Raw genomic sequence first — 72,089 nt, forward strand, 5'->3', positions numbered from 1 at the left:
ACTTATAAAAAGGATAATATTCACTCAACCTACATATCTTAAATATTCAATATTAGTGTATTTTCCTACGTTTACTATAATTTTCTTGACAGTGTTATTTTATCCTATCCGATCCCATCCGATTTGATCAGATCCGATCCGATTTGAGCCGATCCAATCCGATATGATTTGATTTGGATGCTAGGTTATTCCCGTTAAAATATAATAGACACGTTTATCGTGAGTTTTGAATGCTATAATTAGTTTTACAGGATAGATAAGTAAGAGGATATCTATCTGTTTTGCGATCCATAGCTTGGTATCCTTATCGTAGACGGGAGAGTGCGCCGACAGTGTCGGCACTCAGCCATGTCATGCGCAGGTCTTCCTTGAAGCATAGTTCGGTGCTTTGTAGATTCTCTGGAAGCGGCAGTGAGACCAGGGACCACGGTTCACGACGCAATACGCGGAGATCCTCAGCATGAAGTGCGCCCCCTGGCTGTAGTCAAGGCCTGCTCTGCGGGATCCACCGCAGACAAAGAACCAAAATTCTTCGGTCGTTTATTTATGATATTTACACTTTGAATTCACTGCAACTTTAATGTGTTGTTCGCGGCACTTTTATATTTAAAAGATTTGAAAATTTCACAATTCACAATTTTTAAAGACGCAATTTAACGGTCACTTTTATATTGTCCTAAAAACACGTGGACTGGGCCCATAACCTGTTGGTTTTTGGGGATCATTTAGGACAAAAATAGTGAAACAGAGTTTAACGCTTTGTAGAAAGATATTCGTTTAATCAGCGTTTAATTTTCTTATAGTAAATTTATATTATTTTAGAAGGTATACGTCCGCCATATTGAATGTCGTGTAACAGAAAGAGAGTGGGTCAGCGTCTGTAGCTGCTTATACAGGGTGGCCCAAAGAGTGACGTCCAAAGGAAAATGTTTGATTCCTTAGGTCAAGGGGTACCCAAATCACCCGCATGTATGTTCAGCAATTTTTAGTAGTTTAGGAGTTTTTTTTTCCTAATTTTCTACGAAAATCGACCCCAGTGGATTAATTATGTTTTATTATTGTTTTGGATAACTTTTTAAAAGTATTTTTTTATTTTTGTGTCATCCTCTTAAGTTTTTATTTTAACCATAAAAGTATAGGCTTACGGTCTTATTCATAAAAAGTTACGGGAGACCTATAGGCCTGCTATAAGCAAATGTCAAAAAAACTTTATTCATAAACGATCAATAGCGCTAAAGAACTCTCCAACTGATTCGTAAAACCTTAATATGCTAAAGTTGGCTGGACCCTACTATACACCTTCCGTAAACCTCCTATTGTACAAAAACATGGCGGCCGGTCAACAGCTGTTCTGCTTTATTGACGATTTGACATTTGTTGTGAGTTAATATTTGCTGAAAATAAGTTGCCATGGTAACGTAAAAATTTAATAATTTTTTTTGTGGGTTTTGGCTTGGCCACTGCGCCTTTAAGCCAACGTAAACTTTTTTAAGTGCCGCGCCGTGGCTAACATAGATAATAGAGATTGATAAATGAATGAAAGTTTTCGCTATTTTTGTTTATGGTTTCGTCAGACCGGCAACTTAATAGGGTAAATGTCAAAATGTTTGGTCTGTGAAATCTATTAGCATCACTATAGTTATTGAAGGTTTACGGAACGATTATGAATAGAGATTTTTATGAAACCTTAAATAGGCTTAAAGTGTTCCGTAACTATTGAGCTCAGTAAACCTACTTTAAGGTTTTTTTATGAATAAGACCGTTAGGGTGGCGAGGTTCAAGCAAGTGATTTTTGCCAAATAATTTACAAATACCAACAGAAACTGCAGTTTCAAAGAGGGGAAAATTGGTTTTGGTGATCGATGGTTATTTATTTATTTATTTTTGAAATGTGTTTGAACAAAAATGTTGGATTAAAAAAGTGCTGGACTTGTGGATTCGCGAAAGATAAACAGTGTAGGAGAACGGCAACGACTGTAGCTGTAATATAATAATAGAATTAATAAATAATAGAACGCATTACATCATCTGAGCCAATAATCAAACGTCAACGCAAACTTGAACCTCAAACAAGACTCAGGAAACATTTCGGTGAACTACGGGAAACTCAAACGTTACGTTGGTCAAGCGTGCATTGGTCTACAGACTGCAGACTCTCAATATTTGATTTTAAGTTTTTAACAAAGAGTTCTTTTTTACCCTCTAGAACCCGATTTGACGCAATTAAAAAAGCACGATGTTGTAGGTAGGCGGATAGCTATTTCATGGGAAATAGAAAAACATATGGCTGAGGAAATTAAAGTTATGGAAAAGTGTGGATTCGGCCTTTCAAGAAATGAGGTGATGAATGTAGTCGAAATATTTGTAAAAACAAATAAATTGGAAACGCTATTTAACAACAATAAACCGGGCAAAGATTGGTTTGGAAAAAGGCACAGACTGTCTATAAAAAAAACCACAGTAAGTGTTACTCCTGATAAATGGCAAGAATGTATCAACCACACAATCAAAGAAGAATATAAGATGCACCTACACTCTCGATTAAATTGACAGAGTTACAGACTCTTTAATATTCATGTCAGCGATGATGGTGTGATGTCACAGCCGGCGTGCCCCAAGGCGGTGTCCTTTCCCCTATCCTTTTCTCAGTATTTATCAATACGCTTGTATCCGTTCTCAAGTTCACCTCTTACCACTTGTACGCTGACGATCTGCAACTGTATGTTTCCTGTGGTCCCGGTGATGTTTTGGAGGCTATTGACAGGATGACTGCCGATCTCGATGCAGTCAAAAATTGGACAGCAAACTACGGTCTCCTAGTTAATCCCTCTAAAACCCAGGTTATGTTTGTTGGCAGCAGGTATCACTTGGCTAGACTGCGAAACGGCCCACTACCACCAGTAATCTTCGATGGGGTTACTTTGCCTTACTGTGACAGTGTTAAAAACCTTGGTCTTCATATCCAGAATAACCTGTCATGGGAATTGCATGTCTCAGAAATTAGTCGCAAGATCTATGCCTCGATGCATGGACTAAAAAGGTTGCAGAATTTCTTGCCATACTCGACCAAAGTTACGCTAGTCAACTCCTTGTTGCTCCCTATCATTGACTATGCAGATGTGTGCTACCCTGATCTCACCGAAGAGCTACTTGATAAACTCGACCGTCTGCTCAACTTATGCATTCGCTATATTTTTGGCCTGCGTAAGTATGACCATGTCACCGATTTTCGTAATAAACTCAAGTGGCTCAACATCCGTCATCGAAGGAATGCTCATATTGTTTCCCTAGTATATGGTATAGTTTATAATCCTTGTGCCCCCTCTTACTTAACTGATCGCTTCTCATTCTTTGACTTTACTGATCCTCCTCAACGGTCAAGTCGAAATTTGCTCTTTCGTACCCCAGAGCATAATGCGGCAGGGTATTCGGATTCTTTCACCGTGTCAGCGGTTCGCCTGTGGAACGAGTTACCATTGCATATAAGGCAATCGCAGTCCATAGAAACCTTTAAGTCTAAGGTTCGTCTGCACTACCTCCAGAAACAGAACAATCAGCAGCAGATCTAATATATAGTTTATCTGTTTTGTTGTAGTTTGTAAGTGTGACGATGATATTATTATTTTTTGTTAAAGTAACTATATATTTAAATTATGTATGTAGGTATATATATATATATTATGTATTTATAAGTATATTTTTTACGTTCATTTTATGATATTATGTATAAGTAAGTAGTATTCTAGTGTTAAACAATAGATATTAAACAGAATTAAACTGTTCTCATTGTCTTTCGCACTACCTATCATTTTCTCCACAACGCCCAAGGTTAACTGGAAGAGAATGCTTTTAGCATTAAGTTCGCCATGTACAAATAAATTTATGTGCAATAAAGAATTCAATAATAATAATAATAATAATGATGATGATGAAAATAGTTATAAATATTAGTATTAATGACGATTATAGATTTCATTTTATTTATAGGTAACGAGTTTTTTTTTTGGATCGAAACCGTTTTTATTTTACTAATTTACTATAATTTTTTTTACTTTTAGCTTGTAGGTAAGCACTTAATAAAAATAAAAAATGCACTGAATTTCACCAGCGTTTCTTGAAACAAAATCAAATCAAAATCAAAAATATTTATTTAAACACCTTAGAATAATTTAAATTAGTAAGTGTATTGAAAATTTCATAGATTTATTTCCTTTAGTTTCCTTTGAAAGGACATCATGTCTTTGTCAGAGAATACTCTTTTCTACATAATTTGTGGTTGTTGAATAAAATATGGAAAGTGGTCTTTAGTAATTATATAATAATTTGATATTGGTTGACTTTTGGTTAAAGCGGTGGTGGCGTAATGGAGAAGGCCTCGTCTTCTCAATCGAGAGGCCGTGGGTTCAAATCCTGAGCTGTACCAATGAATTCTTTCAATTGTGTTTTCAATTAAGGAGTTTAAGTACAATAAATACCACGTGCTCTTGCGGTGATGATAAACATAGTGAGGAAACCTGCACATCTAGATTCTAGATGTGTAGCCTAAGTGCATTGTACTTATTCCAAAACTAAGTCTACTATAATCGTGCTATTAGCGACCATGGTTTAGTTCTTGTAGATATTAATATAAAAAACCAAAACCTGAGTATGTTTCTGTTCACTCTCTCCATAAAATTGATTCTGAACTGTTTTTGAAGGATATTCACTCTTTGAATTGGCAGGATATTTAAGTAATTAATGACGTGGACGAAAAAATATATTATTTAATGACCTAATCAGAATCTTATATTATGATAATTATGCACTGTTAAAACGTGTTAGAGTAAAAGAATGACATAACCCATGGATTACCGAAAATAATGCTATTAATGATGTCGCTCAGAGATAAGGCTCTAAATAGAGCACGCAGGACTAATTCTGAAATCTGTTATCACCAAGTCGAGCAAAAACGCGGCACGGCCGTATACATTTTAACTACTACAAAAGCTTAAGAAACCTCATAACATTGACACTGAAAAGAGAAAAAACTGCTTATTTCAGCTATTACACAAATAATAATTATAGAAATCCCATGAAAATGTGTCACATTTGACAAAAATATCCCAATTTAATAACTCTCATCCTACAGAAATACCACACTCAGTAAATGACCCTAATGAAATCAATAAAGCCTTTTTAAATACCTCGGTGTTATAGATCCGGACAAGGACACGTTAAATTTCCTTAAAACTAATAAATTCGGAGGTACTACATTTAATTTTTCACCTATCGACGAAAAGCAATTTGCTGAATTGGAGCAACTGGTCATGATGACGTAGCAGATACTAGCGTAAGGACAGGGCCAACCACGCAAAAAATGGCACCCTCGCGCTGGCCCTAAAATCACATTAATCTATTGTCTAGAATTTTTAAAAATAACTTTGTAAAACATTTTTCTGCGGGTGAAATTTCAGTAGACAAGATAATTTTATTATCAAAGATCTATTTGGTACGCTATTCTTCTGCAAAACTCTGGAAGAGATTAGCTATTTGATGAAGCGCATGTTTATTCTGCTCAACACAAAATATTTTACTAGCACAGTTTTACAGACGCTAGAACATCAGAGATAACCAAGGATTCAAAAGTGGAAACACTTGTAAATTCTGTATCGATAAGTGAAACATGTGAGATAAATGCGCCACAATACAAACAAAATAAATTTTACTTTTATTTCGAAGGTATTGTCCAGAATACATTAATAGAAAGCAATGAGTTTGAAATACCGAACGGATTTCATAGTGCGTCATTGTTTAAAACAATTCTCACAAAATATCTTCCGTTTGTACCTATGTGGACCAACATAATGAAACCGAAGAGGTTGAGTAACGCTCCGGTAGAAAATTATTTTGGGCAGTTATACCACCGAAAATTTGAACAACAAGAGGATTTAAGCCGATTTGATGAATGCGATTTGAAAAAAATATTCAAGGCAATTGATATTAATCTTGCAGAGGACGAACATTCATTGGGATGTGTCTATTGTGGCCATGGATCACATGTTGTTTCACCACGGACTAATTGGGTTCAATGCGATAAATGTACCAAATGGGTTGGCGCAACTTGTATTAATAAGATATTTGGAGAAGTGAATGAAGATCAGTTCAAATAACTCGCAAATGATGAATTCATTTGCGATATTTGTGTAATTACACAGGCTGATACCTCGTATTCATTCATTTATAATATGAGTGACGCTGACGAAGTGAAAGAACGGTGACCTTTCGTTTTTGGAGAATGAAGCCATCCCGATTATAACAGATTAAGTAAAGGGGTACGTTGTCTGACACTAACATGAATGACATAAAGCATGCCATGTAAAATTTACAAATAATTGATTTAACGAACGCAACTACATAAAAAAATTGTGATTGACCATAATCGAACATATATTTAATAATAAAAATTGGATACCTTATGCTCTAGTTAATGTGGAAAAGTCCTTCCTGATAATCAAGAACTATGAAACGGATGTATAATGTTGGGAATCAATTTCGATAACCACTGAAAAAGATACATTGTTCCCTATATGTATTGCCATTAATTTTACGATGGTCATCCTGACACTAAAAATATGCGAGGTAATGATTATTGACCCTTTAGGACATGAGATGAAAAATATTTTCAAAAGGTGCAAGAGGCACTGTCATTCAAAAGACTGCGAAACCGCTCAAACTTCTACATCCGAAGCTTGTCATTCAAAATGACTCTTATATACCTTGCCAAAATGTTAATAAAACAGAAAAAAACTTCGACAGCTACTGCAAAATAATAAAAAGAACATAGCGCATAGCAACAATGTTCAACAGTGACGACATGAGGGACATCTATCTCATTTGTGGAGCATCGGTATTAGAAACCTGTTACCGTTCGTTGCAATAAATGTCTCCGCAAAATATATCATGTTTGCCTTATATCGATGAGAGAAATAAAATAAGGAACAAAAAACCACCACATCCTTTCTGCCACAGGCTGTCAGCAGGGCGACCCATTGGGACCAGCAATATTCAGCCTGGGCATTTATCTACATATCTCGAATCAAAATTCAATGTATGGTATCGACGACGGGACCCTAGGGGGCGATGCTACCACAGTGCTGCAAGACCTAAATTTGGTTATTCAAAATTTCAGTACAATTGGCTTAGAACTAAATTTTGGAAAATGTGAACTCTACCTTAACAATTCCCTTTCAGACACAGTAAAAAACGATATTACTTGTCGCCTAAATAAATCCTACAGGTGAGGAAATAAAAAGGACGAACATAATTTAGTTTAAAAAGAAGATCGGGGTCGAGGGATCCGACGAGGTCAGCTACTCAGGTAGCGGGAGGGGAAGCCCGGGACAGTCGCCCAGGGTGAGTCTTCCGTGGTCCGGAACTAGATTGTCCGATTTAATCGGTCCGGTAGTTGTTCCTGGAATCGCAGAGCAAGGAAGCGATTAGATTCCAGCAGCGATACGGATGGCAAGTTAGCCTTAGGTTCGTACGGGAAGTCTAGAAATACTGCTTAGCTTTTCCAAAGGCAAAAGGAATAAAGGTGGCGTTATGAACAGTAATGTAAAGTACATGATGATTGATGAATGATTAAGCTAGGTAAGATAATTTACAATGAAACTAAAATATATGCAACTACGAGATTAAGACTATTCTCATAGTTCATTAAATCACTAGATCCAGTGCATACTTAGGTATGCATTCATACAAGAAATAGAAAACAAGCACTGTAATAAGCAAAAGGCAAGGCACTAATTTAACCAACGGTTATTTTCAATGACAAAAGGTCAACGGTTTTATATTTAAAAATGCACAGCATTAAACACAATGATACACAGCTAATTACTAACATAAGAAGGTTTGCACAACTTACCCAGATGGGAACAACGTATAAACACTTATTTAGAACAATAATAATTATTAACGTCTAGATTTGACGAGTTAGGTACTCGCAGACAAGGTACGTATCAGATTTATTATGAGCGGCTAGTTGCCAGCGCGGTGAGCAGAGACTGATCGCCGTGCAAATCAATGCGCCCCTCCCGTAGTCGGCCGGTCGCTTATCGCTAGATCTAAGGTGAACAAAGGGTGACGTCACGAGTGGACGAAACTATTCGCTACTTATAATTGGAAACGGTTTGTCGGTGACAACGTACTTTAGAACCTACACTTTTATTATCACTTATCGTAATAGAACTAGATCACTTAATTAAAGTATGTTTATTTATTAGGTTTATTAAAATTAGGTTTTAGGTTTTATTTATTATAAGTTAGAATAAGTATAATAAGGTACTAAGATTAAGGCGTTTCGTAACGCTACGTTACATACTAACAAATTCAACGTCCTGGCCCCTAATATCAAAATTGTCAATGAAGACGACCTGCGCCTCCTAGGTGCCCCCATCCTGGACGAATCCATCCCCGGCTACGTCCAGGACCAAATTAAGAAATTCGAGGAATCATAAACCCGCATGTGTGACATCAACCCACACATGGCGATGCACATTTTGAAGTTTTGTTTAAAAAAAAAAAACACGCCCTCACGCCTTGTACTAATGTACTCCCTTGCGGGGTAGGCAGAGGTGCATTGCTGCACCCACTTTTCGCCAGAGTGTTATGTTAGTCCCAATGTAATAGGGGGCGGGCCTATTGCCATTTTACGGGCACATCCAAGACCAGAGAACAAATATCTGTGTTTAAACAAATATCTGCCCCAGCCGGGAATCGAACCCGGGACCATCGGCTCAGTAGTCAGGGTCACTAACCACTACGCCATTCGATCGTCTATGGAAGTTCCCACTTCAACTTACATATTTAGACGAAATTATTAGACGTTCCCTAACCGAAATTCTTAATTGCCGCATAGATGACCGAGGCTGGACCCAAGCCACCCTACCTGTACGCTACGATGGCATTTGGATACGCAAAGTCTCTGACTTAGCACTGCCCGCATTTTTGTACCGAGCTCGTCTCCTGGCCTCTAGCTCTCCACAGTCGGGATATTGGCTGAGTGCCTACCCTTCGGCAAATCTAGGCACGCTGCTGGATAGAACAACTCTGGCAGTGGGCATCAGGTTGAGGTTAGGGCTTCAAACGAATGAGCCCCATCGCTGCCGCTGTGGGGAATATGCCGACCGCCGCGGCCACCACGGCCTGTCATGTGGCCGCAGTGCCGGGCGCATAGCGCGCCATGCCGCGCTTAATGACACCACCCGCCGGGCCCTTGCCAGTGCAAACGTTCCCGCTACCTTAGAGCCAAGCGGGATCATGCGGGACGATGGCAAGAGACCCGACGGCATGAGTCTAGTGCCATGGAAGAGGGGCCGGCTGCTGGTGTGGGACGCAACATGCGTGGACACACTAGCACCGTCACATCTTCCATCTACCTCCACAGAGGCTGGCGCTGCGGCCGGGCGGGCGGAAACGATTAAAGGCCGGAAATATCCGCATCCCTAGGGGAGGGGTACATGTTTGTGCCTTTCGGAGTCGAAACCCTAGGGCCGTGGCAGCAGGCTCAAAGAAGTTGCAAGGGACCCTAGGGCTGGCTCGTATCTCGCTCAAAGGATAAGCATCGCGGTAACGCGGGAAGCGTCTTGGGTACCCTACCCGACAGTGGCAGCGATCTGGCCAGCATCTTCTTTTTAGTTTAATTTTAATTTTATATTAGTTTTAGTTACGGATTAATAATTATAATTTTATCATGTATTGTATAATAAAAGATTGAAAAAAGAAAAAAATAAGGAATGATTAAAATTTGAGACATTTTTTATAAGAGTTTATAACCGACCTAAACAAATTAATTCAAATTGATTCCACACTGCTTGAAGCCCAAAATATAAAAGTTAAACCGATCAATTGCATCTTAACATGGAATAAAACCACGTCAAAAACAGTAAACATTAACTTATAGATCACGCCAACCCAGGTCACTTCATGCCTCTTGAAAAGATTTATCTCGGAGTACTCGTACAAGATTCTGTGTTTCAGATCTTACAAGACCAACCAACAGCATTACCTGACATAACGTGACCAATCTCAGAAGACACTGCCTTAAGTCCTACACAGAAGTGATCAAACAAATCAAAGACAGATTTGATTAATTTGATTTTAGTGATCCTTATATTTGACACTATTTCTATACTTGACCCATAAGGCCCACTTGCGTGGAAGACAGGGTTAAAAATATAAACTCAGAGGTAACTAACTCAGGGTTAACTTTGTAAAATTTTAACCCGGACATTTGATTGCGCCAATGGGAAATAACCCTGAGTTAGCTAAACTGACGTTTTGAGTTTTATCTTTCTTTCTTATCTTTCTTTTTGTACTCTGTGAATCTTTGCCCTGTTTCAGGCTTTAAGGGACCAAGTTTCTATTGCCGTAAAAAATATAATTGAATGATGAACGAAACATGTCTTCTATCTCGTTTTCATTGTCAGCAATTTGTATTTTGTCAATACAAAGTGTCATAGTGTCATATTTGTGATTGCCTTGTAGGAATACATTACGAAAATTATGAAAAATGGAAAAGAAGCGGTGGTAGCTCAGTCGGGTAAGCGCCCGCTTCTCACACAAGAGATGCGTGTTTGAATCCTACCGCTGACATACCAATGAGTTCTTTGGAATTTTAAGTACAATCTGTGTGTGGCAACTTACTACCACACATTATACTTACCACAAAACCTTCAAGAACCTTATCATAAGCTACCTTCAACCTAACCGTACCAGCAAGCAATACGCAACGAAGAACAACAGCAAGTATTGATTTTATTGAACACATCGCGGTTGCAAGTTGTGCTTTAGATAACAGCAAAGATAGCCCTGAAACGAGCAGTTTCTAGAAACAAAGAGGGAGTTCTGAAAATAACTGTTCAACAAGCTCAAGCAAGCAACAGCAGCGACAACCACCGTCACCGTGGCAGCTCGGAGCGGAGAGCCTAGGACAGCGTATATTTTGAGACGAGCTAGCTCTGCACAAAGAATGGCGAGGGCATGCTCTGCTGGGCCATGCCACATTGGAACTAGACCCGAGGGACATCCCGCATACCGCACCTTTTTTTTCCACAAATCTGGCCTTCTTTGTCCAATTTGCTGCATTAAATTCCGCATAACCCGCAAATAATATTCTTTTCCTACCTACCATTTGACTTTCTGGCAAGAATTCCGAGTACACAACACCACGATCCACGACCACCAGAAAACTGTCAACATGACTTTGACTAACAATCGATGGAAGACAAAAAGAAAAAATCGCCGCGAGTACTAAACACAACTCTGGAAACCGCGTTTAAAAAAATGTTGTGTTGATAGGATAATTCGTTGGCGTATGTGTATCGTTTCTGAAGGAGCATACTTTGAAGGTGATAAAATAAATTTGGATGAATAACAAATATTTTTTGTTTTATTGACCCAGTCCCGATACTTTTTTACACAGAGTATATAGCTAATATCTCGAAAATTATCGAGTTTTTACTAAGGTAATATTGTGATTTTCTGGCCTCTCATGAGCTGACCTATCAGCCCTTTAAGGGATGACGTTGACTTTTGGGACACCCTGTATACTCTAAGGAACACAAGGAAAGAACGTTACAACATAACCAAAGACAAATTATTCCCTTTTCTTAATGTCCATACTGACGATGACACTGACTTTCTGATACTGTCACTTCAATAATTATTCTGAGGTTCACTGATGACACTGACACTTTTACTGAGCTGATAATGTCAAAATGTACTCACATTTGGTTCTGTTTGTGATTACCGGGTTTCTGTGATTCACTCTCACTTGCTCGTACGGATGCCGCTGCGTGGACCGACGTGGTGACGCTGCGCGCGGCGCCACTGCTTCCGTCAGTCGCTGGGCACTTAGGAACTCTGCCGATGCTGGACCTGTTCTCGCTGCACTGCCTACTCCTCAGGCCAAACTCCCGAAGCACTTTCAGGGACTGTTTGTTCCTTGATATTTGGCGGAGCAATATTGACTTCTTTGCAGCTATCCGGCTCGCAGGACCATGTAAAAGTCCAAATCTTAGCACTGTTTGGTGGTAGAAGTAACGTTTATTAATATCAACCAGAAAGTCATTATAACACTAGAAAACTTAATACCGCGATGTAGATTATTGCATAGTGGCATCTGTTAGCGGGCGGGAATATGAACTAAAAAAAAAAGATAATATATGACGATTCATCATCATCATCATCATCAGCCTATGTCAACCCACTGCAGGGTATAGGCCTCCTCCATGTTATGCCAAGTCCCACGGTCCTGTGCTACACTCATCCAGTTTGGTCCAGTCACTCTCCTAATGTCATCGGACCAACGGGTCGGCGGTCTACCGACTGATCGCCGTCCCTCCCTTGGCCACCACTCCGACACTGCCTTGGTCCATCTGCCGTCTTGCCGCCTTGCCAGATGCCCTGCCCATCTCCACTTCAGCTTCGTGATCCGTCTCCCAACGTCTTCAACCTTTGTCCTGCGTCGAATTTCTACGTTCGGGATACGGTCCACTAGCGAGATGCCTAGCATGGTGCGCTCCATGGCTCGTTGTGCTACTTTAATTTTGTGCATGCATGTCTTTGTGAGCGTCCATGTTTCGGCACCATAAGTGAGGGTAGGCAGCACACACTGGTTGAAAACCTTGGTCTTCAGGCACTGTGGCAGGCTAGATTTAAAAACATCTGCTAGGTTACCAAAGGCAGCCCACCCTAGCTGAATTCGTCTAGCGATCTCCTTTGTCTGCGAGTCTTTGTCAAAAGATAAACATTGTCCAAGATATATGTACTTGTCCACAACTTCTACTGAGCTGTTGCCTACTGTTATGTTAGGTACGGCTGTAGGACAACTGGTCATGATCTTGGTCTTGGACATGTTCATCTTCAGACCGACGCGCAGAGACGCTACATGCAATTCTTCAAGCATCTCTTGGAGATCAGCAACGTTCTCAGCTAGGACAATAAGGTCGTCGGCAAAACGCAGGTGTGACATGTTAGTGCCGTTGATATTAACACCTCTCTCGTCCCAGTTTAAAGTCTTTAGTGCGTCTTCTAAAACATTTGTAAAGAGCTTGGGAGAGAGTGTCTCCTTGACGCACGCCTCGGTTAATTGACACAAGGTCCGTTAGACTATGCATGCGCACCTGCATTGTTGCCTCTTTGTACAGCTCCCGGAGTACATCCACATATCGCTTGTCAATGTTGCAGCGATGGAGAGCATGGAAGACGGCCCAGTGCTCGACTGTGTCGAATGCCTTTTCATAATCTACAAAGGCAAGACACTGGGGCCGGTTGTACTCTTTGCATTTCTCCATCAGCTGTCTGACTGCATGAATGTGGTCAATAGTCGAGTATCGACTCCGGAAGCCGGCTTGTTCGACGGGCTGGTAGTCGTCGAAGCAGTGGTTCAGTCGGTTGCACAGGACCTTGGCAAACAATTTATAGACCTGAGAGAGTAGGCTTATTGGGCGGTAATTGGGTAATTTGGTCTTGTCCCCTTTTTTGTGAAGGATCGTGACTATAGCATTTTTCCACGCTTTTGGTGCTATTGCGTTTTTAAGCACTTCGTTGAAGAGTTTAGCTAGCATTCTCAGTAAGGGAAGTCCGCCAGCTAGAAGCATTTCCATATAGACTCCATCTTCACCACACGCTTTTCCTCGTTTCATTGATCCCAGGGCATAGTCTATTTCGGCTTCTGTAATCGGAGGTATGCCATCCTCGTCGAAGCGCTCACTTGGATCAGCTCTCGGGTCTGTAGCGTCTGGTGTTTTAGGTTCTGCTGCTTTAGATGTATATAGTTCCGCATAAAACTCTTCAACGATACGAAGAATTTGGTCACGATCGGTTACTTGGTTACCGCGACTGTCAGAGAGCTTATTTATTTCGGACCTGTTTCCACAGAGCTTTCTCTTAAAAACTTTGGGTCCTTTGTTGTCCTGGATGGTGTTTTTAATAACATTCACGTTATAAGCTCGTAGATCTGTTCTAACAGCTTTTCTGACAGTTTTATTCAGCTTTTGTAACTCTCTCAGGTCCACTGCTGTGTCACATTTCATTTCTCTTCTTCGAGACAGTAGAGCGAGCGTATCGGGTGTTAATTTTTCCTCCCTCGCTTTTCTCCCACCTAGATGTTTCTTGGTGGTTTCTGTTACGACACGGCAGATTGATTCGTTTAGTGAGTCCACGTCCTGGTTCTCTTCCTTTAATCCATCGAATCGGTTTTGGAGTTCTAGTTGGAATTCTTTTTGGAGGAACTTGTAGTCCGCCGCCTCATACTTAAGCGGTTTCCTCAGGAACATCTTCTCTCTTTCTTTGGACAGGTTATACCTGAACGTGGCTCTCACTAAACGATGGTCACTACCGGTCTTAAAGCGGCTGAGAACTGAAACATCGGTAATATTCGACTTGTTGGAGCAGACAATGTAGTCGATCTCGTTTTTTGTCCTGCCATCAGGACTAATCCAAGTCCATTTCCTCGAAGGTCGCTTTTTGAAGAAAGTATTCATAGCGTATAGCTGGTGTTGTTCGAGGAAATTTACAAGGGTTTGTCCTCTTGCATTCCGAGTTCCTAGTCCAAACTGCCCAACCGATGTCTCGTTTGCCAGAGGAGGTCCGACTTTGGCGTTAAAGTCACCCATGATAATTGTAAAGTGACATGGGTTTTCTAAATACGCTTTCTCTACTTCCTCGTAGAAGGTTTCGACTTCTTCATCGGGATGTTTCGAGGTGGGGGCGTACACTTGAATTACCTTCACCGCATATCTTGAATTCAAAGTCAGATTGACATAGCAAACCCGTGTTGAAACACTTGTTATGTTTTTGACTGCTGGAGATAGCTTTTTGTGTATAAGGAAACCCACACCCCCATACTTCGTGTCGTCATGTCCTCTACGAGGGCGATACCGAAATGATCGGGAATAGAAAAAAGTACAAAGATATCATAATATTATTTACTTTTATTGTTTTTCAAAGTAGTCTCCGTGACATTCAATGCACTTTTTCATTCGATTAAACCAATCATTGAAACAGTAATTCCAGTCTGAAGTGGATACTGTCAAAACAGCTGATTTGTAAGCTTCGACCGCCTCTTCTGGGCCGCTAAACCGTTGACCACGTAGCATATCTTTAATTCTTGGGAATGTAAAATAATCATTGGGGCTCAGATCAGGGCTATACGGAGGATGGTCCATCAACTCCACGTTTTCCATATTTAAAAACGTTCTTGTTTTGCGAGCGGTATGAGAGCTTGCATTATCGTGGTGAAGGATTATACGACGATTCGGGTTAGTTTTACGAAGTTCTCTTACGACTTCCGGCAAACAAACTGTTGTGTACCAATCAGCAGTAACCGTCCTTTGTTCTTGTAATGGAATCGTAGCCACATGGCCAGTTTTCGATACAAACAAAGCGACCATTTTTTTCGACACGCTGCGTGAGCGAATAACTTTTGATGGCTTGACCTCACCTTCGAAGACCCAAACTGCCGATTGATGTTTTCTTTCGGGCTCATATGAATAAATCCACGATTCATCACCAGAGACGATATTGTAGACAGCATTTGAACTGCCTCCATTGAACCGTTGCAGCGCAGATCGACACCAATTAACACGAGCCGACTTTTGTTCCTCGGTCAAACGGTGGGGCACCCAGCGCGAAACTAACTTCTTGACACCCAGTTCTTCATGTAAAATGGTTTGAATGGCTGTCATACCAATGCTGAGAGAAGCCCGAATCTGCTCGTATGTCACATGTCTATCTTCTTTTATTAACTGGCGTACAGCATCGATGTTATCTTGTGTTACCGCTGTTTTTGGCCGACCAGTAGAAGGGACTGTGGTAAGAGAGGAACGTCCACGGCGAAACTCAGAATACCAACGATATATAGTCGTTTTACTTGGTGCTTCAAGTTTATAAATAGAAACAAGCTCGGCGAGACATTGTTCTTGAGATAAACCTCGACGAAAGTTGTGAAAAATTATTGCACGGAAATGTTCCCGCGTAAGCTCCATTTTTTACACCGACTTGTCAAATTCAAATGGTCAATACTCTTTTATTTTTTACTTTTTTTAAAATTCGAAAATGGAATTATGTTTGAAAAAACATTACATTTGATACACCAAAAAGGTTTCACTCTAATTTATTCCTAAGTATTCTATTCCCGATCTTTTCGGTGTAGCCCTCGTATAGTAGAATAGGTGGCCATTCTGGAGTCTCACGAGATCTTCTCCTTTGCGCCGCACCTCGGACAATCCCAACACTTCCCAATTAATGTGGTCTAGCTCTTCACAGAGTTCATCCATCCTGTCATCAGTGCTCAAGGTCCTTGGGTTATATGTAGCCATATTCAATGTATGTTGGTAGCCGGATCTCTGCCGGAGATTATTAGTACCCTCTGCCCCGCCGGAACCGTGACCGCTACCGGAGTCCGGGATAGCGGGGCTGCCGGGGACTGAGGGCCGTGGTTTTTTGGGACTTTTCATGGGGGGAATTTTAGCCATAAAACGCCACGCTGGCCAGACGGCTTGGCGAGTTTTCCTGTCACGTTAGCCTATCATACCTGAAGCGCTAGGGAGTCGTGTATGATAGTTACCAGGAGGGACCACGTGGAGGTGTGAGCTCGGAATAGGATTTGATAGCAATATGGCTTGCACCTTATCACTATCAACTCCCTTTCCCCTCCCTTGACGATTCAACAGTCCTATAATTATAAAATATCTGAGATCACCTTTGTACTTACCACACATTGTACTTATACTAACATTAAAGTTGTATTTCACATACCGAAACATCATTTCCTCTAAAAATTGTACTTGAAGAACTACTGTGTAAATTGTTTCTGGTGAATAAATTAATTCTATTATATTATATTCTCTGACGGATAACCTCATTTCTGATACGATCCATCAGAGAAATCCCAAGCATAGCTCTCTCCATAGCACGCTGAGCTACTTTAAATCGGAGGACTAGTCCCTACCGTCAGTGGCTACGTCTCTGCACCATTCGTCATCACCGGCAGCCGGACGAACTGTCAGACGGTCTGACCCGCCCGGGTGAGAGTAAAAGTTGTGTTGACTTGACAGTGTGCAGTGCTGATATAGCTTGCAGTTCGTAATGGAACCGATTTAATAGTACACATGGAAGCGACCATTTACCAATCAAAACAACCTTTTTGAATAAAACAGTTCCTCATAAGGAGTTTAATCCTCTCCTCAAGTATAATTTATCAAACGCCAACTGGGAGTAATATCGGAATTCTTTTGATACGTTTATTGAGCATCTCCCTAAATCGTCAAGGATTCAAGAAAAGCAAGAAAGCTAGCAGCAAGTAAGTTTTTTTGGTAAGAAATGAATATTTTATTTTGCAAAGCACATGCAACACCATCAATATTTCCCAGCGAAAAACCAACCAAAACCGTTAACGAAAATAAATATATGCAATAGATTAACAGTTATATATATAACTTCATCCACTGCGGCACTGTTTTCGTGCAGCCCCCAAAGCATTTAGTTTTTGGGCGATTTCCTGCCACAAGCGATAGCTACGCGCTCTCCCATCGACGCTCTTCATTCGACCGCGAGCGAGGTCTTAGTGCTCGAAGAGAAACTCCAAGTCTTAACTCTTCCACTTGTTCCGTGCTACAATTTCCAGTTCCAGTCATGATAGATAAAGATAAGATAAAGATAAAAATTCTTTATTCGGTGTCCACCACCAAACACCAAGAAAAAAGACACACACAAAAAAAAATACAAATAACATAACTTAACTACTTATATGACTAAAAATAAAATAGGTATATAGTAGGTATGGGCGTTATTTCACGTCACTATTTACAATAACTGGCTACGGGACATGTAACCGAATAACCAGTTTCTAGATATACGACAAGCTAGTGATTTTTGTAACCTAGTGATTTTTGTGACCAAGTGATTTTTGTAAACTGGACATGGGCGTTATTTCACTGTCACTATTAACAATACGTTATACGACAAACTACTAGTGACTTTTGTAATCTAGTGAATTTTGTAAACTAGGTATGGGCTTTATTTCACGTCACTATTTACAATACGACAACCTAGTGACTTTTGTAAACTAGTGATAATTTAACTACCTAACAGAATTTTATTCTTCACAAAAATATACTTCTGCTCTCATACGCAAACATACCTAAAACAACTCCCCCTAAACAACTCCCCAAAACACCTTACGATTGCCGAGATATTTACAGATTTAAATTTCCATTTATCCACCAAAATATTTTGTATGTACATACCTAACTGTAAAGTTACAAAACTACTTTGACGAACACCAGTTTGGAATAAGTAACGTAGTCAATGCAATATTTTCGTGTCATTATAGTAATACTTCGGTAAAATAACTTGTATCTAAAATCACCGGTTGAAGAAATAGCTAGTTACAAAAATAGCTAGTTATACAAGCTAGTGACGACTTCGACGTCACCGGTTACGTTACGTTTCGTGAAAATCACGTAACGACCCACACCTAGTATATAGTGTGTGGGTTGTCCAGCACCGAAAAGGCCCGCGCCTCAGCTTACATCGCTACAGGTGAGGTGGTATCCACGAGTGCGTAACTGACTTTCGAAAAACAAGCGTGCGAACAACGCTGGCCCGAATGATCGTTTTTGCGATGAACGCTAGTGCGAAAGAACAGCAGATCGATATACTATGCACCGACGGAACGTATTTGCGATGAACGCTAGTGCGAAAGAGAGTAGAGATTTCTGGAGAACTTGAAAAACTGGAGAAGTGTTAAACCTACTTGTGTTTCACTATAACTAGTAAGTAGGCTATAACCCTGAGTTAGCTAACCTGACGTTTCTTTTTGTACTCTGTGAATCTTTGCCCCGTTTCAGGCTGAAAGGGACCGAGTTTCTATTTCCGTAAAAATATAATTGAATGATGAACGAAACATGTCTTCTATCTCGTTTTCACCTCACGTCTCTTTGAATCCTAGCGCTGACATACCAATGAGTTCTTTGGAATTTTAAGTACAATCTGTGTGTGGCAACTTACTACCACACATTCTACTTACCACAAAACCTTCAAGAACCTTATCATAAGCAGCTACCTTCAACCTAACGGTGCCAGCAAGCAATACGCAACCAATAACAACAGCAAGTATTGATTTTATTGAACATATCGCGGTTGCAAGTTGTGCTTTAGATAACAGCAAAGATATCCCTGAAAAGAGCTGTTTCTAGAAACAAAGAGGGAGTTTTGAAAATAACTGTTCAACAAGCTCAAGCAAGCAGCAGCGACTACCACCGTCACCGCGGCAGCTCGGAGAGGAGAGCCTCCGACAGCGCAGAAAAGGAACGAGTCCCCGCGCATTTCCCGCGCCACGAGTATTTGAGTTACGACCGCGCGCGTATAAATTGGCTTATTTTCTGTAAATAAATTATTATTATTATTCTGTCCACTCTGAGTATCATTTTCTACCTACTCTACCCAATATCTCCAAAAATGTATACCATAGCTCTTACGGTAAAGAAAACATCGTGATCTAGATGTGTACCCTAAAGTGCATTGTACTCTTTCAAAAACGGCGATACGGCTCGCGACCTATCACGTGAGTACAAATTTTTAGCGAAAAGTGGGTGAGTCACCTCTGACTACCCCTTTATCGGGGATTACAGTCGTTGTCACAAAGCAAATACATATTGTATCGTTGTCGTGAGCATATTATGTATGTAACCACACCATCGTGCACTCAATTTCACAAGTGGGGACCACTTGCTACTTTGCGAGATAGTGGAAAATTATAAGAATGATGAGTTAATCATCATAATCAAACATTTCCAACGAATACAAGAATATTGATAAAAACCTTTTCTTTTGACGGAAGCCGGGTTAGCGTCTTTAACCCTCCAATATTGGGGGGTTAAATATTTAACAATTTATCTCAAGGTTAGCGCTTATATTTCAGTGGTGCAAGACAAATTAATAATCTAACCCTCCTTATGTCAAATATCTCCGAGTTAATTCGCTAACCCAGTTCTGCGCAAGTGGACCTAACAGCTATAAATTGGCCAGTTAGCGTTACTAAACGCAGTTATAAGCTGTGTTCACGCCAATTCTACATATGCGTGAGACGGAACGCGCCACCTCCTCCTGCCCTCTGATGACGTCACGAAGCCTATATAAGCGGGCCCCGCGATGCCCCGCTCCTTTTTACTTACGCTAATCATACTTACTCGTATATCTATCATTGTAAATATTGGTCTAAAAATACAAGTATAAAAACGTTTTCGAGGTTTTAATTAAAATCCAAAATAGGGAAAAGTTAGTTAGGACCTCCATATGTCTCGCTCAATAGCGTGGACATAAAATTGGCGACCGTTTCAAGAGAACCGACCAGAAGGAAGATTTGAGCATCCCACCGGAAGCTCCACCGCCACGTGCCGAGGCCAGGTCACCTGGGTTCGAAGAGGACTACCACCGCTACGACCTGAGCTACGCGAACTGGGTCTACCGCAGCGACACCGCAGCGCAGCAAGCAATAAAGCAACTCCAGACCGTCGTCCAGCCGGAGTCAGAAGCGACCAAACTACCACGTGTCACGTCGAGCCAAGCAGGCCTCCAGGCACTCATCATCGTGCCTCAAGCCAAGCCCCGCCCGTGGAGAAGAACGCGCCGCGCGCCGTCGCCGTCGCCCGGAGTACTTCTGACGTTCGTCCGCCACGTGTCGGCCAATCAAAGCTAAGTACCTAGCCCTATCCTACCCTTTCACATTGTAGTCCTACATCACCTATCCATCACATTCCTACTCTCCACGGTCTCAATCTGTGTGAAGAGACTATTTTTTTGCGTTATTAATGCTATTGCGTCTCGGCGATCAACCGCTTCTAATTTTTGAGATGCCTATTGCAAACGCACGTACCTATTTAATCTATGCTACCGCTTGCTAGCTACGAAGTTAGTAGATACTACTTCGCTATTTTATTCATAGTACCTAGGTTCCCTTTGTAGCCTATGTCTACCTATCTATTCATTTTATAGGACCTACCTTATTATGATCATAGCTTGCAGCCGCACAAATAGCAAAACAAATAATTGTTACCTTTATTAACCTTTCTCCGCAAATAACGCTGAAATACTTACATTTTATTTAATTGCCATACGTTTCCCATAACAATTACAACATAAATCACTTGCTCAAACTCATTAAGCTATCATAACAGCTTGCGATCCCTTAAACAGTGCAATACAAATTAATATCCCACAATTTAATTAGTTATTTTCTCAATTCCAGTGCTCGTCTAGCGGCCGGCACACAACTGGCAAAATAACAAACTGGTTCCCCCGCCGCGCCCGCCCCGCCTCGCTGTAGCTACCTGGGTAATCAGTAACGTGCGTAAGATAACAGTTTTTTATAACTAATCATCATCATCATCAGCTGCTTTCTTCTGTTTTGGTAGTTAGCTTGTGTATTTTGTGTTCTAATGTTGCAAGGTCACTTAAGGTGGTCTACTGTGGTTGCGTGTTGATAATTTCACAGTATTTGGTCCGTGTTTCGTATGTTTTAACATTAAGTTTAATTAAATTACCTATATAAAACCAAGAAATATAACTGTTATTCATTCAAGATGCTTAAATTGGACGATTTACTTACAAAGCGCAGTTCTATAAAAGGCCGCGTTACAAAATTTAGAAACTACTTAAACACTATTTCTTCTACACCGAAGTTAAACTCTGTCCAATTAAATGAGCTTAATGTTAGAACGGCGAAACATGAACACTTGTTTAGTCAATTTGAAGAGTTACAAACCGAAATTGAAATAGTGAATTCAGCAACAATTGATTCCGAATTGGCCGAGCGGGAAATTATTGAACAAGGTTTTGTGTCCTGTATTGCAATCGCACAAGATATAGCTAGTAAAAATGCGTCAAATAATGAGCCAGAAAGTAATAAATTTGAGAGTAGTTCCTCTCATTGTCAACAATCGGATCTACAGGGGTTTAAATTACCACAGATTCAAATAGCTAAATTTGATGGTTCGTTTTATAGATGGCTTGAATTTCGCGATATGTTTACGTCACTAATACACAAAAACGACCGTATTCAACCTGTGCATAAATTCCATTATTTGAATTCCTACTTAGAAGGAGACGCTTCTCGAGTAATTAGCAATTTAGAAGTCTCAGATTCAAACTATTCAAAGGCATGGAATTTACTCACAGAGCGGTATGATAACAAAAGGCAGTTAGTTAATAACCATTTAAATTCTTTATTTAATATGGAGCCGATATCACGTGAATCAGAAAAGGCACTTCGATCACTAGTTGACAGTGTCAATAAAAATTTGCGAGCGTTAGCAAGTTTAGGACAGCCTACTGACCAGTGGGATACGCTCATTATACATATGATTTCATCTAAATTAGACGGCAATACTAGCATGAAATGGGAGGAGTGCCGTAATAACTTTCAAGATATGCCAACATTGGAACAGTTTAGTAAATTCCTAAAGGACAGGGCCGATGTTCTAGAAACCTATCACCAAAATAAGTTGATAAAAAATAATCGTATCAGTTTCACTTCACCCTCAGTGAAGGTACAAGATAGGCCGTGCTCAAAATCATTTTCCTGCACAACCGAGGAAAAAAACAACAGCAACAAAAATAATAACAGTCCGAATAAAACATGTGTCATCTGCAAAGGCAGCCACATAATTTACGACTGCCCAGTATTTCTATCCAAATCAATTGAGCAACGCATATCTGAAGCTTCTAAGTTAAAGTTATGCCTAAACTGTTTACGACCTGGACACAAAAGTTTTAGGTGCCTAATGGGCACTTGTAGGCATTGTAGAAAACGTCACAATTCCTTATTGCATAGAGTCGTGATTCCTTCGTCACAGGAAGGGTCCAATTCCACCACTACCATTACTCCAAACAATGAAACGCAAACAAACTTAGCTGCCCATCTTTCTTGCCAGCCCTCGAATCAGGTTTATCTATCTACTGCGCAAATCAAAATAATAAACCCATCAAATTTAAAAACTATGACCGTTCGCGCCCTTTTAGATAGCGGCAGCCAGTCCACTTTTATTTCAAAGGTCAGCCTATGGATACTGTCAAGCTCATAGGTATAGGTAAAACGGAGTGCAGTTTTCTCGACGAACGCTGTACCATCCAAATCAAATCCTTGCACACTAATTATTCAGTTAGCATGTCATGTCCAGTGTTGCCAGAGCTCACGGGTAATATTCCTAAGATTTTAGTAGACACAAAATGCTTCAATCTCCCAGCCAATATCAAATTGGCAGATCCTACTTTTAATCAGCCGGCACCAATCGATGTTTTGATAGGCGCAGATTTATTTTGGGAAATAATTACTAATAATCAAACGTCATTGGGGAAAAATAAACCCTGGTTACGTAGTTCGCTGTTCGGCTGGATAGTTTCCGGTCCTATCATTTTGAGTAGCGAACCTAGCAAAGAACTTACATGCAATTTTTCACGCAATGAAGTCGAATCCCCTATTAATAGTTTAGACAACGAATTAACTCGTTTCTGGGAGCTCGAACAGTTACCAAGCAAATCGCTTTTAAGCGAAAATGAGCAATCATGCGAAAAACACTTTTTACAACACACAACTCGATTATCCGACGGGCGATTTTGTGTTCGCCTTCCACTAAAAGATTCTCCTGACTGTTTAGGAGATTCATACCAAGTAGCAAAAAAAAGACTTCTTTACCTAGAAAAGCGATTTAGAAAGCAACCGGTGCTTGAAAAGGCATATTGTGATTTTATACAAGAGTACACAACCATGGGTCACTGTTCGGAGTTCAACGGAGTCAAACCTGAACCTTCGTTCTTTTTATGTCACCATGCAGTTTTTCGACTTAACAGCGAGAGCACCAAACTGAGGGTCGTCTTCGATGGCTCTAATCCCTCTTCATCAGGCTTTTCCGTCAATAATTTGCAGCTAGTTGGCCCGAATATTCAGGATTCTATATTCTCCATACTGTTAAGATTCCGTCAGCACAAATACGTTCTTACTGGAGACATAGAAAAAATGTATAGGCAAATAATGTGTCATCCGGATGATAGGAATCTTCAAATGATACTATGGAGAGAAGACGAATCGCTACCAATTAAAATGCTAAAGTTAAACACTGTGACATACGGTTTTGCTAGCGCCAGTTACTTAAGTACAAGGTGTTTGTGGCAGCTTGGAGAAGAGTGCTCCGATGACTTAGTCAAAACAATTATTCAGCATGATTTTCTTGTAGATGATTTAATTACGGGTGCAGATACTGAGGAACAGCTACTATACATATTAGAATCAGTATCAGAAGCTTTAAGCAAAGGATGTTTTCCTCTTCGAAAATTCAGATCAAACAACCCGTCTATCTTTAAATCTGCAAATCTAGATTTACAAAAAAATCTCACTCTAAGTGATTCAACTAGTGCTCTTGGCTTAGGGTGGAACCCTTCATGTGATAATCTATACTTTCCAGTCAACAGTCAAGATAGCAATGATAGCGACAAAGTAGTAACTAAGAGACTAATATTGTCTCAGTCACTTAAAATATTTGATGTACTAGGCATTCTCTGTCCATTTACTATTCAATCAAAAATTTTAATTCAAAAATTGTGGATACTAAAGCTTGACTGGAATGATCCAGTACCCAACGAACTTAAAAAAGAATGGGAAAAAATTAGGAATGGTCTATTGTATCTTCAACAAATATCAGTCCCTCGACTTTCATTAATAGACTCCCCTGTTCAAATTGAGCTGCACTCCTTTAGTGACGCCTCCATGCTAGCTTATGGAGCATGTGTTTACTTACGATCAGTGAATGTCAGTGGGCAAGTAGTTGTTCGCTTGCTCTGTGCAAAGTCTAGAGTCTCACCAATAAAGCAATCCACAATTCCGCGACTTGAGCTTTGTGGTGCTCTTCTAGCTGCAAGATTATGCCAAGCGGTCGTTGAATCGCTACGATTATCCTTCACCAGGCTTGTTCATTGGTGCGACTCCACAGTAGTCTTAGGATGGCTCAAAACGAGTCCGAACAGTCTTAAAACCTTTGCCGCCAATAGAGTAGCTGAAATAATAGAGATTACTCAATCTGATGCCTGGCGTCATGTTCCTACCGATTCAAATCCCGCGGATCATGTTTCAAGAGGGGTTTCTGCTAAGCAGCTGCAGAACTTGGATCAGTGGTGGACAGGTCCAAGTTTTTTAACAGAGGCAGAATCACAATGGCCTCAACTCAAAATTCCAATCAAGACAGAATTACCTGAATTAAAATCACATGCTGTCATTACATCTGATCCACCCGTAGTTGATTTTGAACGATTTTCAAAATATAGGCGTTTGGTACGTTCCTTTGCCTACGTTTTACGATTTATACATAATATAAATAAATCCAACTCCAAACTTTCCGGTGATCTTAGCTTAGAAGAATTAGATAAGTCCTATTTTGAACTTATTAAATTATGTCAAAGTCAAAGCTTTCCAACGGAACTTAATTCACTAATGAAAAAACGGCCATTAAGTTCAAGAAATCGAATCATAAATCTAAATCCATTCCTGGATGAGAACGGCATTCTAAGAGTAGGTGGTAGATTGAATCTTTCAACTTACGAAAACGATAAAAAACACCCGATTCTGATTTGTGCAAAACATCATTTCTGCAAATTAATTTTTGAACACAAGCATAATCAAGAATTAATGCATGCTGGTCCTCAAGCGCTACTGTACGCAGTTAGGGAAAACTTATGGCCGGTAAACGGACGATTACTCGCTAGGCGCGTAGTAAAAGGCTGTGTCAAGTGCAGGCGACTTCAGGGTCAAACACTTCATCCTCTAATGGGAAACCTTCCCACGCAACGAGTCACGCCAGCATTTCCGTTCGAATCAGTGGGAATAGATTTTGCAGGCCCATTTTCAATACTTAGCAGGAAAGGACGAGGCGCAAAAACTTCTAAATGTTACTTGTGCTTGTTTATATGTCTAAGATTCAAATGCATTCATTTAGAAGCTGTAAGCGAACTATCAAAGGAAGCTTTTATTTTATCCCTTCGTCGTTTCATTAGCCGTAGGGGGAAACCTCTAGAGATTTTGTGTGACAATGGAAGAAACTTTGTTGCTGCATCCAAAGAAGTAGGTCAATTTTTAAAGACAAATTCAGCGCCCCTTTCTGACTTTGCAACCAATGAATCAATAAAGTTCAAATTTATACCAGCTTACGCTCCACACTTTGCTGGTTACTGGGAAGCCGGCATAAAATCGGCTAAATATCACATAAAAAGAGTCATGGGAAACACTAATTTAACTTTCGAAGAGCTATGTACTCTCTTCGCACAAATTGAGGCTATCCTCAATAGCCGACCCCTGTCTCCCATGTCTTCCTCTCCTACAGATCTCCTTTCTCTCTCCCCAGGGCATTTCCTGATTGGCCGACCACTAAGATCACTGCCGTCACCCTACGTGGAAGAACAGAACATCAGTCCACTACGACGCTACGCCAGACTCGAGCAGATTCGCCAACACTTCTGGCAACGATGGCAGCGAGAGTACATCAGCGAACTACAGCAACGTTCCAAGTGGCGAACCAATCACTCCAGCCTACAGATCGGAGACCTTGTCCTGATCCAAGAAGACAACACATCACCTCTGAACTGGGCACTTGGCAGAGTGTCACGTCTCTATCCCAGCGCTGATGGCATCTCTCGAGTCGCTGATCTCGAGACTCTGAAGGGTCGCATCCGAAGACCGTTTGCCAGACTCTGTCCACTCCCAAAGGGCGACGATGACCAGATTTCTTGAAGAACGAATCTTCAAGCGCGGGGACTATGTTCACGCCAATTCTACATATGCGTGAGACGGAACGCGCCACCTCCTCCTGCCCTCTGATGACGTCACGAAGCCTATATAAGCGGGCCCCGCGATGCCCCGCTCCTTTTTACTTACGCTAATCATACTTACTCGTATATCTATCATTGTAAATATTGGTCTAAAAATACAAGTATAAAAACGTTTTCGAGGTTTTAATTAAAATCCAAAATAGGGAAAAGTTAGTTAGGACCTCCATATGTCTCGCTCAATAGCGTGGACAAGCTGTCATTGTCAAACGTCATAAACTAACCTCAGTCTGATAACAATGAAAAAGATTTTTTTTTAAGAAATGCTTAATTATAACTTTTATTATGTGGAGAGCCTTTGAAGACGAGGGAAGCCGTAGACCTAGATGGATACGTGAGAGTGAAGAGCAATTCGACCTTCGACAAGTACCTCCTAAGCTAAATAATATAGTCATGGTTATATAATATGTTTATGATAAGTACTGGATATAAGAAATAAAAGAAGCTGATTATAATACAATACAATACAATACAATACTCTTTATTTGCACCAAAATAGAACATACAAAAAGAAACTTAAAAATAAAAACAGTACAAAAAGGCGGCCTTATTGCTTATAGCAATCTCTACCAGACAACCTTTGGATGGAAGAGAGTTATAAAAGAAAATAGAAATAGAATTAGAGGTAGCTGAGGTGCAAGTGTATAATACACTACTTAAACACTACATACACTAAATAAATAAATACAGCAAGAAAATAAATAAATAAATACATAATATATATTATTATACCTATACTTACATACAATAATACATAATGATATACAGCAATAATATATTCAACTAAGGCAGTGAATTTAGGTAGTGCCTCTTAACCCTTTCTTTGAAAGAAGCTGCAGAAGGTGCACGTCTTATGTCCTCAGGAAGAGCATTCCAGAGCAGTACAGCTGTCACTGTGAAGGAATCGCCGTAAAAATCGGTTTTGTGCGGTGGAACTTGCAGTCGCAAGTTCTGTGCAGACCGAAGTGTGCGGTCATGCGAACAGTGCCGGAACTTAAAACGCTCTTTTAGGTAGGAAGGAGATGCTGGGTTAAACAGTATGTTGTAAAGTAGTGATAGTATATGGGTATTCCGTCGAAGGCGAATAGGAAGCCACTTGAGTTTAGTGCGAAAATCGGAGATATGGTCATATTTACGTAAACCAAATATAAACCGTATGCAGAAGTTTTGAAGTCTCTCAAGCTTGTTAAGTTGCTCCTGGGTGAGATCGAGATAGCTGGCGTCGGCGTAGTCAAGAATCGGTAATAATAGAGATTGCGAAAGCGCAATCTTAGTGGAAGTTGGAAGGAAATTACGCAATCTCCTAAGCGAAGCAGCAGAGCCAAACACTTTTCGGCTGACTGATTCAAGTTGAGGTCCCCAAGACAAGTATTTATCAATAAAGACTCCCAGGTTCTTGACTGTACTTGCAAATGGAATATTAATACTATCAAAAAGTACTGATGGGAGGTTCGGAAAATCCACATTGCACAACAGTCTAGAGCTGCCTATTATAATAACTTGAGTTTTAGATGGATTGACTCTAAGTCCAAATCGTTTACTCCAGTCTGATATGTTGTTCAAATCAGTGTTCGTCTCTGCAATCGCCCGAGGTAAGTCAGAAGGAACTGCATGTGTATAAATTTGGAGATCATCTGCGTAAAGGTGGTAGGAAGAAGATAGATTTTCAGAGATACTATTGATAAAGATAGCAAATAGGAGAGGGGACAACACGCCACCTTGCGGTACACCAGCTGAGGTACTGCACCATTTAGAGTATGAATCCTCTATACCAGTGTTTTTCAACCTGTGGGTCGCGACCCCCTGGGGGGTCGCGAAGCTTCTGTAGGGGGGTCGCCAAAGGGCGAAAAAACTGGGAACTTTAGTAAAAAAACAATAAAGACCATTACATAGTATTGATTTATTAAGAAAGACTCTTACTTTAAAAATACTTTTACTTAAAATTTTCTTAAATGCGAAGGCTGAGCTTGTTTTTTATTAATTAAATTATCTCATCGTGGATCTGTTTTAGTACAATAGACCACATCCACACCGTAAGGCAGTTTACACAGAAGACCGAAGAGTATAATCAACCTCTGTATCTAGCCTATGTGGACTATGAAAACGCCTTCAACTCCATCGAGACATGGGCAATTTTGGAAGCGTTGCAGAGATTTCAAATCGACTGGCGCTATATCGAGAAGTTGAGGAGTCATATGTATAAATGGCGAGTACATGTCTCACCTCTCTGTTTCGCGGACGAAATCGTTATTATGGCAGAATCTCTGCAGGAACTCAGCTGGATGATGGAAGTGGCCTAAATGCTGCTTCCCAACGTGTAGGCTTCGGGGTATAAACTTGGACAAGACGAAAGTCATGTACAATGCTCACATCGAACCGGAGCCGGTGATCGTTAGTGAGACAACAATTCATTCGGAAAACTTTGTCAGCACATATTCTTCTTGGCCATCCCTGAAAGCCTGAAGACTAAAGATCTCAACCAGTGCGTCCTGCCAGTGATGACGTATGGTGCAGAGACGTGGGCACTGACGACGGTAGGACTAGTCCACCGATTTAAAGTCGCTCAGCGTGATATGGTGAGAGCTATGCTTGGGGTTTCTCTGATGGATCGTATCAGAAATGAAGTTATCCGTCAGAGGACTAAGGTTACCGACATCGCTGACAAAATATGCAAGCTGAAGTGGTAATGTGCTGGTGATAACCATTGGGTAAACGAGTTCTCGAGTATAGACCACGAATAGGCAAACGCAGCGTGGGAGGCCTTCCTGCCTGGATCAAAGACGACGACCACAAGTATATTTTTTTTGTAAAGCCAGGTATTTTGTCTTTTTATTTTCATTTCACCCTTGAAAACTTTTATTCAAGATATTTAAATGCTCAAAAAAGTCGAAAAGAAAAAGCTAATTTCGAAAAAGAAATTCCGGGTCGCAATGGCATTAGTCGTACGTACCTATGTACAATTGTACATGGCCACACGTATCCGATGTGTGTAATTGTAAAATAATGTGTTTTTAAATCCGATAAGTATGCGTACTACTTCGAATCCTAATCATGGAGACCATAAATACGTCGTATGGAATGAATATTGTGAATACTGTAACAGTGTAACATACACATACATACATGATATAAAACCGAAAGGGTCAAGGGGGTCGCGAAATATTTTTTTATTCCAGGGGGGTCGCGTCATGAAAAAGGTTGAAAAACACTGCTCTATACGGATGCGTTGCTGGCGCCCATGCAAGTAACTATGAAACCAGTCAATTACCGTTGGAGATATGTTGAGAGAACGAAGAATGCCAAGCAAGATGTCGAAATTGACAGTATTAAAAGCATTGCTGAAGTCAAGAAGGGATAGGATAGTCAGCTTTCCATTTTCCATACCCTGGCGGATGTCATCAGTGATTTTCACGAGAGCAGTGACCGTGCTGTGGCCAGGGCGGAAGCCGGACTGAAAGGGATTCATAAGATTGTTTCGAATGAGAAAACCAGTTAATTGGTGATGGACAAGACGTTCAAGGACTTTGGAGAGGAAAGGAAGGATGGATATGGGTCGATAGTCCGAAAAAGACGAAGGATTGTGTTTTTTAGGAAGGGGGATAATTTGGGCTTCTTTCCAAAGGGAAGGAAAAGTACTAGAGTGAATAGAGGAGTTCAGGATATGCGTGATGATAGGAAGGATTATATTAAGTATAGGAACTATCGGTTTTTCGGGTAGGTGTGAAAAATAAACACACATTTAAGATTGGATTAATTTATAATTAAAATAGTTACAAGTATTAATAAAATAGTATACTACTATATTATGATAGTGTAACATTAAATACCTGCCATCAATTATTAACTCCATAATTAAAGCAATATTTCCTGCACTACAACCAAAACACTGAGCTAACCTCAAACGTAAACAATGGAGGGCATCAAGGAGTCGATTGCTGAGATGATGGGCCAGCTGAATGTGCGAATGGCTAGCTTTGAGGCACAAATAAATAAGGCCCCGGCTTCTCCTTCAGCTACAGGACTGGCTGCCGAATTTGCTGCATTCAGGAGCTTCACTGTGTCGGCTTTTGGCATCCTCCAGAAGCAAGTTGAGATGCTGGCCAGTGGCATGGATCACCTGGACATGCGCAGCCGCCGGAAGATCTTACTTGTCCATGGGATACCGGAGGACAAGAAGGAGGATGTGGCCAACACTGCAGTGCAGGTGATCACAAAGCACACCAAGGTGCCTGACTTGTTCTGCAGACAAGACATCGCTCGCAGCCACAGGATGGGGCGCATGGGTGACAAGCCGAGGCCCATACTTGTCAAATTCAAGGACTTGGCTCTCCGGAACACGGTTTGGTACTCCAAGGCAAAGATGAAGGGCAGCGGAGTCACTCTCTCTGAGTTCCTCACCAAGCCGCGACATGAAGCATTCATGGCGGCTCGGGAGCGGGTCGGCGTGAAGCAATGCTGGACGCGGGACGGCTGCGTGGTGGTGCTGGGAGCCGATGGCAAGCAGCATCGCGTCGTGACGCTCGCTGAGCTCGACCAGGTTTGTCCGCCGACCAGTCAGAACGTCGGTCAGGCGGCGCCAAAGGCCGTCAGCAGCAAAGCACCGGACGTGTCGTTGGCATCCAGCAGAGCGAAGAGAGTCGCATCAAGGAAGTAATGGTGTGGTGTGCGCTTGATAAAATTTATTTTTCCTTTTAGTTTTCGACACAAACTTATACCCTCTTTTATTAATTAATTTCTTTTTGTGTTGTTGATAATATGCATTGCATTGCATGCATTATCTGTGATTGTCCGTTTCGTTTTAAATGTCAAATTGTCAATGTCAAAATTAGTTGTCAACCATTGTCAACATTAAAATTTGTTTTGTTTTTGTAGTCTGTGATGAAAACTTTAAAAATTTTATTCTGAGGTTTGTAGAAATTGTTTAGTTTTTGCTGTTTATTACTTTTTCTTGTATTTTCTCTGCGTTTAGAAATTGCTTTATTAGTTAGTATAGTTCAGAAACTGGCAGATGGTTGGGTATTTAATTAAATAAAGTACCAAACAGTACCAAAACACTTCACATATATTATACATACACATTATTTATTGTGTTACACATTATATAAAGTATTTAGCTGTTATAATTATAATATTTATTTTATTAGGTATATTATATATTATTATATTTAGAACTTAATGATTTCTGATGATGACAGTAGTAGTAGTAGTAGTGAATTCCAGTTTGATTCTTGTTCCTCATCCGATGATAGCTTCCAAAGTATCCCCACAGTATCAGACACCCTAAAATCTACATTTACAGATTTTAGGAATAACTTTAATGTAGTACACATAAACGCCCAGAGCATTCCAAGTCATTATCCTGATATGTTAGCTACATTTGACGACAAAAACATCCATGCGATACTGGTTTCGGAGTCTTGGCTCAAACCATGTCACCCGTCTACTTCCTATTCTTTACCTGGCTTCATCCTTATCAGAAATGACCGCATTGGTTTTCGTGGTGGAGGAGTTGCCATATACCTGCGCCCTCATATTCCCTACTCAATTGTAAGTATGTCAACCCAGCCCCCCCCTGTCAATGCAGGTGAGCATCTTTTAATTGAGGTCACTCTGTCCCATACTAAAACCTTGCTTGGAGTATATTATAATCCGTCCATGCATAATAATTTCTTCCATTCTTTCGAAAAGCTCCTAGAAGACTTAACTCCTGATTTTCGGCAAGTTTTAGTTATGGGAGACTTCAATACCTGTTTACTCAGGAATGACAGTCGGTCCTCTTCTCTTATGTCAGCTACAAAAGCCAGCAACTTATCCATACTTCCCCTCGGTGCCACGCATCATTTTCCCAATTGTATCCCTACCCTCTTAGACTTAATATTAGTGTCATCTCCTCAACATGTAGCTAAGCACGGTCAATTTGGGGCTGATCAATTCTCTTATCACGATTTAATTTACGTATCCTATAAAATTCGCCCCCCCAAATCCAAACCTAAAACTCTTCTTCAGCGCAATTTTGGTGGAATGGTGCTGGAGAATCTTTGCAGTGATGCGAAAAACTTAGCTTGGGACACTGTCTATAGTGCTGATACGATGGATGCAAAGATTAATATCTTCAACTCATTAATCATCCAGCTGTATGATATCCATGCGCCTGTGAGAGCAGTTAAAATTAAACATCTTCCTGCTCCTTGGCTAACTGATGAAATTAAGCAACTCATTAGCCAAAAAGCTGCAGCCAAATCTAGGTTTAAGTGTAGCTCATCTGACAGAAATAGGCAGAAATACACTGCTATACGTAATCACTGCAATAAGGTGTGTAGGGATGCACAACGACGCCATATTCACGAATCGGTTCAAAACGGTGACCCAGCTAAAGTCTGGAATTTCCTCAGGTCGCTAGGAGTTGGTAGATCTCGTTCTGATTCTATTCCCAAGGACATAGACATTAACTGTCTTAACCAGCATTTCACATCCTCTGTGGCCATGAATAGTGCTACTAAACACAACACACTGAATTTTCTTTCATCTCAACCAACTCCTGACATTTCCTTATTTAACTTCAGTGACTTTACCGATTGTGACGTTAAGAAGAGCATACTACATATCACATCGAATGCGATCGGTACTGACAGTATCAGTCGGAACATGGTTCTTCCTATTCTAGACATAATCCTCCCAGTAATCACACACATCCTTAACTATTCCATTTCCTCTAAAACATTCCCATCCGCTTGGAAAGATGCTCAAGTCACTCCCTTGCCCAAGAAATCCAATCCATCTCTTGCTGACTTCCGTCCTATTTCCATCCTTCCCTTCCTTTCCAAGGTACTCGAACGTCTGGTCCATTACCAGCTGAATGCATTCCTAGTGCGAAACAACTTAATGAATCCGTACCAATCTGGGTTCCGCCCGGGACATAGCACTGTAACGGCCTTAGTGAAAATCACTGACGACGTTCGTCAGGGTATGGAGAATGGTGAGCTGACGGTGCTGTCACTACTCGATTTTAGCAATGCCTTCAATACAGTCGATTATGACATACTATTGGGGATATTGCGCTCTCTTAATGTATCTCCAACGGTAATTGACTGGTTTCATAGTTACTTGCACGGGCGCCGGCAGCGAATCCGTATTGAGGAGTCATTCTCTCTATGGTGCAGCACAACGGCCGGAGTCCCGCAAGGTGGCGTGTTGTCCCCTCTTCTCTTTGCCATATTTATTAACAGTATTTCTAATCACTTATCTTCTTCCTACCACCTTTATGCAGATGATCTACAAATATACAGCCATGCTCCTTTATCAGATCTCTCCGTTGCAATCAACAGAACAAATACTGACCTAGAACATATTTTGAAGTGGAGCAGTGACTTCGGCCTAAGAGTCAATCCGACTAAAACCCAGGTGATCATTCTTGGCAGCCCTAGATTTATTTCCATGATTGACTTCGATTCCCTTCCACCAGTTATTTTTGATGGTGTACATATAGAGTGGAGTAAAGAAGTTAAAAACTTGGGGGTGTATCTGGACAGATCCATGACATGGAAAAAGCAGCTGGAAGTAGTTAGTAGAAAGATGTTTGCTTCAGCAGGTTCACTTCGCAGATTGCGGAATTTCTTGCCCACTTCCACCAAAATTGAGCTTTCTCAGTCTTTACTTCTACCTATTTTAGATTATGCCGATTCTTGCTATCCAGATTTAACTGAGGAGCAGTTAAATAAGCTTGAGCGACTCCAAAATTTTTCCATACGGTTTATATTTGGCTTACGCAAATATGACCATGTTTCCGACTTTCGCGCGAAACTCAAGTGGCTCCCTATTCGTCTTCGTCGCAATGCCCACATTCTTTCACTTTTATATTCCATACTCTTTAACCCAACATACCCCGCTTACTTAAAAGAACGCTTTCAGCTTCGTTGTGAATCTCACAACCTGACACTGCGCTCTACCCACAATCTCCGCCTTAATATCCCTCCTAATACCACTAAATTCTTCAGTGCTTCTTACACAGTACGTGCTATCACTTTGTGGAATGATCTTCCTTCAAAAATCCGACAAGCACCAACTCTGGAAACCTTTAAGAGAATGGTGAAGGAACACTACCTTAAATCAACTGTTTAGCTGTTATCAGATCATTAAATATGTATTAAAAATCATGTATGTAGGTATAATATGTATGATATGTATGTGTATGTATATGATGTATGTATGTATATATGTGTTTGTATATATTTATATATGTATTATATTGTATATAATTGTGTATTATAATACATGTAGTAGGCGTATGTACTTGTGTGTATTTTTTATTTATTTTTTGCTTATATTTAGTGTGTAGTTAGATAATAATAACTTAAATTATACTATATTCCTTGAGTAAGTACACTGAACCCCTTTTATATCTCTAGTCCATCCATCCAAAGGTTGTCTGGAAGAGATCGCTATAAGCGATAAGACCGCCTTTTGTACCCTAGTTAAGTGTCTATGTAAAATTGTTAATCATTTCTTGGTGTACAAATAAAGAGTACTCTATCTATCTATCTAACTATCATATTTCGACTCAAGCTGTCACTCCCAACAGCGTTGGAAGTAATAGAAAGAATATTCTTCTCAACATCACAATCGGAGAATTGACGAATATTAAAAGACGGAAAGTCAGGTGTTGGTATAGAAGAAAGATGATTAAGAGTTTTGATTTTAGTAGCGGAGTCTAAATCAGAGGTAGAGGAGAAATGTGAATTCAAAGATTCTAGATCAAGGTCTTTCGGGACTACGTTATTACGGGCCTTGCCAACACCTAATGACTTTAGAAAATTCCAAACTTTGGCCGGATCGCCATTTTCTACAGACTTATGGATGTGGCGTCGTTGTGCGTCCCTACACACCTTGTTGCAGTGATTTCTCAAAGCTACAAATTTTTGCTTGTTTCCTTCATTAGGCTGAGATTTGAATTTGGACTTGGCAGCATTTTTCCGATAAATAATGTCTTTAATATCATCAGTCAACCATGGCGCCGGCAAGTGCTTTACTTTGATTGCCCTGACCGGGGCATGCACGTCATAAAGATTGGTTAAGAGTGAGTTGAACAGAGACACTTGTTCGTCGACGCTGTTTGCATCTAGAACAACATTCCAATCAATATTCCGTGCATCCCTTCTCAGGTTATCCAGATCCATTCCACTAAAATTGCGCTGAAGAAGAATTCTTGGCTTAGCCTTGGGGGGACGAATTTTATAAGAAAGGAAGATGAGGTCGTGATAAGAAAAACCATCAGCCCCACATTGACCGTGCTTAGCAACATGAGTAGTGGACGATACAATGATGAGATCAAGAAGAGAGGGAGTAGAGTTAGGAAAGTGATGGGTAGAACCTAGTGGAAGAATATTCATGTTGCTAGCTTTAACAATAGATTGAAGGCATGAAGACCGGGAATCATTTTTCAAAAGACACGTATTGAAGTCACCCATTATGATGCTATGCTTATACCTAGGCGTAAAGTCCGCAACAAGTTTTTCAAAAGAATTGAAGAAGTTGACATGACATGAGTGGCTATAGTACACACCAAGCAAGACCTTAGTGTGGGAGAGAGTGACTTCTATGAAAAGATGTTCACCGGCATCAGATGGGGGTGGTTGAGGTGAGGAATTTAACACAGAGTATGGAATATGGGAACGGAGGTAAATGGCAACTCCCCCGCCCCGAGAACCGGTGCGGTCGTTGCGAATAAGATTAAACCCAGGCAATGAATAAGAAGAAGTGGAGAGACATGGCTTAAGCCATGACTCCGAAACTAAAATTGCATGTAGGTTTTTGTTGTGAAATGAAGCCAGCATATCTGAGAAATGAGACGGGATACTTTGAGCATTAATGTGCACAACATTGAAGTTTTTCGGGACATCATGGAAGTGACTGTCCAAAACTTCAGGTAAAGAAGGCAAACTTATGAAACTACTACAACTACTACTGTTTAAAACATCCGATGAGGAACAAGAGTCAAATCCTGCACTATCTGAATCGCAACCATCACTGTTGTTGAACATACTAAATGCATATAATAAATACTATACGTACCAATATTTATATATAAAAATATGTTATCTAAAATATATATTAATTCTAATTAATTACTTAGTTAAAACTTAAATTCCATCTGCCAGCAGTAAAGTTGAGAGCTAAAGAAAAAATAAAATATTACTACTCTTATGCAACAGGGTCCTAAGAAAAACAAAAGTTTGAATGAAACGAAACGCAAAGACAACTGTTACAGAGTTAATCTGTGAAAAATTTAAATTGACACGTGATTGACACTGACACTTGACATTTAGAAACACAACATCACAACAATAAAAAAATAATTGATAATAAAAAAGGTAGAACTAAAACAAGAAAAACAGAAGTACACCCAAATGAAGTTACTTCCTGACTGTACCAGCCCTTTTTGGCCTCGCTATGGAAGCTGGCTTATAATATTTTATGATTTATTTATTTTTTACCTACATAAATCATTTATTCAAGGTTATAATATAAATTAGCATTTAACTAGTGAAGCCTAACCTAATTGTATATAAAATTATGAAAACTGAACTAAAAGATAAAATTTTACAAATTCAAAGTATTCGCCTCAAACTTAGTCTAACTAGTCAAAGATGCCGCCTCGTATCGTTCCTGGCTCGAAAGTGCCCAACAAGCCAGCCGCATTACCGCGCTGTATCGCCAACGAAATGCGCTGAACCAGGAACGACCCGGAGCGAGCATCATGACCTTTTTCCTTCAGGCGCTTGCCAAGCTCTCTGATGAAGCATAATGCCTCTGTTCCCCAGGAACCTGCTGCTTCGACAGCAAAGGGCAAAAAGCTGTAAGAGGCTTTTAAATTAGAGTACTTTAAATGCTTTGCCCCTGCAGCTGTCTCAGCAGCAGCTCCTCCAGCACGAATTGTGTTGCCGAGATGAGCGGCGGCATAGGTACTTACGCATGTGGCGTCCCAAACCAGACATTGGCCCCTCTGCCAAGGAATTAGTGTGAAGCCATCAGGGCGCTTCCCGTCGGTCCGAAACAAACCAGGAGGTTCAATGACGCACGGGATATTAGCTGACACCAAAGCTCTGCGTATTATATCGTTGAGGGCACTATGACGGGGCAACCTCCCAGCACACCTCGTGCAGCTGAGAGCATGGTGGCCGTCTGCCTCTACCATCACTCCGCAGATGCACTTGTGTGGGACACAGACGTCGCAACCAAGTCGCAATGCTACTGCAATGCGTAAACTGTCATTGTCCAAATATGTGCCAAGCTGGGGCGAAGGCAGTGCATGCAACCAGGCTCCCGCTTCCGGTCTCGTAACCGCCTTAATCCGTGCAAGGTGGGCCCCCGAGGAGTTTGCCATAATATCAGCAACGAGAGCCTTACACTGAATTTCATCCCATTCTTTCTGTATATTCGGTTTGACAACATTCTGGTTCGGATGCCTGCTAGCCCACTCTGTCAACCCTACATCTACGAACGGAACCTTAAATCCATCACCATTAATTGAGAGTATTTGAGTGACTAGATTTACGACCCCGTGCGCCGACGCAAGGAATCCGACTAGGGCAGTATCTTGCAGCCTACGAACCCCAATGCCTCCATGTCGTATGGGCAAAGATGCTTGACACCATTGCGCGTCATTTAGAGAGACATTCAGAACTTTTTCCAATGTCCGCTTTACAGTCGCGTCCAATGCCGCCACCTCATCAGGGAACAGCCAGGCGGGAGATGTTCTCACGGTGTACGTCAGCCTGGGCATAGCAAGGCAACTCCTTAATAGGATGAGGGCTACACAAGATGATGGTTTATCTAACTGCGTTATGATATTATATTTCTTTTTACAAGCAATTAAAACCTAAATAACTAACACAATTAATTTATATTATCATCCATGTCTTTTAATTTGTTTGCCAGCTCCACCAGCTTCTCCTGCTCCAACTTATACATCTAATATGAATTTTTAAAATTCTCATGGTTGCCTCATGCTGCTCTTTAGCTTGCTCATTAGCGTTTAGCAGCGTTTGAATGCTTCCTAGCTTAGCTGCAAGAGACTCAGATTGTGAAAGTTTCAAAACTGGTGGCCTGCGGCTTGTAGCCTGTGTACTCGTATTAGGCCTTGCTGGAGTTACTAAAACTGGTGGGGATGACGCCACTGAGTTAGAAGTTAATGGTTAACTGTATGTGACAGCTCGTCATTATCATGGTTTGAATTTTCTTCTACACTGAGTCTGAGAGCAGGATTCTATTTGTTTCGAATCATTTTAGCAGTATAATGAATTGATTTCCTGATTTGTTGTACCTGTATGGAGGAGGCTTACATCCTGCAGCGGATAACATGTGGCTAACGAAGAAGAAGCAGCTAAATTATCTTATTCAAACGATGAACTCTGTGAAGCCATAGCCACATGTCATTCCTGTGACTGGCTTGGATGTGACGCATGTACTTCAGATCCATCATATTAATTATTGCGATTTTTATGTCGACGATATGGTCACGGGTTTAGACGATAAAAATGATTTGTTAAGGCAAATGTTTCAAACACACTTCAGTCAGGCTGTTTTCCATTACGCAAATGGATTTACAACTTTGTACCCGATGATAGCAGCTATGATCAGCAGTCGGATTTTAAATCATTTAAAGATAATAACAATGATAACCATTGAACATTGGGCATAGGTTGGTCTCCCATCAGTGATGAATTTCATTTCAATACCAATTATAAAAAACAATGAAAATTCAATTACAAAGCGCACTATCTTATCTAGCGTTTCTCAAATTTTCGACCCGCTAGGTTTTCTTAGTCCAACAATAATGCAAGCTAAGGTTTTATTGCAACAACTTTGGCTTCTAAAGATATCCTGGGACGATGAACTACCTAATGACGTCACGCAAGTCTGGGTTCGATTCGTCTCACCATTACCCATTCTTGATAAAATAAGAATCCCGCGTCATGCTATAGGTATAAATCTAAAATTTATTGAATGTCACGTATTTGTCGACGCCTCTCAGTCGAGGTTAATAATTTAACGGGCAGCTTGTGGCGAGCTGTTGGGCATTAGCGACCCCAACAGAACATTGGACAGAACGGCGTGGCGCACGCTTGTGAAGGCCCTCTGTACCACTGGGGTACCATAGGACAGCAACAAATGTCGAATGTTGACTTCAACATGGCATGAGGTGCTAAGGATGGAGAGGTATTCCACGGCTCTCAGGACAATCGCGTTATCGGTCAAGATCCCTACAAGCACCTTACTGGGTAATACATCCTTCCTCGAGCATTGCTGCTCTAGCGGTACACCACTCAAGCCAGCCAATGAAGGCAAACAAGAGGTGGGAGATCCTGTTCCTCGTCAGTGTTCACTCTGGACAACCAATAAAGGCAAGCCAGAGATGAGGAACAGGGGTCTCCCCGGCATCGGGTGGGTTGTCATTTTAGTATTATTTAGTTTTCTATTGCAATTGAGTGCAATTTATATAAAATATATAACAACCGAAAACTGAAGTGATAAACTATGTCGCTTTCTAAGCCCATCATAGAGTTCATAACTAAGAAACTAAAACGCGAGAAACTACTATACGACGGCCGTCAGTAGCATAAAATTAAAACTTATGTGAACGATTTTTTTTTGGAAATTTTACAATAAAATCGGTTGTAAAGGTAATGTGACTGTTAAAACAGTTTGAAGAAGTAGTATGCGGACTAGAAGACGATGGCGTGCACTTAGTTGCTATCTAAGCAAAATTTGTCAACATTAAAAGTGGTCTATACAAAGCAAGAAATAAGGCATTAGGAGTTTCTAAGCTCCATTTTGAATCACCAACTTAAGTAGAAATACCAAAAAAATATAAAAACTTCCTCCAGGGCAAATTGACCCGAACTGCACTACATCAACACGGTACCCTTTGTCTAATAAATTGGTAAGGGAAAAACTGAGCTGTGTAAACTGGTCGGATATGTTATCTATCGAATGCCCTCTATTATTGTACGAAAGGCTAGCACTGGTTTTTGGCCGAATTTATGAAGAAATTAAAATTAAAGTAACATTTTCCAACAAAAGGCATACACAACCTTGGATAAATAGGCAATTAGCGGTAATGTTAGAAAAAAGAGATCAACTATTTAGAGCTTGGAAATCTATGCCCCATAGTATGACTCGTAGACTTGATTATACAAAATACCGAAATAAAATAAATAAAATCGTAAACTCGGCTAAGAACAAGTATAGACAGGGAGAAATAAAAAAATTTAATGGTGATTTCAGAAAAATATGGGTAAATATTATTGAATGGATTGGGCGAAATAAGGCTAATTTAGATGAAGTTATTATTAAGTATTTAGGTAAGACAGAGATCCTACATAATATTTGTAACACATTCTCCAATACATTCACGCAAGAAATACAAAATCTAAAGCATAATTGTACAACATTTTTTTTGGATAGAAGCTCCTATGTAAAAAAAACTGATGTGTCTTTTCGATTCCAGAAAGTGAGCGCTTTCAAAGTATCTAAAATTATTGATAAAATGAGTTGTGAAAAGGCACCCGGCTTAGATAAAATTAGGGTACAAGATCTAAAATATGTCAAGACTGAGATTTGCCATTTGTTAGCAAAATTCATAAACATGTGTTTGGTAAAAGGTATATATCCTGACGACCTCAAAAAATCTGTAATCAGACCAATTTATAAGCAAGGTAATCATCTGGACTATACTAATTATCGGCCTATTGCTATACTGTCTGCAATAAACGAAATTGTTGAAAAAACTGTCGTTAAGAAAATTAGTCCCTTTTTAGAGAATAACAATGTTATATCTGTGTCCCAATATGGCTTCAGAAAAGGCCGTAGCACCTCTTCAGCTCTGGCAAAATTCAGTGACTATGTAAACAGCCATCTGAATAAAGGAAGACAGGTACTTGCGTTTTTATCGATTTTAAAAAGCGTTCGATACGCTCGAACATAATCAGCTGTTACAGGCGATGAATGAGTGTGGGATAAGTGGTCCAACCAACCAGTGGTTACGTAGTTACCTTAACCATAGGACGTTACGCACCGTAATCAGTGGAACAGCCGGGTCTGAAGCCAAGGTCAGTGATGGTGTCCGGACTGGCTCAGTGTATGGACCAGTCGGGTACATCATGCACGTAAACAGTGTAGCGAACGTAGTACATAACTCCCAACTGTACATGTACGCTGATGACATGTGCCTACTATCCGCTGGAAAAGACATTACGAGCATGATGGACAATATACTTGTTGATTTTGAGAATATCACTAAATGGGCACATGATAACGGGATTATACTAAACTTAAATAAAACAAAATGTATGCATATTCACTCACCATACAATAAAATCGCTAAAAATATTAATCCATCTACAACAAAAATAATTGGCCATACCTATAATTGTCTACACCTAAATAAAGTAAAATGTCTATGTAAAAGTTTGGAAATAGTAAATACATTTAAATATTACAGATAAACATTTCAATTGGAAATCACACATAATATTAGTATGCAATAAGCTAAGATCGATCCTGGGTAAATTCTATCATCTAAATAAAGTTCTAAATAAGCGCACCCTGTATATTGTCTATCATGCACTCGCAGACTCATTATTAAGCTATGGCTTAAATTGTTATGGGCTGACTTTTAAAACTTATTTAGAGTTAGTACAACAGCTACAGATAATTATCATTAAATATTTAGTAGATAATAAAATCAAAGAAAACTGTAGACAGGATTATTATAAACTATTTGGTATTTGTAAAATATTGCCGGCCAGTAGGTTAGGTATTTAATAGCCTTAGAAACATATTATAGTGACGAAAATAAAACGAAAATCAGTCACCCATACTTAACAAGATCTATAAAAAAAGGAAAGCTGATGCAGCCTACCGCTAAAAACTATTATGGTGAAAGAACCAGAGAGTACATGACACCAAAAATATGTAATCATAAGCACTTTCAATCAATTTTGCTTAGCTCTGGAAAAATGAATTTCATAACTTAGAAAAGAAATTAATGGCAAACCCAGAGCTATTCATGCAATATAAACAATTCATACATGAATTTTTATCTCTTGGTCATGGTCACTATGTCGACATTGAGATGTATGACATCAATAAACAGGCAGCTTACTACATGCCTCACCATGCAATAATTAAGCCAGAGAGTAAAACAACAAAAGTACGCTCAGTGTTTGATGCGAGCATGAAAACAAACAAAAAAGTATCATTGAATGACTTACAGTTGAATGGTCCTGTGGTTCAGAGAGATCTATTTGATATTATGCTGTTGTTCAGATTAGGTAGGTATACCATTACCTCAGACATCAAGCGCATGTTCAGGAACATCCTGGTAGATCCAGCGTTCACATCGCTGCAAAACATTCTCTGGAGGGACGATCCCAGTCAACCAATAAAATGCATTAGACTAGATAGGGTAACCTATGGTCTCAAGAGTTCGAGTTATTTAGCTACTAGATGTTTAATAGAACTAGCTAACAGGTATGAGAATGAATATCCCTTAGCTGCATTCATACTAAGGAACAACACTTATGTCGACGACGTGTTGTATTCTCACAATGATTTAGCCACAGTACGTGAAGCTAAACAACAATTATGCTCGTTATTGAGTTTAGGCAGTTTTAACACTCATAAGTGGTCCTCCAACAACGAGTTGGTTTTGTCAGATATACCATTGGAGGATCAACACTTTGACAGTATTGATTTGCAAAAAGACAACTACAATATGAAAACCCTAGGTCTTCAGATTAATACTAAAGAGGATAATTTTATCATAACTTCACCAGGAACGTTCGATACAAATCTACTCACAAAAAGAAGCATACTTAGTTATATAGGTAGGTGCTACGATCCGATCGGTTTCATAAATCCGATAATAGTAGTAGCAAAATCAATAATGCAGAAGTTATGGATCAACAACACAGATTGGAATTCATGCCCTCCAACTGATGTAGAAAGGGAATGGATCCAATTCACCGAAGACTTAAGAGTCATGGAACCAATTCAAATCAATAGAAATGTAAGGTTTTCAGACGAAGACACAGTGGAGTTGATCGGGTTTGCAGATGCATCCAGTTCCACGGCACACGGTTGTTGCATCTATCTGCGAGTAACCACCCCAACAGGTAATACCACGTTACATCTACTCTGTTCTAAGTCTAGAATAAACCCTATACAAAAAAAGGGGATGACAGTGCCAAGGCTCGAATTGAATGCCGCACTATTGTTATCTAAATTAATGTCGAAAACATACGACACATTAAAATTAAAAGTTAATGTGAGCAAAGTTTACTTATTTAGTGACTCACAGATTGTCCTAGCATGGCTCAAAATGGAATTAACGAATTTACAAGCATATGTCGCAAACAGAGTAAATGTAATCCGTCAGCACACCGTCAGCTGGCAATGGTTGTATATTAGTACTGATAATAACCCAGCTGACCTCGTAAGCAGAGGCGTCAGGCCGCATGAACTGTCAAGTTGCGAGCAATGGTGGCACGGCCCACGTTTCCTGAATGACAGTGAGTATAACTTTCCTATTACTGAAACGAACACTTCATCTGATTTACCAGAAGTGAAGCACTGCTTAGTGCTCTCCAGCGACCACGGGTCTCACACAGGCCCGCTCGAGTATGTGTTGGAGCGCTTAGTCAGCAATTGTTCTGATCTTAGAAAGATGGTTAGACTCTTAGCATACATATTGCGATTTCTAAACAATATGAATAAAAATAAAACTAAAATAAATCACGACTATTTGTCTAGTGCTGAATTAAATTCCGCTTTAATGCTTATAATAAAGTACGAACAACATAAATATTTCGAAACAGAGATAGATTCTTTGTGCAAAAATTACAATCTAAAAGGAAACTTGTCAAATTTACATCCTTTTGTAGATAACGAAGGCCTCCTGCGCGTAGGTGGTAGACTTGACCATGCTGATATAACTTACAACCAAAAACATCCAGTTATATTACCAAGAGAATCTCACATTACTACACTGCTTATTAGAAGTGAGCATGAAAGACTACTGCACGCAGGCCCTAAGCTATTATTATCTAGTTTAAATCAAAGATTTTGGATTTGTAATGGATTATCAGAAGTTAAAAAAATAACTCACAAATGTATTACATGTTTCAGACAAAAGGCTACAGTAGCCAAACAACTCATGGGTTCATTACCGGCTAGTAGAGTAACCTCTACCAATAGAGCTTTCGTGCGAGTAGGTGTAGACTTCGCTGGACCTATCGATGTTAAATTGTCACGCGTAAGACGCTCAGTAATTGGAAAAGGTTACATCTGCGTTTTTGTATGTTTTACAACAAAAGCTATTCACCTCGAGCTAGCTTCAGATTTAACCACCGACACGTTTCTCGCTTGCCTGCGAAGACAAATATCGAGGAGAGGTCTTATGACTGAAATACATTGTGACAATGCTAGCACATTCAAAGGTGCCAATAATCAATTAAACGAACTCTATAAGTTGCAAAGCTCACAAAATCACCGTCAGCAAGTTTATAATTTCGCTTCACAACAGGGTATTCAATTCCATTACATACCATGTTATTCACCAACGTACGGAGGCATATGGGAATCGTCCGTGAAAAGTACAAAGTACCACCTGAAAAGGGTGATAGGTAAAAATGTGTTAACCTACGAACAGTTAAGTACTGTGCTGTGTGAAATCGAAGCAGTCCTCAACTCTAGACCGTTGCTACCCTTGACCGCTGACCCAACTGACTACTCTTACCTTACACCAGGTCATTTTTTAATTGGTAACGCCTTAATGATGTACCCTGAAAGTGATATCACTAATATCCCACAAAATAGATTAAAGTTTTGGCAAATTTGTACTCAAATCAAACAATCATTTTGGAAAGTCTGGCACAAAAACTATTTAAATGTATTACAAAATAGACCTAAGTGGAAATTTGATGTATGTAATGTTAAACTAGGTAGTCTAGTTATTTTAAAAGAGGACAACGCACCTCCAATGATGTGGCCCATGGCCAGGATTGTAAAACTCTTCCCCGGGCATGACAGCAAGGTTAGAGCTGTAGAAGTGAGAACTCCTAATAATAAGTCTCACATTAGGGCTATAAATAAAATTTGCATATTACCTATTGAGGATAATATTTAGTAAGTAATTAATTTTAAGTACTTGTTGATGTAGTTGTAATTCAACCTAACTTTGATGTTATTGTTTAACTGTTTTGTTAATACCATTGTTATTATTGTGTTTTATTAGATAACTACATGTGTCATTTCCCTTTGTTGTTAATATAGTATAACATCAGTTGTTAATATACTTAATGTTGTACTTTGAATGTTATTTCCAAATACGTATAGGTATATTATTAGAAAACTATTATTATAAAGTAAATAGATACCTAAAAGTGTTAAGTACATAGGCACATAGTTATATTTCATACATTTATTAAGAAAAATGTTATTTGTTTTCTCATCTTGTGAGGCCGCAGCATGTTGGCTAGCAACATTAATTATCTATGATTATTATCTATGTTTTCTATATTTCATATCATTGTCTATGTTCAACTTCCTCTTCCGTTTCTGCTCTTCACACGAAAATACACGGATCAATCGCAATTCCCGTTTATTATTCTTCCATCTAACATTGAATGGGCAGACGAGCAATTCAATGTGCCAAGTGACATTCACATGTTAATGGGTGCCAACATAATGTTTCAGGTGCTACTGCCGGAGAAGAGCAGTGTGACTCCTGCCAACAACAGCGGGAAGCAGTCGCCAGCTCAGAATGATCTGCACATCTTTAACACACACTTCGGCCACATCATCGGAGGGAGTCTGCCGACAGGTTCCATTAAGGGTCAAATATTATGTAATAAGGTAGTGCTAAAATGTGAAATGGATCTCAATGAAACACTAGGCCAATTTTGGACAAATGAAAAAGTACCTGAAATCTTTTCAGAGCCAAATTAAATGAATCACCTAGTGTCTCTTTTACTTCAGACAGAGGTAATTTCAAGGGCAATGGAACTTGAAACTGTTTATCTTTGAGTTCTACTGAATTTTGGAATATTTGCTCACAGAGCTCATGTTCTGGAGACTTCTCTGAAAATATTTCAGGTACTTTTTCATTTGTCCAAAATTGGCCTAGTGTTTCATTGAGATCCATTTCACATTTTAGCACTACCTTATTACATAATATTTGACCCTTAATGGAACCTGTCGGCAGACTCCCTCCGATGATGTGGCCGAAGTGTGTGTTAAAGATGTGCAGATCATTCTGAGCTGGCGACTGCTTCCCGCTGTTGTTGGCAGGAGTCACACTGCTCTTCTCCGGCAGTAGCACCTGAAACATTATGTTGGCACCCATTAACATGTGAATGTCACTTGGCACATTGAATTGCTCGTCTGCCCATTCAATGTTAGATGGAAGCTGTAACTCATCTAAATTGATTTTAGATTGGGGCAGTTGAGAGGTAATCTGATCGGTGACGTGACAGGTTACTGTGGTCTTGAAGGTTGATTTCAGTGAATGAATCTCCAACGGAACGCAGTATTTCAAATGGTTCTTTGCATTTGATATGCCTATTATATTTGTGGCACTTTGTTTGGGAGTTAAACCCAAGAGCTGGACTAGTTTTGAGGTGACTATTGAAACTTGAGATCCACTGTCCAGTAGTGCTTTGAAATGAACCTCTGTACCATCCTTTGCAGCCTTCACTCTAGCTGTGGGTAAAAGTACATTACTGTTATTATTGCCTGTTAAAGTAACAGGAGGTGCGAGGGCAGGCTCATTGTAATGCACCAGAGTGTTGTGGGGTCCTTTGCACTCAGCACATCTGAAGTGAAACCTACACTTTGAAAAATGCGCACCAAGACAGACATTGCACAGCTTATTTTGTTTAACAAAATCTATCCTCTCCTTGCTCGCCATCAGCTGGAATTTTTTGCAATTGAATAGCTTATGATTTGTTGACTTACAATTTAAGCAGGTTGGCGGCTTGTCAGCTGCGGCTGCGTGTGCTGCTACCTTCCCGCTGTTCGACCATCTTGCTTGGGGTTGTTGGTGGTGAGGACCCTGGTCGGTGCCCTCCAGCGCCAGAGCCCTTTTGTCCAGATAGCAGAGCAAATCCTCCAGGCTGGGTTCGGCGTCCAGGTCCCGCTCGAGTTGATATGCCCGAGACGTATAACCATCTAATTTGCGCAGAATTATACATGTTAGTATGTGATCCCAGTATATGATGTTTGGATTGTGGTTTTTTATGGCGGCTACTTGTTGCCTAATAGCTGATACAAACTCTCTTAAGTTGCTTGCTGTAGATTTTCCTACTGTCCTCAAATCTAGAAGGTTGCATATATGTTCATTGACAATTCTGTTCTTATTCTCATATCTATTTTTAAGGAGTTTAAGAGCTTCCTGATAGCTTTCACCTACCAATGGCAGGTTCTTGATGAGATCAAAAGGCTCTTCTCTCACAAATGATCTGAGATAATACAGTTTTTGGATGTTATCTAGACTATTGTTGTTGTCAATTAGTGACATGAATATGTTTATAAATGGTACATAATCTATGAATTTACCTGTGAAAGTTTGTATATCTATAGGAGGTAACTTTATTGCACTTGTAGCTGGAGTTGAAGGTACAGTTGCCGCTGGAATCTGAGGTGGTGACCGTGAATTTATCTCTTTGTTTAAAATGGTGGCAATCGTATAAAACTGGTCTTCTACACTTGCGAAATCCTCAGAATCTTCGTGATCTATGCACAAGATTTCTTTGCTGAGGGATTCGTACTCCAGAAATGCACTATTTACTTTTTCCAATTTAATTTTCAAAGTTTCTAGCGGCAACTGTGACAACTCATTTCTAACGAAGCTATATAAACGTGTAATGGTACCTTTTACGAAGCCCCTTGCGGATTTAAGCTTTTTTAAATCCATTTTTGGTTGTAAATACAATTGCACCACTTAACTTTTAGCACTTATAGTCACTAATACTAAAATATTGTTCGATGTCAACCGAAAAATGGCGGCGTGAGTTGAATTTTTTCTGCTTTGCACTTTTGTTTGCGACTTTGACGGCTGCGGCGGCTCGGCTGACAGTCGGCGGTATCTTCGTGCGCCGGATGCTCTCGGCCCGCAGAATCGCGCGCGCCGATTGGTCGATGGCACCGTTCTTAGCGCAGACTCGCTGATTCGCGCTCGCTGATTGGTTGTTGGTGGCGCTGATCTCAGCGCAGTCTTGCCAACCTCGACGATCGAAATTGCACCTTCCGCTGCGTTCTTGTTGCACACCACGATGGATAATTTGCGTGGAGCTGCAAGATGGCGCCCTTTTTGAACTTGTATGGCGCGAAGCTCGAAAATAGTTCGCACGGATTTTGCGTTTGTCGTACTTCCCAGCTTACCCCTCGATCCGAGAAGGACCATGGAGCGGAGTGGACTGTATGTGGTTGATTTGTAGGCCCTGGGGGTGCTTGAAGCTCGTGGGAGTAATAATAAACGGGAATTGTGATTGATCCGTGTATTTTCGTGTGAAGAGCAGAAACGGAAGAGGAAGTTGAACATAGACAATGATATGAAATATAGATGATAATCATAGACAATTAATGTTGCTAGCCAACACTGTTTATAATCTAATTTAAAAAAATCATTTTTAAAGTTGTAGGTACAGTGAGTAGGTACTTAGCCCGGTCGCCTGCGGATAGGTATGGGCCGGGCGGGCGCATGTGACTCATCTCTGCGCTCGGCCGGCTCAGGCTTCTCCGCGGGAGATTGTTGATGCGAGTGCATAATCACTGTATCTATAAATATCTATCTATATTATGGTTAGGGATTTAAGTAGGTATATAAGTAATTAGTTGTAAGATTGAATGTTTAGAGCGCGTCACGCCAACAAACTGTTGTACAGTTTGGCGTTTTTGTTTTTTGTTACCAGTGTTTGTTATAATGAATAAATAACTTAAAAGAAAAAAAAAGGCCGACTATAACGACAGTGACACAAACACCAGGATTTTATTATTTTCTTCTTCTGATATAAAAACGTATTTGGACAATTTCGAACATTTCTTTCTGGATGGAACTTTTAAGTCTTGCCCTGAACCTTTCACACAAATATATACCATTCATGGACTACATGGAGTACCTTTATTCTTTGGTTTCATTAATAATAAAACTGAAAATACCTTCAAACTTATATTTGAAATGATATAGTCACAATTCCTGAATGGAACCCCGTAAAATTGACACTGGATTACGAAAACTCAGCAATGTAAGCAATACGAAAAAAAATCCCGAATGCAGTAATAAAAGGATGTTATTATGATTTTTGTGCCATGCCAGCCTTTTTAAAAAGGCGAAAGGATTAGGGATTAAATCTACAATACAAAGACGACATATTGCGAGATGTGCTGGCTTAGCCCGATTGCCATTGAGATATGTAATGGCAGGTTACAAGTATACAATGACCAAATCCCAGAAAACTGAAGCACTGATAAAGTTCAACAATTACCTAAACCGTTACTGGTTCAGAGACGTAAATTTTATCAAGACTAGTTGCTGCTATAGCGATGTCTATTCCTAATCAAGTAATCTTCTTTCTTGGAATAAAAGTCCAACACTATATTTACAGTTAGTTTTTATTATTCTTCCCACAGAAACAATGAACACTAGGTATTAGTATTTACTTAAAAGCACAATAAGTATTAGTAAAGCACTTGAAAATCGGTTAGTATCGATATCGAATGTGTCGCGCTCGCTGTCAATCGTTCAGAGGTTCCCGGCCGACTGGACTCGAAGCATAAGCACATGTACCAAGACTTACTTATCTTTTACTTATCTTTTCTTAAAATTTGTTAAAAAACAGTTTGAATGTACTGTGGAAATTATCAAATGCCTCATTTGCATCTTGACATACCTAGCAAATTTTTGTATGTTTTGGTCACTATAGTCTCTATTTTCTATAAACCAATGGCTAAGGTTGCAATATTGTTTGACAGGACACTTTAATATTTGTGCTGTGTGGTCGGATATGGCCAACTCTACAACTTTACCTACGCAGCCTCGTATGTTATGACAGATATTATCCAGACAGGTTCCACTACTAATCCTTGTTGGTTCGTTAATTATGAGTTTTAAATTATATGTAAGTAGCAAACTCTCAAATTCAACCGACGCTCGGCTTCGTGATAGTCGATCGATGTTAAAATCACCACATAATACAGTTTTTTTATTTTTATCACAGATTATTGATAATAGGCGATCCAATTTTTCAAGGAAGGAGTTGCATGTGCCTGCTGCCTTCTTAGGTGACCTATATATACATATTATGTTTATATTATGCTCAAGCAGCTGTATGCCAGAGCATTCAAAAATAACGGGAGTGTTAAAACTTCTTAAATCAAGTTCCTTGTATCTGTGCCTATTCTTTGCAAGAATGCATGTCCCTCCATGCCTATTGTTTCTAGCAGAATAAGTAGCCAGTTTGTAGTTTGGTACATGCAAGATCGGAGAGTCAGATTTTACCATATTGTGCTCCGTTATACATAACACATCCAGACTCATTTTGTCATTAGTAAATTCATTTAAATGCAATGTTAATATGTCAGTTTTGTTAATTAAACCATTAATATTTTGGTGAAATATATTAATATGATCGAAAAAACTCAGTTTTGTTCATTCTTGGCTCTACATTTACTCTAGACTCTACATTAACGCTTGTTTCAACATTAGAGCTTGTCTCAACAATGGCCCTGGTCTCTACCATTGAATGAACCCTAGGGTCAACCTTTTTATGGGACTGTACAGCAGACATATTTTTAATTTTCTGTTTATTAAAGAAATAGGGTATTGTACCCTTTACAAGTTCAGGTTCACTTTTACAGTCAATTTTGGCCATGTTCTTCATACTTTGTTTGTTAAAGAAATAGGGTATAGTTCCTTTCACAAACAATTTTTCGTTTTTCTTGCCATTTCTTACAATTTTCTTCCAATTTATAATATAATCGTTCCTGTATTTTAAAAAGAGATGGAGAACCGTTGTGTCTGCCCTTTGCCCCACGGGGGGGTCATAGGACGCCAAGAAGAAGAAGAAGAAGTATTTTAAAAAGTCAATTTCTACGTTAAGCTTAAAACAAATTTGATCAATAATACAATTTCTACCTTGATCACCTTGCATATTTTTTGTATTTATTATTTTACAATTCGGATATTGCCTTTCTAATTTCAATAGTATTTTATTAAATGTTGTTTCATTTTCGCTATCGGTAACACTTAGTATGAATACATGATTATTTGCTAAACTTTTAAGCGTTTTTCCTAGCTCACATAAAAACATTTCATTGCAGCTATCATGGTTGCCAGCAGATAATACAAAAATGTCATCATTAGTTAATCCAGACAAATTATTATATACAGAGTGTAGAATTTGAGAACTATTAGCATGTGGTTTAATAGTGGATGATATCTTATATATATCATTTCAGGTATTCTTCCGACAGTCATGCATAGTACTTGCTAGTCCTCGTAAATTTTCGTCGCCAATAATGTATATATTTGGTTTTTTTGAGTCCAAACACTTGTTTAGGGGTTTGGCCGTTGGTTTTTGTTGCAGTTGCCGTTTCATCATTGATTTGTTCAGATCAGTGGTGCCCTCTGTTGTAGGACTAGAGGCCTGTATGTGTGTGTTGGTCATATCTGGCTCATTATTCCCTTGTACTGAGTTACTTGATTCAGATACATAGGTCAGATGGCGTTCTAGTAGGGATTTTTGGTGGGATCCGATTTTCCGTGTTTTTTTGGTCGGAGTATGTTTGATTGGGGTTCGTATGCATGGGGATGCAAGAGAGATTTTCCAAATCAATTCAATTTCCTTGCCCTTTTCCTCTAATTTAGATTTCAGATCGTAGTTCTCCGTTATAAGATTTTCTATTTCAGTATTTGCACTTTCCAAGTTTATTTTAATCAATTTAATTTCTTCAAGTAGTTCACTGACTTGAGAAGTGTCCAGTATAGTTGGTGGTAAACTTTGGGTTGTTGAGTCCAGAATAGTTGAGTTCCATACAGTTTCATCAAGCATTGTAGATGAATTCGTTATATCTGGATTCGAACTTGATTTATTACGATATTTTCTTAACGTAATATTATCCATATTCAGCATCAAGATTTCCAGCACAGCGCCCTCTTTTATCAAGTAGCATAAATAGGAGGTTGCCTAGTTATTGGTTTACTTAGGAAGTCACTGGAGTTTTCGCTAGGTGTCGCTCTGTGGTATCTTTTATGTAGTTCCGATATTCAATACAAGATGTCGCTGAATCGTGTTATTGGTTCCAAAGTTTGAATTTTGAATCGGTTAAGTCCAAAGGTCACAATATTATGATATTTGTAAATATAGTTCTTTTAGGTTTAATAGCAACATATATCACTTTTTAGTAACTGTGTTATGCATCAAAATTGGGATAATATTATCACTATGCACTTACTCAGTTTTTGTTTGTTTTGGTTTTAGTTATTCTATTACAAGTAGTTTAAATCTCAAAATTCATAGTAATAAGTACTTTTAGTTATTTTTATAATTAAACTACGCGGACTCAATGTTTACCGTGACACTAGCGCCGCCTAACGCGCACACAACCAAGGTTGATCAGTAGCTGGAGTTTGCATTGGTAAGTTGTTATTTGTTGGGATTTGATTGTGCTGTCTATTGTTGTCATCATCTACTGGAGCTGTGAATGCGGGTTTCAGTCTGTCTATCGGTCTATCGTTACGGTGGTCGGCTTACCCTTGAAATCAATTATGAATGATTTTGCGTTTCTTCCTAGGACTTTATGCGGTCCTGTGTAAGGTGATTCTAGCGATCTCTTTGCGTGACCTTGGCGTAGAAACACATATTCAGATGTGAAAATGTCTTTTGGTAGGTAGAATGTGTTGTTATTGTGCCATGTTACTGGGGTTGGAGACAATTTACCCATGTGAGAGCGTAGTCGTGCAGCGAAGTCTGCCATGTCAGGAGTGATATCCTTGGTAGGTGAGAAGAATTCGCCTGGCAAGCGTAGTGGCTCTCCATAGACTAGCTCTGCAGCTGAAGTTTTGAGGTCTTCTTTCCATGCACTCCTTATTCCTAGAAGAACTATGGGAAGTACCTCGGTCCAGTCGGAGTTTGTGTGGCACATGATTGCCGCTTTCAGCTGGCGATGGAATCTCTCGATCATGCCGTTACATGCTGGATGGTACGCAGTTGTGGGACAGTGTTTCGCACCGATGAGTTGGGCGATGCTCCGGAACAGGTGGGATTCAAATTGGGCTCCGCGGTCGGTCGTAATTTTGTGGGGACAACCGAAGCGGGACACCCAGCGAGCGATGAAGGTCTTGGCGCAGGTCTCCGCAGTGATATCTGGCATGGGGTATGCCTCAGGCCACCGTGTGAATCTATCAATGACGGTGAGGCAGTACCTGTGAACAGATGAAATTGGTAATGGCCCTACGATGTCCATGTGGATGTGTGAGAAGCGTTCGGTATGAGTAGGGAAGGTGGATAAAGGTACGGAAGTATGGCGGATTACTTTGTTGCTTTGGCAATCTGTGCATTCTTGAGTCCATGTCTTGCAATCGCGTTGAATTCCAGGCCATACGTATCTTTGTGAGATGAGTTTAGCAGTGGTTGATTTTCCAGGGTGGCTGAGATTATGCAAACTGGCGAATATCTGTTTCCGGAATGCTGGAGTAACGAATGGTCTTGGATTTGCAGTGGACACGTCACAGTATACGGTAGCTTCAGGTGTAACTATCTTTTCTAGTTTCAGAGCTGTTCCATTGTTTAGCAAGCCCTGCAGTTCAGGATCTGTGTTCTGAGAATCTGCAAGATCTTTGTAGTTTATGGTGCTTACGGCTTCTATTCTTGATAAGGCATCTGCCACAATGTTGTCTCGGCGTGCGATATGCTTGATGTCGGTAGTGAACTGTGCTATGTAGTTTAGGTACCTTTGTTGGCGTGAAGAACAGTTGTCACGTTTAGTTGTGAAGGCATATGTGATTGGCTTATGATCGGTAAACACGGTGAACGTTCTTGATTCGATCATGTACTTGAAGTATTTTATGCTTTCGTAAATAGCCAGGAGTTCTCGATCGTATGGACTGTAGTTAGTTTGCGACGGTGACAGTTTCCGTGAAAAGAATCCGAACGGCTCCCATAGGTCATTCCTTTTTTGTTAGAGGACTCCGCCGATAAATACGTCCGATGCATCAGTGAATATTGCCAAGTTTGCGTGAAAGTCCGGGTGAAATAGCAATGTTGCTTCAGCTAAAGATGATTTGCTCTCTTCAAATGACTTTAGTAGTTCTGGGGTGAAGTGTACGGGTGTAGATCCTTTTGTGTTTGAGCCGGTTAGACCACAAAGCATCACTCAATGGTGTTTCTTGTTGGGTTCTGGGCTCTATTAAATGCTTCTTGTGACGGTATGGCTGCATTTATGAATGGTGTTATAAGATTAGATTAACGAAGTATCGTCACTGGACATTGTACAGCAAACAAAATTCTTGTATAATACTTGATATTTCACAATAATCACGAGTAAAAATATTTGATTAAGGATTAAGTAGCCGAAATTGGTTACTTAAATTTGACAGACTCAACTTTGAGCAAGTACGGTTTGAGCGCTGTCAAACGCGTTGTGAAACGCATTTTTGTCGCTAAACATGAAGTTAAGCATGCCAACTGTCAAATTTGAGATTTCTCAAGCTCTGTTGCTCAAACCAAACTCAATCATAAGAAATCTCAATTCAGAAACAGAAATTTAATAAGTATGAACTTAAGTAGGCTTTGAGAACGACTCAACCTCAAATACTCAGTTGCGAAACCGAGGGTTATTGTTTTAAGTACGCAATCATTAACGATACTTATAATAATTTTTTTTTTTTTCTTTTTGTGTCTTACTTATTTTACTTTTAGTGTTTTTGCTTCTTTTCTTAATAAGAATTGAAACATCGTTGGTTGTTTTGTATTTTTTTAATTTATTCGGCGATGCCAGCCCTTGACGCCATTTTTCGTTCTTTATTTCTGGTTGTAACATCTTAATATATTACTGCGTATCTTATGCATCCATTGAGTGTTGAAATAGTCAAGAAATTTGTTTATATCTTCCTATCGTGATGACATTTCAATAATAGTGAAAAATGCCTCTGGTGTCATTTTTGGTGGCAGCAGTGGTAGCATTAAACGATTATTGTTTATACTGTACCACTTTACGATCTTCGGCAGAGAGATTTAATCCCTTGGTCTTTTTTAAAACAGCGTTGCATTAGTAGTAATAACATCCTTTTACGGAAATATTTTTACTACTCAAAGAATTCTTTTACACATTTACTCATTCGTTTATTTTTATTTTTATGTAATTTTAGAACCTTGCGGAGTTTTTAAAATGAATAAGGGACCATGAGATTATCTTTTTCAATTTATTATTTCAAGTTGAAAATTCAGAGCAGTCTAGCTTGATCGTAAAATTGGAACTTTCGATAAAAAAATAACTAACTTACATTAAAGCTAGGAAGCTGAAACTTTTATGGTTAAAAGAACAATTTAAGAGGTGACACAAAAATAATAAAAAATTAGATATCCAAAAAATATTAAAAAATAATTACCACTGAGTTCGATTTTCTTAGAATTATTAAAAAAAAATATAACTCCTTAACAAATAAAAATTGCTGAACATACATGGGGGTGATTTGGCTACCCCTTGACCTAAGGAATCAAACATTTTCCTTTGGACGTCACTCTTTGAGCCACACTGTATAAGCAAGTCCATCAATAAGATCAAAGAGGTCCATGTCATGTTTTTTTGACATTATTTTGTCAAGTCTCTCTCTTACTGTGTTACTTTTTCGACTCCTTTTAACACTATTATCCTGAGCTCTTATTTTTCCCACAAGCAACTCAGTACTTTTTTGTTCCTTAACTCTTCAATTTCTTTAATTCGTGTTTTGTACAAATTCTATTTTCTCCGGCATTAGAGGCCATTCCACCTGTTGTGCCAAATCACTATAGCGTTTTGTGTGGATGGCGTTGACGAGTCCAGTCGGTCATGAATCGGTCTTTACGCAATTTTTTTAAGTTTCATTGCACATGGACTGTTTTCTATGTACATAATATTTAGAAAACCAGTCCATTATTTCGTTGAACTCTGCCGGAACGACGTTTTCTTTTATCAAGTTGAAAGCCTCTGGAATTTTGTCGGGTTCCAAATATGGTAATACTGGAATGGGCGCAGTTGATGAGCAAATTTAGAGTCTGCCCCGTATTTTTTGCAAACCCTTTTTTTTCAATTTCTAAATGATAACTGCGTTGACTGCTGCTGTTTCGAAATCAGTCAAGATGAATCGAGATGCTAAATATATGTCATATTCATTGGCAGCATGTGTCTTGATTAATTCAAGCAGAACGTAATAACACTGCTCAGTCTTATGACTTAATAAATCATAAATTATTGAACAGCATTATTGTTGCCATATCGCTGTCCTACAATCCCATGCATGGTATAAATCTGACAGAAAGGTGCTGGACAGCATTTAAAAGTAACGTCCATTAGCCAATAGTATGATTCTTTTAGAAGCTGCAAGTTTTCTTTTGTTCCAAACACAAGAACACTCCTTCTTATCCTCATAATGTCCAATAAAAACTGATTTTCTATAATTTTATGATATGCTAATGGAATTTCTACGTCTATCAACGTATGGGAAATCTTTTGATCTAGCCCTATCATCCTCATAGCATCTTTTTTAGATATGTATGGTCCAGCATAACTAGGTATAGTTTGCTTACATCGTTAAAAAAATGTGATGGCGAATCCAAGAAAGTCAACGCTCGCGCCTTCAAAGATGCGACAAGTTCCTTGTGGACTATATCTTCATGTCTCGGAGCATGCAGATGATCAATATCTTTGCTCAGAACCTAGTGCACAGAATCGCGGATTGCTGTTTTCACATAAACACCACAATGTTTTGACCTTTTCTCCACGCAGCACCAATAAAATGTATCGCCTATTTTCTTGTTAAGATTATAAACATAATATATGAACTTATGACTAAATGTTCTTTGCCAGTTTTTGTTTGGAATTAACCTTATATCATTCATTTTTGTAATAATATTATTAATATAGTAGAATTTGGTCTTTGCAAGATCATCGTTTATTACTGTCTCGTTGTTTATTGTCAGTGTTTATAGTGAAACATAACAAAGTAGGTTTTACAAATATCACTATAATTTACACAATTTTGAAGGGGCAAAGATATGGGTGACACCTAAAATTTTTTCCATTTAACGCATGAATACTATTGCAAAATCTGTCATTTTATTGACTATGAGTACTATGTCCACAGATAATATATATTTCTAGAGTACGCACTTTGGTAAAATGGAACGTATAGAGATGCGACACATCATGTCGTATTTTTTTCAGTGGTAAAAATGTTCCAAATGAAGGAAAGATATTCATAAAATCTAAACCCCTTAAAAAATAAACCTAAATTTGGAAATTTGAGTGTTTTTGACTATAAAATTCACGAGTGGGAAATATTTCACGGACGATTATTGCAATTTATAAAGTTAAATAACATCGAGGAGGAACATAAAAGTGCAGTGTTGTTGACGCATACTTCGGAAGAAGCGTATAAGTTGGTGCGAAATTTAGCGTACCCGCGTAGTGTGGAAGAGGTGGACTTTCATGGCTTAGTGGAATTGTATCGTAATATTGTACCTACTATATGTGTAAATTCATTTTAATGTGCCAAGACAAACCATTCCGGTTTAATGGCGCTGTCAAACAAAAATGTAATGTATATATGCCTGTTTTTATAAATAAATAAATAATAATTACTGAACGGTCATTTTACTCCTAAAAGGTCGATCTTTGCCGATAGGGCAAGGTTCTACGATGCTACGAGGGGTGATGGCGAAAGTGTCGAGGATTGGGTGGCGCGACTTCGGGGACTTGCGATTTATTGCGAGTTTGGCGGAGCCCTGGACACGTTACTACGAGATCGCTTCGTGCCAGAGTGCATGTATCTCACTCATGCTGCCTCTCAGAATAATTTTATTAATAATTTACCTTCATGTAGTTCATAAATATCCTTCATATAATATGAATACATTTTTATTTAAGTACGAGTATGGTTTTCTTCTCGTATTGTTAGTGACATTCGGGCTTTTTTATCATTTTGTTTGTTATTTTAGTCAAAATGCCAAGAAAATCTGTTTGTGTTTAAGAGATTATTTCGAACGAGAAAGACAAAACGGAGGCCCGTTGTTGCCGATTTCAAATATTATCGACCGATTTGCAGCACCTTTGGATATCGCGCCTACTACTGTTTCCCGAATAACAAAATAAAATTTTGTTGAAAGTGGAATCGAAGAAAATAAATTATCCACTCCAAAAATACGACCAAAGGCAACGCGCAATAAATCTATCACTAATGTGGACAATTTTAAATAAATAATAAATAAATATGTGGGGACATCTCACACACGGCCATCCGACCCCAAGCTAGGCAGAACCTGTGTTATGGGTGTCGGACAGCTGATAGATACACAAATACATAGATAGATAGATACTAAATATAAATATCAACACCCAAGACCCGAGTACAAATATCTGTCTTTAAACAAATATCTGCCCCAGCCGGGAATCGAACCCGGGACCATCGGCTCAGTAGTCAGGTCACTAACCACTACGCCATTCGGTCGTCATTTTGATAATGATGCTATCCGTAACCATATTTATCTATGCTATGAGAGGCGTGAGCTACCCACATTATCAAAACTATTAAAATCTTTAAAAGAATCTGATCTATTCAGTGGCAGTATGACCTCGTTATGGCGTGTGATACGTTCGATAGGATTTAGATGGAAAAAAGTTAACAAGAGAAAAATTATAATGGAGATAGGGGATATAACTCTAGCAAGAGTAAAATTTCTTGAATCAGCCAAGGTAATAGCAGAGTAGGACAATGTTGTGTTCTTGGATGAGACGTGGCTGAATGCAAACCACACCGTTAGCAAAATGTGGACAGATGATACACCTCACGCCTCGACAAAGGTACCCGAAGGTAAAGGTGAAAGGCTTATTATATGCAACGCGGGTACTGAAAAGGGGTTTATACCCAATACATTTCTAGCGTTCAAGTCCAAACAAACAAATGAGTATCATGAAGAAATGAACGCAGAAAATTTTTAAGCATGGTTTGATAATTTATTAGACAACCTGAAAGAATCTAGCATAATAATCATGGATAACGCTCCTTACTATTCTCGGCAAGTTAATAAACCACCAACTTCACAAAATAATAAAGCAGTCTTCATAGAATGGTTAAATAGTAATAATGTGAGGGCTGATATGACAATGTATAAATTAGTGAAATTTGTAAAATTGCACAAACCATCGCGGCCAACTTATTACTTAGATGAGATGGCCAACGTATGTAGGTCATCATATTTTAAGATTGCCTCCTTATCACTGTAACTACAGTGAGTTAAATAATTAAATATCAAGAGAGGTATTTTTTTTAAACTTTACTTTTCTTTACAAATTCCTATTCGAGGTATCTTTATTTTAATGACACTACATTTACAATACAGGTTCGGAACAACTTCTGCTATATGACTTTAAGATATTAATTTTTTCTTGCGAAATACCATTATTATTACCACTTTTGCAATATCTTTGATTTTTGCAATTTATTTGAAACCTCAAACAATGCTTTATTGAAATCTATGGAATTTCCCCAAATTAACAAACCATATCTAAGTACAGAAATTACTGAGCCGTGATATGCAGCCAATGCAACTTTTTGTTCGGATATTTTGCTTAACCTCTTCTTCTTCTTCCTAGCCTTGTCCTTATTTAGGATATTTAGCTTAACCTGTAGAGAGCATATATGAATCTATTTAACTTCTTACATACTGTACAGTACGGTACTGTTATTTAGTAGTTGCTTACCGATAGCTTTTGTAATAAATGTAATAAGACTCATTATTGTTACCTTGAACTTGTGTTTTTTTAAATTGGGATTTTCTATATAAAGTACATAACTGGCTGCATGTTTCCTATAATTTTTAATTGTATTTATACTTATACATACTTTACCTAGTAATACCTAGCTAATTAGAGTGTACTACCCCGAGAAACAATTGTATTATTTGGGGTGTTATGCATAAATGTATACATATGTTTTGTTTGAAAATGAATAAACGATATATTTTTATTTTATTTTAAATACGATTTCAATGTGGGATTTCCAATTGCAGTGTCTATCAATTGTTACACCAATATATTTTGATTTAGACTCTTTTATTATTGTATTTTTATGTTTTATTGTAATATACTAGTTTTTTATTATTGAAATTATAAAATTGTACATACTTAGTTTTATGTAGATTAATTTTAAGATTATTCGATTGAAGCCAACCAACAACCGATTCATTAGTTAAATTAATCTCAGACTCTAACCTCTCTTTGTTTGTTGAAATTAAAATAGATATGTCATCTGCAAATAAGATTGTCCTGTAATGGGATACTTCTGGTAGATAATTAACATACAGAAAGGAATAGTATTGGCCCAAGAACACTTCCTTGAGGTACTGCAAATGTATTTTCCCTAGTCGAAGAATCAAATAATACTATTTCACCATTGACGATGCTATCAATCCGAACAAACTGCTGTCTATTCTGCAGGCCCGTATCCAATCTAGAGCAGGTTCCCTGATGCCATAGTTATAACATTTATCTAAAAGTGTTTTATGGTCCTTAAAGTCGAATGCTTTTGACATATCAAAGAGCATTACGATAGCTGGTTCACAAACATCAATTCGCTGTGAAACATATTTTATAAGGTTGTTAATGGTTATGGTTTTAAATAACTTATCAATGAAAGCAATAAGGTTGTTAACGGTTATGGTTTTAAATAACTTATCAATGAAAGCAATAAGCCTTTTCTTAAATATTAAAAAAAAAATTCTTAGATGTTACTGGGAGAAGCGCCACAGGTCTGTATTTACCCATGTATGTTTTATGACCTTGTCTATGAAGTGGTTTACTGTTTACATGTTTTAAATGGTTTTGTACCTTTTCTAGACTATCTATTAAAAAATATTAAAGGATTCTGATATTCTAAGTGGATAACTTATTAATCAATTTTCTAATTTTATAGCTTTAATTATATTGTTTACTTTTTTTTATCCATTTGTATGTTAATTTATAATGTCCCAAGACTTTTTGCAATCGTTGTTTGCTTCAGATATAAGTGCGATATTCATTTTTTTTGAGATACATCCATAGATTTTTTTTTTTAAATTGCTGAATACCAGTTGTCTATAATTATGCGTATATATTTTTACAGTATCATAATATACAGGCTGTTGCAAAAAGTAAGCCGAAAGAGGTAAGCCGAAAGAGGGTCACACAACTCGTCATTCTGAACAACTTTTGTTCTATGACTTTGGTAAATATATTATGCAGGATTCATACTGATGTAATGTAATTATCTTGAAAATAAAAATAATCAAGTATTTTTTTATTATTATGTCTGAACATGATAATAAATGAAAGTACGAGGTGTGCATTAATTTTATTTTTTATAGCTTCCGTTTCGTTCCGTTATTTAATTTTGATCCTCCATACGTCCTTAAACGAAACGTTGTGTCCGAATCTTTAATTAGCGAAACTTTTGTGGGCGAAACGTTCGTTGTATATGAATCATAAATTTGGCTAACACATCATGGGTCAAACGTTCAGTCGGCTAAATGATAATGGTCAAAAGATTGTAGGTATTGGTGAAACATTGACGGACTTATCGTTCTATTTTCTATTGACGAACCTTTCATGGAACAATCGACTGTGGATGAACCGTTTCAGATTCATTAATATTTATAATAATTGTTAGTTGGAATATCTCAATAATTATTTAAATTTCCAGTTGCTGCTAATAAGTAGTGATTTCGACGGTTCGTATGTGATTGAATCTTTGATGCGTTTTATCTGTTACGATTATCGATACGCCCAATGCATTTGAAATGGGGAGGACTAGAAGTAGGCAAATAACTTTATTTAAGTTGGGAAACAGAGGGTCTTTGTTCATGTTTCGTAACTATAAAACCTGATTCCAGTAGCTGGTGGCCGTTAATGTTGGGTCTAGTTTCAATGTGGCATGATCCAGCAGAGCATGATCTCGCCATTCTTTGTGCGGAGCTAGCTCGTCCAAAACAGTTGAGAAACTGGATATCTTTTTCAAATTTAATCTAAGTATTTTCTTTCGAACTATTGTGCCACTTTTGGGTCCAGTATAGAAATAGTGTCAAATATAGGATAACTAAAATCAAATCTGTCTTTGATTTGTTTGATCACTTCTATATAGGACTTAAGGCAGTGTCTTCTCAGATTGGTCACGACATGTCAGGTAATGCTGTTGCTGTTGGTTGATCTTGTAAGATCTGTAACACAGAATCTTGTACGAGTACTCCGAGATAAATCTTTTCAAGAGGCATAAAGTGACCTGGGTTGGCGTAATCTATGAGTTACTGTTTAATGTTTTTGACGTGGTTTAATTCCATGTTATTTGATGTAATTGATCGGATTAACTTTTACGAGGGCGATACCGAAATGATCGGGAATAGAAAAAAGTACAAAGATATCATAATATTATTTACTTTTATTGTTTTTCAAAGTAGACATTCAATGCACTTTTTCATTCGATTAAACCAATCATTGAAACAGTAATTCCAGTCTGAAGTGGATACTGTCAAAACAGCTGATTTGTAAGCTTCGACCGCCTCTTCTGGGCCGCTAAACCGTTGACCACGTAGCATATCTTTAATTCTTGGGAATGTAAAATAATCATTGGGGCTCAGATCAGGGCTATACGGAGGATGGTCCATCAACTCCACGTTTTCCATATTTAAAAACGTTCTTGTTTTGCGAGCGGTATGAGAGCTTGCATTATCGTGGTGAAGGATTATACGACGATTCGGGTTAGTTTTACGAAGTTCTCTTACGACTTCCGGCAAACAAACTGTTGTGTACCAATCAGCAGTAACCGTCCTTTGTTCTTGTAATGGAATCGTAGCCACATGGCCAGTTTTCGATACAAACGAAGCGACCATTTTTTTCGACACGCTGCGTGAGCGAATAACTTTTGTTGGCTTGACCTCACCTTCGAAGACCCAAACTGCCGATTGATGTTTTCTTTCGGGCTCATATGAATAAATCCACGATTCATCACCAGAGACGATATTGTAGACAGCATTTGAACTGCCTCCATTGAACCGTTGCAGAGCAGATCGACACCAATTAACACGAGCCGACTTTTGTTCCTCGGTTAAACAGTGGGGCACCCAGCGCGAAACTAACTTCTTGACACCCAGTTCTTCATGTAAAATGGTTTGAATGGCTGTCATACCAATGCTGAGAGAAGCCCGAATCTGCTCGTATGTCACATGTCTATCTTCTTTTATTAACTGGCGTACAGCATCGATGTTATCTTGTGTTACCGCTGTTTTTGGCCGACCAGTAGAAGGGACTGTGGTAAGAGAGGAACGTCCACGGCGAAACTCAGAATACCAACGATATATAGTCGTTTTACTTGGTGCTTCAAGTTTATAAATAGAAACAAGCTCGGCGAGACATTGTTCTTGAGATAAACCTCGACGAAAGTTGTGAAAAATTATTGCACGGAAATGTTCCCGCGTAAGCTCCATTTTTTACACCGACTTGTCAAATTCAAATGATCAATACTCTTTTATTTTTTACTTTTTTTAAAATTCGAAAATGGAACTATGTTTGAAAAAACACTACATTTGATACACCAAAAAGGTTTCACTCTAATTTATTCCTAAGTATTCTATTCCCGATCTTTTCGGTGTAGCGTCGTATATTTCGGGCTTCAAGCAGTGTAGAAGTCAATTTGAAATAATTTGTTTAATTCGGTTAGAAAATCTTATAACAAATATCACTTACTTACTTACTCCGCTGGCTCAGCGACCCAAAGTGAGTCTTGGCCTCCGATACAAGAGATCGCCACTTCTGACGGTCCAGTGCAGTCTCCCGCCAGTTTACGACTTGTAGCTCGCGCAGGTCCGCCTCCACCGCGTCACTCCAGCGGTACCTGGGCCGGCCCACCGGTCGGCGCGGCGCCCCGTCGGACGGCCCATGTAGGCTCTTTTTGCGCTACGATCTTCTCCCATTCTCTGGAGATGGCCTAGCCAGCGAAGTCTGTGGGCTTTTGTTTCTCCCACTATGTTAGCCCCCGCCATCAGATCTTCCAGTTCGGCGTTTTTCAGGACTCTCCAGCTTCCATCGGGTCTCTGTCTTGGGCCAAAGATCTTCCTTAGGACCTTCCGTTCCGCCACCAGCAGTTTGCTCTCTTCTTTCTGCGTTAACGTCCAGGACTCACACCCGTACATCAGTATCGGTCTTATTACCGTATCACAAATCGCATTTTTTTTTGTCATTCCTTATTTTATTTTACTCATCGATATCAGGCAAACATGATATATTTTGCGGAGACATTTATTGCAACAGTAACAGGTTTCTAATACCGATGCTCCACAAATTCAAAATCAAATCATTTATTCATAAAATATTATTTATAAGTCACAAATCATTATTATATTTATGTTCAAGACTGTTTAGTTGATTATCTAATTGTTTTCTAATTTGAATTGTTTGTTAATAAAGTTTATTTAGTTACGTAGTTTGTAGGTAGAGATTTAATAAAGTTATTGTTTGTAGTAGGTTTATAGTTAGGTATAAGATTAGGTAATAGTTCAATTGTTTGTAAATAATACCTAGTTATAAGTTGTTTTATAAATAAATAAACTATGAGGCTTGTTAGGCGCGATAATAGATAGTAGATAGTACCAATGAGGGCGCTTATGGTGCAAAGCGCTCTGATTGGTCGACGCATTTCTTGCCCCGCCTCCCACCGCCCGCGCGGCGGAGAGCGCATATAAATATAGGCGGTCCGGGCCGCCAAATTCATTCCGCTCGCAGCCTCCAAGAAGAAAAGAAGCCTCCTAATAATACAAGAAAAAAGCCTTCTCATTTCAAGCACCTGCCCTACAATAGGAAGAAAGAAGAATCCCTGCTTGCTCTTCGATCAGCTTCACTCACATTTTCACAAACGATTTTCTCAAACGATTTTAATGTGACGTGCTAGATCGAAGGGGTGCGTCACAATTTATTACATTTTATATAATATATATATATATATATATATATATATATACATTAGCTAATTAAGTACTTATGTAATATTATTTAATTACAATTTAATTTTAATGTTAATTTATAATAATGTAGTTAAAAATACAGTCATTTTACAGATAGGTAGGTACAGGTTGTTATTGATATTTAGTTGTTAGGCAAGGTTGGGGTCACAGAGGACAACGAGGCAGGGAAGTCAGTGAATTTATAAATAGGCATGTTAACCAATATATTTTTAAGTTTTGCAATGAAAACGGTTACAGATTTTGTTTCTTTTACGTTATCAGGCAGTGCATTGTATACTCTGGGAACGAGAGTGTTAATACATTTATCAGATTTGGCCAGCCTAGTCGCGGGCGCGATCAGCTGGTTACGCCGCCGGGTGTTGACCCGGTGGAAGTCTGCTTTAGTTTAGTATTAAATTTGTCAAGGTTACGCCTTGCGTATATTGCAACTTCTAGCGCATATAGGCACGGTAGAGTTAGGATGTTACAGTTTTTAAATAATTGTTCAGCGGGACAGTCCCATGGTTTATGAGCAATTATTCGTACGGCACGTTTTTGGAGTCTTAGTATCCTTTCGGAGCACGCCCCATTACCCCAGAGGTCAACACCGTATGATAGAATCGAGTGAAAATATCCGTAGTATGCTATTTTCATTAGACAAGCTACGAGCCAGACGGGACAGCGCAAAGCACGCGGAGGCGAGACGGGCGCACGTAGGGTTTCGTTCCCGTGTTCCCGGGAATTCCCGGGAAATTTGTCTTTCCCGAAACCGGGAAAAAAATAGCATTCCCGGGAATTCCCGGGCTTGATTTTTAATCGATTCTGTGCTATATTTTCATCTTTATTTATCTGTTTCTCCTACCTTAAACTAAAAAAATTGATCTTTGGATAGAAAAAAGAGGCTTGTCGTCTACGATCAGAAACTCGGTTTTGTTGTAAATTATTAGAAAATCATAGGTGTTAATGTTTTCGCGCAGCTGCATTGCAAAGATAAATGACTCATCTACATCACATTGTTTTACCTCTTCCTGATTCAATATTTTCATCTTTATTTATCTGTTGGTCTTACCGATACCGCCTACCTAAAACTAAACAATAGGGAATATGCATTTGATTCTAATAAAGGTCAAATATATTTTTTAATAAACTTTCTTATTTCAAAATTATGCTTTTATCAATATTTTTGATTATAATTTATTTTTGAGCAAGTAATTAATTGTTGAAAAGTAGAAAAAAACTGTGGTAAGTTCAAACATTAGGAACGTCACGATTTTTCTTAGGGCAGAAGTGACGTAAAACGTAAGTATATGTCAAACTCAGCATAATCTATGCCGATAGAATTTACTGGCGAGAGTCATTATTTTAAGCCGTGAAACAAGAGTATGACGTCTCACTTAGCGCGCCATCATAAGTGCTTACAGTGGTCGTGTCGGTTACAATTTTTTTACTTTATTTAAAATAGGTACCTTAAATAACTTCTTTTGGGGTTGAATTTTTAAAACTATAATAGCAATGTAAAACTATTGAATAAGAATGTAAAAAAAATACAAGCATATTCCCTATTGATCGGCTTTTACATATGTGACCAAAAAGTATGTAAAAGCTAACGCTAGTGTGACGCCTGTCATATTTTTTTTTATGTCCCCGTTTTGTGTCCGCGTTTATTTTTTTATAAAATTACTAACGCATAGAAAAAACCAAAATAAGAAGTAGGTTGAGCAATAAATCGTTGAATGAATTAATTTTTCTAAAACATTACCTGAAGTGTAATTAATTTTCTATTTTAATTACATGTCATAATAATATTATTTTCAAACTGTTAAATTATAATACCTTTGTTATTGTTTAATTTAAAATTAAGAAAAACAAATGATTTTGGCATGTAAAACAAATCATTATAATTTAAGTTGTTAATTTATCTGTTTCTTTTTTCTACCTATACGAGTGATAAAAGTATATTTGAATTGTAAGTATTTTAATAGACACTTTTAATACCCGAAAATAGCAAAACCAAGCATTTAAAATAAATTCCCGTTTCCCGGGAATTCCCGGGAAATCTTGAAAAAAATTCCCGTTTCCCGGGAACAGAAAAAAGTCGGGAAAAACGAAACCCTAGGCGCACGTGACGTCAATTTGCGGCGCCAAGGTGAGGCCGGCATCGATCACGAAGCCAAGGTACCTCACCTGGTCCACCTGCGGCACCGCCACTCCGTTGCACACCACATTTAGGTCATGTGCCCTAGTTCTTCTCAGTTGGAAATGAACAATGTTCGTTTTTTCTATATTTAGCAGCATTCCATTTACGCTGAACCAATCGTGTATGGATGGAATAACGACAGAACTTCTGAAAGCCGGCGGTAGACCGATTTTAATAGCACTTCGGAGGCTGTTTAATTCCGTCATACTCGAAGGCACAAGCCCGGAGGCATGGAGCAGAAGTGTAGTGACTTTGTTCTTCAAGAAAGGCAACAAAGCCCTATTGAAGAATTATAGACCCATTGCACTTCTGAGCCATGTGTACAAGCTGTTTTCGAGAGTTATTACGAATCGTCTCGAGCAAAGACTCGACGACTTCCAGCCACCCGAACAAGCCGGGTTCCGAAAAGGCTATAGTACCATAGATCATATACACACGCTTCGGCAGGTTATACAGAAGACCGAGGAGTATAATCTACCTTTATGTCTAGCGTTTGTGGACTATGAGAAAGCCTTTGATTCTATTGAGCTCTGGGCGATGCTTCAATCCCTTCAGCGGTGCCATATAGACTATCGCTATATCGAGGTGTTGAGATGTATGTACAATGCTGCCACAATGTCAGTTCGATTACACGAACATAGCACAAAACCGATCCAGTTGCAAAGGGGCGTGAGACAGGGAGATGTTATTTCTCCGAAACTGTTCACCTGTGCACTGGAAGATGTTTTTAAGCTTGTAGAGTGGAAAAGACTGGGCATTAACGTCAATGGCGAATATATCTCTCATCTACGATTTGCTGATGACATTGTTATTATGGCGGAAACGCTGGAGGAGTTAGGCAAAATGCTCACAGACCTCAATGATGCCTCTAAACAAGTTGGGCTGAAAATGAACATGGACAAGACAAAGGTCATGTCGAACGAACATGTTTCATCATCGCCCGTAACTGTAGGAGGTGTCACCATCGAAGTTGTCGATCAGTATCCCTACCTAGGACAAGTGATCCGATTAGGTAAATCCAACTTCGATAAAGAGGTAGCTCGTAGAATTCAACTCGGATGGGCAGCGTTCGGGAAATTACGACACATCTTCACTGAAAACATACCTCAGTGTCTGAAAACAAAAGTTTTCAATCAGTGCGTGTTGCCAGTGATGACTTACGGAGCCGAGACGTGGTGCTTCACCAAAGGGCTTATCCACAAGCTCAGAGTTGCTCAGCGTGCTATGGAAAGGGCTATGTTAGGCGTGTCCCTGCGAGATAGGATTCGTAATGAAGAAATCCGCAGGAGAACTAAAGTTACCGACATAGCCAAAAGGATTAGCACGCTGAAGTGGCAATGGGCTGGCCACGTAGCCCGCAGAGCCGACGACCGCTGGAGTAGAAAGGTTCTGGAGTGGAGACCCCGTGTCGGCAAACGGCGTGTCGGCCGCCCCCCCCAACCCGTTGGTCTGATGATCTGCGGAAGGTAGCGGGAAGCCGCTGGATGCAGATGGCGGGTGACCGTTTGGGGTGGCGATCGTTAGGAGAGGCCTATGTCCAACAGTGGACTACAGAAGGCTGAGAGAGAGAGAGAGAGAGAGAGAATCGTGTATGCAGGCAGTGACTAGGTTTAATTTGTGTTTGAGCAGAACATAGTTCTCAGCAGATAAAATCAGGCAACCGTCGTCTGCAAACAATACATATTCGGCGTGCTCAGATGCCGCTGTTAGGTCATTGACCAAGATTAGGAATAGGTAGTTTCCCATAGTAGAACCCTGCGGCACCGCGCAGTCCCTTTTCGCACAAAACCCTGACCTAGACACTTGCCTCTCAAATGGTTAACGAACAAACAGATTTCTTTCACAACCTAGACAAATTCAATTTATCAACCGTGCACCAATGTACACCCGAACTAGCGCACTCCATTATACCTACTAACAATAATAACCTAAAATTATTGTCTCTTAATATACGATCTATTAACCGTAATTTCTTAATTTCCAAACTAGATTAAACCTCAGTTGCGACATTCTGGTTTTTACTGAATGCTGGCTGCCGTGCTTATCAAACAGTATAATTCCTACGCTCGATAACTATACTACTGTTCAAACAAATAAACACCTCAATCAAAACGACGGCGTAGTTGTGTACTTAAAATCCAACCTTCCCCATACCTCGGAAGAACTAAATCTGTGTGGCATGGCTTCAGGACTTTTAATAAAACTAGGAACTGACTCAGCTAGTTGTTGACATGTTTGTTTTTTTTAAATAAGGTGTAAAAAACGCAAAATATGTTTTATAAGAGTTGGTAAGTTTTTTCTTAGCTATTTTTGCGTCATCTATGTTGCCACGGCTGACCCCACCACCTATTTTACTTTTACTAATTCCAACATGACTTACCCTTAATAAATTCAGTCAGATAAATTTCCTTCAAACGATTTTACATCGAGGTCGTTTTGTACTAAAATAGCAATAACTTTTTTGTTAATTGAAACAATAGCAACGTTTCATACCATTTTAGAAACTGCATTAAATGAGCAATCTTTTCAAATAAGGTGCCAGGTTTGCGTGGTATATTTTTTTACAGTATGTAGAGTCAAAGTTGTTTATAAAAAAATACGATTACCTTTTCTGACTTTGAAAACCGTGTTTTTTTTTAAACATACAGCATTACTCGATATTTTTTTTGACTGCAATCAGTAGCAGGGCTATACAGGATAATGCAACACCAAACAAATTCTAACAATATGGATTTTCGTACCGGCGGCACGCAAAAAACTGATCCAAGGTGTTGATTTTCAGCAAATTTATAAAAGTGTCAATATCCTTAAAATTATCGAGTTTTTACTAAGGTCATATTGTGATATTCTGGCCTCTCATGAGCTGACCTATCAGCCCTTTAAGGGATGACGTTGACTTTTGGGACACCCTGTATGTATTTATCGCTCACCTTCTACTTGTAACATAGACAACTTTCTTAATGCTCTCGACAAAATATTCTCATCTCTGTCCAATTTTAAATCTGTTATTCTTGTCGGCGATATAAATGTAGACATTACACCCGCATCACTCGACGCCAGATCGCACTCTTATTTAAACCGATTGGCCTACCACGGCCTGCTCCCGGCACACGACCTACCCACCAGAGAATATAGCTGTCTCGATCATATTATAATGAGATCACGTCTACCCTCACAAACAATCATTCTAGATACCAATCCGACCGACCACAATCCAATTCTATTCATTCTAGACCTAAAACCCACTAGAAATTTGTCACTCACCTTATCCTCAACAATAAATTACAATAACTTAGACAAAGATTTTGAAAAGTTAGATCTTACCTCTATTTTATCTATGTTGGATCCTGAAACCGCCACAAACGTTCTAATTTCAAACTTATCTAATATCATAACCACCAATACCACCACCAAAACTATACCCAAAAAGCACAGAATTAAAAAACCCTGGATAACGCCCGGTTTACTACGGTTACTCGAAAATCCTTGAACGTCTGATAAATTGGAGATTTCTACCCTATCTTGAAAATAACAAGTTAATTTCACCAAATCAATTTGGCTTTCGCCGCAACATCTCCACCTCAGATGCTCTTCTCCGTTTAACAAATACTATAGTCAATCATTTAAATAATAATAAAAAAGCACTAGCTATATTTCTGGACCTGGCAAAAGCCTTTGATACCGTTCCTATCCCCGCTCTT

At 39.2% G+C, this 72,089-nt stretch overlaps 4 protein-coding genes across 6 annotated transcripts; 3 read left to right on the plus strand and 1 right to left on the minus strand.

The window, feature by feature from the left end:
* Positions 1–24,336: 24,336 nt before the first annotated feature.
* Positions 24,337–27,030, plus strand: LOC125491232. Its single transcript, XM_048632714.1, has one exon. The coding sequence runs from the start codon at positions 24,806–24,808 to the stop codon at positions 26,816–26,818; it is 2,013 nt and encodes a 670-aa protein (XP_048488671.1). The 5' UTR covers positions 24,337–24,805; the 3' UTR covers positions 26,819–27,030.
* A 3,598-nt stretch (positions 27,031–30,628) lies between these two features.
* Positions 30,629–31,689, plus strand: LOC125491279. The gene has a single exon (XM_048632844.1). The coding sequence runs from the start codon at positions 30,824–30,826 to the stop codon at positions 31,565–31,567; it is 744 nt and encodes a 247-aa protein (XP_048488801.1). The 5' UTR covers positions 30,629–30,823; the 3' UTR covers positions 31,568–31,689.
* An 11,249-nt stretch (positions 31,690–42,938) lies between these two features.
* On the plus strand, positions 42,939–55,817 carry LOC125491221. The gene is made up of 2 exons (XM_048632696.1): positions 42,939–43,963; positions 55,520–55,817. Exons 1-2 carry the CDS (start codon positions 42,959–42,961, stop codon positions 55,523–55,525), a joined length of 1,011 nt encoding a protein of 336 aa, XP_048488653.1. The 5' UTR covers positions 42,939–42,958; the 3' UTR covers positions 55,526–55,817.
* LOC125488539 lies at positions 46,588–49,563 on the minus strand. 3 transcript variants are annotated; one of them, XR_007268191.1, is made up of 3 exons: positions 48,844–49,563; positions 47,929–48,141; positions 46,588–47,293 (listed from the first exon to the last, which is right to left on the minus strand). XR_007268191.1 is itself a non-coding variant. In XM_048632695.1 (3 exons), exons 1-3 carry the CDS (start codon positions 48,884–48,886, stop codon positions 47,223–47,225), a joined length of 642 nt encoding a protein of 213 aa, XP_048488652.1. In that variant the 5' UTR covers positions 48,887–49,563; the 3' UTR covers positions 46,588–47,222. The 3 variants fall into 3 exon arrangements, 2 of the variants coding, with proteins under 2 accessions (XP_048488652.1, XP_048488651.1); XM_048632695.1 differs by having other exon boundaries at positions 48,529–49,563; XM_048632694.1 differs by having other exon boundaries at positions 47,929–49,563.
* Positions 55,818–72,089: the final 16,272 nt, after the last annotated feature.

Source organism: Plutella xylostella, chromosome Z, assembly GCF_932276165.1.
Source record: "Plutella xylostella chromosome Z, ilPluXylo3.1, whole genome shotgun sequence".
Lineage (NCBI taxonomy): Eukaryota > Metazoa > Arthropoda > Insecta > Lepidoptera > Plutellidae > Plutella > Plutella xylostella.

Bases quoted from the DNA above. Each gene is read 5' to 3' on its own strand.
- LOC125491232 (XM_048632714.1), top strand. From the start codon at position 24,806: ATGCTAGCTTATGGAGCATGTGTTTACTTACGATCAGTGAATGTCAGT.
- LOC125491279 (XM_048632844.1), top strand. From the start codon at position 30,824: ATGGAGGGCATCAAGGAGTCGATTGCTGAGATGATGGGCCAGCTGAAT.
- LOC125491221 (XM_048632696.1), top strand. From the start codon at position 42,959: ATGGCAAACCCAGAGCTATTCATGCAATATAAACAATTCATACATGAA.
- LOC125488539 (XM_048632694.1), bottom strand. From the start codon at position 48,886: ATGGATTTAAAAAAGCTTAAATCCGCAAGGGGCTTCGTAAAAGGTACC. The intron at 47,294-47,928 runs GTAAGTCAACAA...ATAATGTTTCAG, and splicing joins GCCGCCAACCTGCTTAAATT to GTGCTACTGCCGGAGAAGAG.